Consider the following 72,089-nt stretch of genomic DNA (forward strand, 5'->3'; position numbering starts at 1 on the left):
AGAGTCACAGGAACACTCAAGGCTCTTAGATTCAGCTTACACTCTTACCCCCAGGCCTCAATCCAGCAAACCTTTTTAAGTCCTAAATTGGAACCCTCAATAGCGAACATTTCGTGAGATCTGTCTTTGTTCTAAAGGAGAACAGATTGTTTTTCTTTTTAAACTTTTAAAATTTTCTTAAATTTATACTTTTAATAAAATTCCCTTCTGAAAATTAATTTCTTTTTTTCTATGAATTTAAGTCCTTAATTATTGAAACAAAGTACCAAGAAACTGTGTTGTCTTTGTGGCTGTTAATATTATGTCACATACCCTGCAGAGTTATTGCTGACAAGAAATGAAAAAGCCTGTGTATATTCTAGTACGCCTTCTTTCCTGTATATTTTTTATTACATATATTTCTTTTTTCCTTCTCGGTACATGACTCAAATATAAATGAGAAATAGTTAACCTATTTAAATTTGAGCTGTTGGCCTTCCTAAGAAGCATCTTAGAATGTTGGACATGTTAAAATTCTTATCGATACTCTGCTTATTGTAAATTATGAAACAGAAATGATAACAATACTGCTTTAAAATGACTGTGATGGTAAAAATAATATTAATAAACATTCCCAAGAAAGGCAAAAATGTTAAATATGTTATTAAATTCATAACCAAGATGACATTTTCTAAATATGTGAAAGCAAATGAGAGTTCAAAACAAGTTTGGCATGAAAGATTTTACCCGATAACAGTCTGTGAGTATGAGAGCCAAAGTGGGACTTTAATGATCAACTTTAATGTTGATCTAGCCAAAATTCATCTTCACTGGGCAAAAATATCCTCTTCATTGCAACATGGGAATTGGATACAGATGCACACTATGTATGTGCTGGGAGCACTTAGCAAACACACTCATAAAAATAGTGAATCAAAGCCCTTTAAACTTGAAGATATTTCTACAGGCAATCCCCAGAAGAGGAGTGTTTGCTTCCACAGGAAGCAATCCCACTGAAAATTAGCTCTCACAAGTTTCCTAAAAATATAGATAGTATGACAAAGTGTCAGGAAAGCAGCAGGCTAAACCATTTAAAGTGCAATAACCAGTAAAGAAAAGCAGGCTACTGAAAGATTTAAATGTAATTATATTTTAAATGTTAAAAGGGAGTTCCAATACTAGCCAGGAGAGTGTTCTGAATTATACTAGTGTCTTGTGAAAGGTAGCTATGAAAGGTGCAGGTGTGTTGTATTCGTGCATATGTGGGCATTCACAGGTGAGCATTTGTGAAATGCTTTTAGAACATTTTGACATTAAGGTAGCCAGTCTCCAAGAAAGGAAGGACTTGGGGCAGCTGGAGTTCGAGCAGAAAACAGCAGGGAAGAAATACCACCAAACACAGTGGTTAGAAAAGGACACTGTGAAAGATGGCAGTGATTTGGAAGACAAAGATCGAATACAAGAGTTATGAAAGAAGTAAGTAAAAATGTGTGGGCTTTATTATCAAGGTGTCTTCACTATATATGAAAGAATTCATCCAAAGGTCACAGCATTTTAAAAACAACAACATAAAAACAAGTAACAGTAAGTTATCAGTTTTTGCAATTCTAAAGATATAAACAATATTTGACTCTTTAAGATGTGAGTAAAGGAAGAGATAATTTTAACCTGAAAATAAAATTCCTCACACTCAGAATTTCAGTGAAAGAAAATGTGGGAATAAGAGAGGAGAAATGGAGCAAATGGCCAATGACTGCGGGTATTCCTTATTTTCATAGACTTCCCTTTAATGTTAAACTGATTGATTGAGGTTCTCTGCCAATCCTAAGCTAAGAAAGGTGCTAGATGGCAGTTTTACCTCACACCATATGGTTGCTTTAATGAAGGGGCTTGTTTTGTTTTGTTTTCCCTTCTCTATTATATTTGTATACTCTTTGCATTATTTTAATCTCTTTCAATACTGTGACCTATAAAGACCTATAAAGACGTTTTACTGACCTATAAAGACATTTACTTTGGTTAGGTAGCATAAATATTTTGAGGCTCTCTGATGTTTTCTTATCTTCAATGAGTTTGTTCTAACTCATGGTTTTAACAATTCTATTCTCCTTCACTGCTACACCATTAAAGTGATGCCCAGAATGCTGACAAATAATCCCCAGAACAGATTCTAAGTGCTCAAGTGGATAAAATTGGAGAGAGTTCTCAGCTAAAAAGTAAGAAAACCTAAAAGTGTTTAATTAAACTAATTTAAGAAGTCATGAGGACACTTTAAAAGGGTAAACTGAATAAAGTCAGCACATTTGTGTTGGGTTACCTCATGTGAATGCAAAAAAGGCAAATGAAGTAACAACTTCATTGAAAATATGAACGTTTGCAACAGTGTTTTTGCTTATATAAAGGAACTTCTGCTGCTCATTAAAGGATACCAGTTAAAGTAACCACAAAATAGCCTTAATACTTTAGGCTAACTGCAGCCAAAACCTCTATTTCCTTTAATTCTGGAGAGTCCAAGAAACAGTAAAAGATACAAAAGAGAAGTCTGAGGCTACAGACATCTGTTTATAACTGACAAAATAGCCATCTCTATGATATAAACGTACTAAGAAAAATAATGCTGATAAAGCTACTGTATCAAATGACCCAGATATAGCTTTAATCCCTAGTCAGATGGCTAGCTAAAAAAGCATATTTTCAGTATGTGTTAAGCTGCACATATAATAAGAAAGCATAATTTAGGAGTTTTACAGAAAGAAAAGTCTTCACAGGAAAAAGAGACATTAAGTTCAGAGTTGATTTTTCTTAGTTAATATTCTTACATTCTAAGTACATCAAGTATTTTGCATATGTATACTGAAATTTAAAAATTGTGCAGAACAGTATGTCTCTTACTGAATACAGTTAGTTAGCTTATTCCTATTCTTACTGTCTTTTGATAAACCTCAGTGAGCATAGAGACATGAAAACAGTAATATAGATTTACATGAGTTGTGTGTTAGGGTCATGATGTCTCTATCATAATAGTCATTCTGTATTGGTAGCTAAAAACTTTTATAAAGATTTAACTTGGGGTAGGAGTAGGTGAATGGGGATGGGAGCATCCTAGAGGCGGCATGGGGCGTGGCAGGTGGTATGGTACAGGGTTGAAGGGGGGTAACAAAACGGAACCCCCTTTAGGGAATTAGAGAAAGGATTGAAAGAGCTGAAGGTGCCTGCAACTCAATAAGAACAACAATGCCAACCAAGCAGAGCTTCCAGGGACTAAAACATTACCCAAAGATTACATATGAACTGACACAGGGCTCCAACTGCATATGTAGCAGAGGATGGCTTTCTTGGCCATCAGTGGAAGGGGAAGCCCTTGGTCCTGCCAAGGTTGGAGCCCCAGTTGCAGCGGAATGTTGGAGGGAGGGTGCTAAGGGAGGGTGGATGGGGGGAACAACCTTATGGGGGAGAGGGAAGGGATAGGGGGCTTATGGACAGAAAACCAGGAAAGGGAATAACATTTGAAATGTAATTAAAGAAATATATACAATAAAAATGAAATATAAATACATAAAATATATGAGAAAGATAAAATTTAAAAATATTTAGTTTAGCTAAGGTTGGATTCTTTTGATATATTTTATCAAAGCAAATTAAAAATATCCTCCCAGAAAATGTAATAGGTTTGTTTCTAACTGATAGAAATTTCCACATGTTTGTAACATATAGTCTGTCTGCCTCTCTCTCTCTCTCTCTCTCTCTCTCTCTCTCTCTCTGAATCTCTCTCTCTAGCTGGTTATTTTTCTTTTTAAGAGAATTAAAGCAGGAGTTAAGAATGATGGGACAAAAGGGGTCTGTGGTCTGTGGAAAGGACTAGGAGCAGTGATGGAGAGGAAGTTGCTATCAAAATCTTATTGAAACAACTCATTACATCTTTCATTAAGGCAATTTAATGCATGATATGGATGCGAACATTGAATAGTATAAAATTTTTTGAAGAAGTTCCTTCTGATCATGAGAATGGCCCTGTGATGTCAGTATACACTGGAGGAAGTCATAGTAGAGATGCTGAAAAGATCGAGATAAAACTATACAGATTCAGAACATGAAAACATGACCTAATTAGGAGCAAACCACTAAGCTGAGAATGGGATCCCCATTGGAGAAATTAGAGAAAGGACTGAAAGTGCTAAAGGGGCTTGCGACCCCATAAGAACAACAATGCCAACCAACCAGAGCTTCCATTGACTAAACCACTATCCAAAGACGATACATGGACTGACCCTGGGCTCCAACTGCATATGTAACATTGAATAGCCTTGTTGTGGCACAAGTGGAAGGGGAAGCCCTTGGTCCTGCTAAGGTTGGATCCCCAGTGTAGGGGATTGTTTGGGGTGGTAATGGGGGGTGGATGGGTAGGGGGAGACCCATATAGAAGTGGAGGGCAGATTAGGGGGCTGATGGACTTAAAACCAGGAAAGGGAATAACACTTGAAATATAAATAAGAAATACCCAATTTAATAAAAATGGGAAAAATTTAATAAAGGGAAAAATTTACTTGATAAGGTATTATATTATATTGATTGGAAAATAAGTCCATCTCCTGTTTAATGATGTATGAATATTGTTACATGACAAAAAAAAAAGATTCAAGGTTCTATATGAATTTACATGCTAGCACTTTGGAATGTGTAGACAGTAGGAAAGAAGTCCTGAGGATAAATGTAATAAGAAGGCATCCTGAAAATGAAGAAAAGTTTGAAGGGAAGAAGAGTCAGTCAATCAAAGCAGAAAATGTCACTCTTCTTTTCCGTCAGGAAATTGGAAGCAACTGCACTTTTCAGCAACCATTTCCCTGATTAATCTACATTTCTTAACTCACATGAATATCTACCAAGAAAAGGTTGACATTCACTGAAAGTGATCTACATTTGTGTCATAACAATACTTTTTTTTCTATGTAAAGTATGAATATTTATTTCAGGCTTTAGATCCCAATCAATTCCAAAATACAAAATCTGTTATCTCCTCAGAGTAGCTGCAGCCTCCATGTTGGGATGGTCTCACAGAGGCAGCACATTTCATCAGACTTAGCGAGAGTAAGTTCCTGATGCCCACCGCAGCCCAGCCTTAGGAACGGAAAGAAACAAAACTCACCACCAGGGGGCTGAACAAATGCACATGCACTAATGTAAAGGAGCAGCTAAACCTTGGCAAATTGGCTTTTTTTTTTTTTTTTTCCTTTTTAAAGTTTGTTTTGTAGGTTTTTTCTTTGTTTTTTTTTGGGGGGGGGGTTGTTGGGTCTTTTTTTTCCCCCATTTTTTTTTTGCTACCCAATATATGCAGCACTTGTGGACTCCCAGTGTGCTCCCAGCTTTAAACACAACGTCTTAAACAGACTTTAAGAATCTAGAAACAGACAAAGTTGGTTTGCTGTGAACACTCTGCAGAGATGAGGTGAGGGGAAGTTTGAGGGGTGGTGGCTGTTTTTAAAAAAGAATCAATACAGTGATGGAGGGAAGAATGCAAGGATTCAGACATTCTATGGAGGGAACTTCCTCTCCAGTAAGGTCCATAAAAAGGAGCAAACTGTCAGCAGGGGCTGTTTGCTTCCCACCCCATGAGTAAGTTTTTGCTGAGTGGCCACTGTAGATCCCCACTTGCTCCCCTCCCTTTGGCCTGAGATGTCAGGGCAGTACAGGGAACTGAAGGAACATGTCACGACTCTCCTCATTTCCAGAGTCATCATCATCATCATAGCAGTCGGCATATTCTTCCTCCTCGTCTTCGTCATCAATGTCGTCGTCATACAGGTCGTCATAAAGCAAATCTGAGCTGTTGTCATTGGAAGGCACTTTAGTTTTGGTGCAGTATTCTGCCAGGGTTGTGGGGACCTTCACTCCATTCTTTTCTGCTTGAGCTTTCGGGGCTGAGACCTGTTTCCTAGTGATCTCAGCATACTCCTTGTCCTTTCTTTGCCGTCTGTCCATTTCCTGAACATGACTGAAGCATCCACATTAGCTGGAGAAAAGTTGTTGGGCTCATTAAGCAGGGAGATTACACTTAGCAGGACAGTCCGAGCATTCTGATTAGGATTCTACCTTTCAGAGGGCAGCTCTCCACTCTGTGGGTCATCTACAGGTAGATGAAAGGTTGAAATACATACATCTCCATTCTCAGAGATGTTGGGGTGCCACATTTTGGTCAAGAATCTGAAGGTAGGTGGTGGATATGGGCAGTCAATAGGAAATTTAATATATGCTTTGAAGTAGCCGCCTTCGCAGAGGTTGTTAGGGGGTCTGAAGATGGCCACCTCCCAGTTTTAGAGGTTTGACTCATCCACCACCGTGATCCGGAAGCCCTCCACCGGTGCCTCCTGCAGGGATTTCAGCTCAAGCATCAGGGCTTATACTTTTAAACTATGACTTATAATTGTTAATAGGCTTCAGTATGTTGAAATATAAATTTCCATATGTACAGAACAATTTTTTTTTTTTTTTTTTTTTTTCCGAGCTGAGGACCGAACCTCAGGGCCCTGTGTTGCCCTAGGGCAAGCGCTCCAGCCACTGAGCTAAATCCCCAACCCATGTACAGAGCAATTTAAGACATAGTGTTATTATTTATTTTGATATATATGTTTGAGTTTTAGTAGTTTGAAATGGAGCCTCCTAGAAATGAGAAGTGTGCCCATTGATAAGTCAATGTAGAAAACTTACTGTCCTATGAGAGTCCATCTCTATAAATTATTAATGGGCATTGTGGAAGTTGTACATTTCTTATATTAAGTTAGGAAAACTAGAAGTGATAATTTATGTAAGTTTCAAAGTATTTGAACAATATTACACACACACACACACACACACACATGAAATATATACATATATGAAATATCCAAAAGGATATGCATGGTATGTACTCACTGGTAAGTGATATTATCCAAAAAGTACAGAATACCCTGTATAAAACCCACAGATTGTGAGAAGTTTAACAAGAAGGAAGACCCAAGTGAGGATGTTCATGAAAGAGGGAAGTAAATAATCACCAGAGGCAGAGGGAGGGAGGGGCCTGAGTAGGAGAGGAGAGGGGGAGGAGAACAGGATGTGGTATAGGGGAGACAGGAGAGAAGACCAAAGGACCAGGAAAATGAATGGAAATATTCAGACCTCAGGGGTAAGAGATAGGAGTGGTCCTTTAGAAAGATACCTGAGACCTAGAATTGTTCCTGTCTAAAACAAAATGGAACAGAGAATGAAGGAAAGGCAATCTAGTGACCAGGCCAACTTGGGATCCATCTCCTGAGAGGGCACCAAAGGCCTAACATTCCTATGCTATGATGTGCTGGCAGATGGGAGCCTGGCATGGTTGTCCTCTGAAATACCCTACCAGCAGCTGCCTGAGACAGAGGCAGATACTTACATCCAACCATTGAACTGAATTCAGGGACCCCTACGGTTGAATACAGGGAAGGATTGAAGGAGCTGAAGGGAGAGAGGCCTCATAGGAAGACCAGCATCTCAAGTTACCTGAACACCTGAGAGCTCCCAGAACCTGACCCACCAACTAGACTATACACAGGGTGATCTGTGACCCCAGGCACATAGATAGCAGAAGAATGCCAGATCTGGCTTCAGTGGTAGAAAATGTGTCTAATCTTTAAGAGTCTTCAGGCCCTTAGGAAGGGGGAATCCCTGGGGAAGGGGTAAACTACTCTCTTGGAGCCAAGGGGGAAGGGAAATGAGATGAAGGAATCATAGAAGGGGGCAACATCTGGAACATAAATATTAAGTTAAAAAAGGAATTGCCAGATGTTATCATTCTATCTGATACTCTTTTAGAATTTACCTGACACTAATCTTAGGCTTTCAGAATATTTTGTTAAATTTCTTAAAATATGAATGTGTCCAAAATGATTAATACTTCACAAAATATTAATGGAGAATGCAAAATGCAATGTAATGTGGCTATTAAGAAACTTTTTTGAAAATGCATGAACAATTGGATATTAGTCATGTCTACTATACCATAAATTTTCATATTTGCTATTATGTTTCAATATCAATAGTGTGTAATATGTTTAATTTACTTGACATTTTCACATTTATTCAAGGAAACTGATAAGTATACTTATCAATTGGTCACTTATTTAATATGAAGCACAAACTAGATGTAATATTACTCATGTATTTTAAATGTATTCTACCTTAAGAATGAGGTTTAAAATTAATTACAGTTCGTATATCATTTAGAATTTTACAAAAATTTAAGCATTTGTACTCAAAAATAAAAATTATGTAACAATGTCACCATAGATTATGTATGTGTAGGCCATTTTCATAAATGTTAAATGCATTAATAAAAGCACTGAAGCATTATGCAGGAAATTCAAAAGGGTATCAATAAATTATCTAACTTTAAATAGTTGTCGAACAACTTAATGCAATCTTGTGTAGTTAGAAATTTATTGCTTTAAAAGATCATCTCTGTATAATTTGAATTATTTTTAAATGATGTTACTTACTTTCAGCTTTAATTAAATTTATCAATGAACTATCTTTATGTTACAGCTCTAAGAGAATATTATACTCATTTTTATTTGTGCTGCATATAACACCAATATTACAAATTCAATATAACATTTCTTGCTTAAGAGAATACTAAAATTTAGCCAATAGGACATTTACCTAAAGAAATAATATAACAGCTTATATTTATAATGCCATAATTATGCTATGTTGTTTAGTTTCAAAATATGTATTATATCAATACTGGTAGAAAAATAAAATCGAACCTATAAAATAGAGAAAATAACAATAAAATCATATTGTTCCAAGACTGGATATTGCTTGAGATCTATTAAATGCTTCAACTATGTCCTCATCTCATTAATCTCAATATTTTCTTCTAATGATATCTTCTGTATGCATTTGTGCATAATGTTTTTAAATTTTACTTCAACAAACATTTGCGTATTTATTTTTATTTTTTTCTTTACGTTTCAAATGTTATCCCCCTTCCCAGTTTCCCCCCAACAAACCCTCTATCACCTCCTCTTTCCTTCCCTCTTGCCTCTGTGAAGGTGCTCCCCACCTGCCCACCCACTCCTGCCTCAGCGCCCTAGCTTTCCCCTATTCTGGGAAAGTCATTAAGCCTCCACAGGACCAAGGTGCTCCCCTCCCAGTAATGCCAGATAAGACCATCCTCTGCTACATATCCAGCTGGAGCCATGGGTGCCCTAAATATGTTCTTTGGTTGGTGGTTTAGTTCCTGGGAGTTCTGGGAGCTCTGGTTGGTTTATATTGTTGTTCTTCCCATGAGATTGCAAGCCCCTTCAGCCCCTTATGTTCTTTCTCTAACTTCTCAATTGGGGTCCGTGCACTCAGTCCTATGTTTGACTTTATATATCATAATCTGTATTAGTCCGGCTCTGGCAGAATCTCTCAGGGCACAGCTATACAGGACTCCTGTCAGTAAGCACTTTTTGGCATCAGCACTAATAACTGGGTTTGGTGATAAGATGGATCCATGGTGGGGCAGAAACCCAAGAAGAAAGATTACATAAAAGTGTGGATGCTACACTACTGCTCAGTAGGGGGAAGAGAATAATCTCTGGGAAGTAGAGGGAGAGAGGAGAGGGAGGAAAAAAGGGAGGCCAGTTCAAATATGGGAGATTGGGGAGAAGTACAGAGGGTCAGGAATTTGAAAGAAGATGTGTAGCAGTGAAGAAGTGGGGAATGGGGTATCAGGGACCCAAGAGGTTCCCAGTACCCAATAGGGAGAACTTTAGCCAAAATACCCAACAAAAAGGCGATAGAACCTATAGAGATCATATACAGTGGATCAGCATAGCCCCCGGTTGAGGGATGGGGCCACGTGCCCACCTTAAAATATTAATCCCGAATTCTTCCTGTCAAAAGAATATTCAGAGACAAAGAATGGAGCAGAAACTGAAGGAAAGACCATTCTGAGACTGTCCCACCTAACTAGGGATCCATCCCATTCAATAAACGTTTTAAATCTTTGAAAATTTCACAATGCACACACACACACACACACACACACACACACACACACACACACACACACACACACACACACACACACCTCCCCCCCGATAACTCCCTGCAGATCCATTCTCATCTCTCTCTTCCGCAAACTTTATGTCTTTTCCATTTTTTTTTTTCAATTACTAACCTCAACTCTAAATTCTTCTGCTCATATGTCTTGATATGGGAGCAACAATGTTGGTCTTACACTTCAAGAAAACTGAATCCCTCTCTCAGATAACTTCATATCTTCATAGCTTCTTAGGAAATTTTGAGGGTTCATTAATGTCTTCTGTTCCCATTTTAGAATGGATTGATTGATATTCTATCAGCAACAATCATACTTGTTGACATGTGAGTAGCAGGCCAAAATTTACAGAAGACATGATTTAACTCCAATTTTTCCCAAACTCTGACTGTTAAATTTTTCTCTTCCTCTTCTACTTCTACTTAACCTTAGAGAAAGAGTGTGCTATAGATGATCATTTTGCATTTGAGGGCTACACAGTCATGTAGCTTCTTCACTTTGACCAGCTGCGAGTTTTGTCATTAACCCCCTGTGTTCTCTCAATAGGTCTGAGAACTGTATGAATTTATGGTAAGACAGCTACATATTTAGAGGGTAATTTTATACTCTTATTTTAGTAAAATAATGGTAGTAGATTTCTCCTTGGAACCTATACGCTCACCAATCCTGAGTATTTACCCATATTTTCAGTAACAGACATGCATTTTTTTTTTCTGGAAGAATGAGTAGAACTAAAATTGAATTTTTTTAAACAAATCTGATTTTCTCCTTAGTATTCACATCGAAGAGCATATCTTGCTATTTCAGTCATTATTAAAGTTCATATGTTTTACGGTTGAATAAACCATTGACTTGTATTCCCAAGCAAGCCCTATGGTATCTCCCATAACTAAGGGAGCCGTGAAGCAGAGGTGAAGCTTCTAGGCCAGTGCCAAGTTTGTTCCTCCATGTTCTTTGACCAGTGTTTTGGTGTATTCAATGATGATGTCTCATGGTTGACAACTAAGAGCAAAACATGATATGAGGGGGAGAAGGAGAACTCATGGAAGTTTAGATGTTTAAGTGGGGAAAGGAATGAGAGGGTCGGAACTTGGGGAAAAGATACCTAACTCTAAATATATTTGAAAAAGAGTGTTACATATACACACATATAGGTGAAAATCTCTAAGAGGTATCCTACAAAAGATGTTACACAACTCCCAGAAACCCCAGGTTACCAATGTCGGGTGTGTGAATAATCCCACCTTCAAGTTCTTAGTAAGAGGTTTCCCACACATCATCCAGTTTAGGATACTGCTATTGTTCTTCATTACTAAGAAGTAATTGATGGATATAGATACATTATTTTGGAGAGTAAATTTCAGAAAGCCAGACTGGCCTATATGTGCTTATGTGTGTGTATGCTTTATTGTGTCTCAGAAATTTGTCAGATAAGGTAACTACTTAGTCATTCAAGTGACGACTTTTTCCAGAAATATAATCATTATTATGTTTGAAACATATTTAAATTTTATGAATATAATTTATTTGTAAGGTAATTCCACACTTGTACACAAATTATAACCGGTTATGGGATCACATTTCCATCGATTTATGAAGTTGACTTAACTTACAAGACCTTGATGTTTCTCTTAGTGAATGATCTCAGCAGTGACTTTGGAAAGCACTTTCGTTACATTCGCACTGATCCATAAAGATTTAATTACTCCATATGCTGCAAATTCAGTGCTAACTGGAGTGCAATCAGTAGTTTGCATATCTCTGATTACCATATTTCTTTGGGAATATTTAATTAATGTTTTAAAATAATTGAACACTCTTCTTTTAATTGATAATGTTTCCCTTCATCCTCTATTTCACGGTCAACAACCCCTCCTGTGCCATGATGAAGGACCACAGAGGCACATAAATTGAATGGTTATTTTAAATCTCACTTTCTTGGCAACTTGCTTGCAATTTTATTTTTTTCTAAGTAAACTAAAAAAAACAAAAAGAGTTTTGCAAGAAAGTACTATTTCATTGATATATTTTTCAACCTACTTTGTGAATTAATATATTATTAGGAAAATGTTAGTGTTACTGAATTCATAAAAACCAATGAAGCTTATGATTTATGACTTTAGAAATATAGAATATTATACAGTGAAAATATTCTGACAGTAATTACTTTGCCTATATCTATAAAACACAGAAAAATACCAAGAGGTTTCTGAATATAAAAGGTCAGAAACATGAACTGAGGTTCATATATCAGCTATTATTGTTTTTTTTTCATGAAAACTTGCACAATTTAGACCACAGAACTTTAAAAGATTATGTGAAAGTAAGGAACTGAATTTTTATCTACCTTGATATTTGCTGTTGTTATATAAATAGAATAATTTTGGACTGTTGGCTGGTTGAAATCTGGTTGCCTGCAAATATTTTGAATGCCTCCCAGGCAGACCTATAACTGCAACTCATGACCTCAGCCCAGTTGCATAATAAAATTACAGACAGACCACAATACTGAACTCTAATATTTCTTGTTAATATTAAAATCAAATCAATGCATGTTTTGTTTTCAAATAAAGCTATGCCTTTACAGCACAATGTGAAAATTCATGACTATGATCTTGAGTGAATTTGGTGGGTAGGACTGTTATGTGTTTCTCCATTTACAACTTCTTTGTTATCTTCTGGTACCATGAAAGGTAGTCTCTAGGGAGGCTGCATTCAGGTTAATTCCTGCTCAGAGGATTTTTTTTTTTTATTTCATGGTATCTTCTGTAATAAAGATTTACCTTACACCTCTAGGGGAAAACGAGAGCAATTGCAACTTCTGGGATTCACTTGGACAACTCTAATTAACAATTCAAAAAGTATGTATTCTTCGTCATGTTGGGAATATATGCTAGAAAATTAGTAGTATAATTCTTTATGGCTTTATCAAACCTGCCATAATTTTTTATCAACTTCAGTCATTCTTCTGTAATAAATAGTCTCCCGCCTCCATCTGTAATTAGAAACTTGAGTGAAGAAAAGAATGCAGTTTTGAAAAGCAATGAAATAGTTTGAAAACTTAGCTTGTTATCACCATATGTAGACAAAGGTTGAGATAAATCTTGTGGAATTAGGAAATTATGACTGTGAGTGTATTCATACATAAGCCAAGTGTTCTGTGTGTAATGTAATAAGTCAAGAGTACCAGCAGGGTCCTACACAGGAAGAGTTGGAGACTAGAATGGTTGATAGAAAAGAGATCTGATGAGAATCAGGTATAGATTAGACGTAAGATTTTTTTTAGTTTAATCTCTCTCTCTCTCTCTCTCTCTCTCTCTCTCTCTCTCTCTGTCTGTCTCTCTCTTTGTCTCTCTCTCTCTTTTATACTCCAGATTTTATCTCCTTCCTGGTCCATCCTCTGACTCTTCCACATCCCATACCTCCTCCCCAACCCCTGTCTCCAGGATGATATTTTCACCCCACCCCCTCCCCACCAGACATCTAAACTCCCTGGGGCCTCCAGTCTCTTGAGGGTTAGGTGCATCTTCTGTGACTAAACCCAGACCCAGCAGTCCTCTGCTGTATATATGTTGGGGACGTCATATCAGCTGGTGTATACTGCCGGGTTGTTGGTCCAGTGTCTGAGAGATCTCGGCAGTCCAAATTAATTGAGACTGCTGGCCTCCTACAGTGCAGCCGTCCTCCTCAGCCTTTTCCAGCTTTTCCCTAATTCAAGCACAGGGCTCAGCAGCTCCTGTCCATTGGTTGGGTGTAAGTATCTGCCCCTGACTCTTCAACTGCTTGCTGCTTAAGATTCCTTCAGTTCTGATTTGTTTCATTTCAGAAGACAGAATGAAGAGGAGAGTGCATCGAGTCATCTACTTTTAGTGTTTCTTTGAAACAAAGGAGATGACTGAAACAGCTCTAGACTGTGGAAGACTGCAAAGAATTATCTAATGAAATACCCAGCTCGGCAGATAGGTGAAGGCTTGGTTCCTCCAGAGCAAATTTTCACCTGACATCCCTGCTCCATTTATTTCTAGTGAGTAGTGTATTGGAACCAAGGCAACAGCTCAGCCACAGGGCCTGCCTAGACATACTGACAGTGTGATATTAGTATGTTATGGCACAATAAAGACCAATATTTTTTACTAGACTCAGCTTTACTTCATAACATATTTTTATTGGATATATTTCTTTACTTACATTTCAAATGTTATTCCCTGTCCCTGTCCATTAGCCTCCTATCCCCTACTGCTCCCCCATAAGGGTGTCCCCCCATCCATCCCTCCTTACCACCCCCCTGACATTCCCTGGCACTGGGGGTCCAACCTTGGCAGGACCAAGGGCTACCCTTTCTACTGGTACCCAACATGGCTACATATGCAGTTGGAGCCATGGGTCAGTCCATATATAGTCCTTAGGGAGTGGTTTAGTCCTTGGACATTCTGGTTGGTTGGCATTCTTGTTCTAATGGAGTTGCAAACACCTTCAGCTCTTTCAATCCTTTCTCTAATTCCCTTAAAGGAGGTCCCATCCTCAGTTCAGTGGTTTGCTGCTAGCTAGGGTTTGCCTCTGTATTTGACATGCTCTGGTTGTATCTCTCAGGAGAGATCTATATCTGGTTCCTGTCAGCATAAAATATTTTAATTCTTCTGCTAAACTAAAGCTTAACTGTGACATTTAAACCTCAGGGGTTACTTAACTCAACTTTGAACAATAAAACCTAGTCAAAGAAAAACAATGTATTTCAGAAAATTTAAAATTTGCATGTAGTACATCAGAATAATGTAACTATAATTAAGAAAAATAGCTTCACATATTAGTAATGTGATTCTGGTGCATATTTGTGTGTGAATACATATGTGTTATGTTATGGATTACTACAGCAAGGATACAAAATACATCAGTAGTCAAGAAAACAGTACAGCCTATATGATTGCCTTTAATATTCCACATGTTAAAAAAATTAAGGTTTTACTTTTTATTCAACTTTTATACTATGGTCATATATGTTTAATTTAATCATGAAAAATAAAAAATATTACAAAAAATATTGTTTGAAAAATGAAACTTAACTTCAGCCAGTAAAATCCTTCTATTCTGTCTTAATATGCATGTGTGATATACAATTTTCCTTAATAAGATCTACTGAGAATACAGAGAACAAAATTTTATCTTGGTTCATAGAATACACTCAATTAAATCCTCATAGAATGTCATGTAAATATATTGATGTAAATATGGAGATATAAATAACGTGCATTTTTCGAAAAAATATCATTTTCTATGCATAGATTTTATAATTTAATAATGGCCACATAAAACCTATCATGGTCTCTATTTTTGTCCCCTGAGTAATGAGATTAAAATATTCATAATCATAATCATTAGAAAAATATGAATTTGAAACAGTAATCAAGATAGTTGTCCATTTGCAATAATTCTTTTGTATAATTTTTTTTTTTTTTTTTTTTTTTTTTTCGAGCTGGGGACCGAACCCAGGGCCTTTGCTTCCCTAGGCAAGCTCTACCACTGAGCTAAATCCCCAACCCACGTATAATTATTTTCAATATCTCCCCTCTCACTCTATTCCTTTCTCTCTTCTCTGTCCCTCTCTCTCATATACACACAAACACACAAACACACATACACCCACATGCACATGCATACATATACAAAACTTTATTTTCTGTGTTTGGATTTTACAAATCCTTTCAGAACTACAACTTTGGCGTTGGTTATGTGTACACTAACAGGACACCTATATGAACGTAAAACATCCAGTGTTAGTATGAATCACCTTGTCTGTGCAAATTCTTGGTATAGTAATTTTTACAGTCTGTGCCACAGTAAAAAACATGACAGGTGGTATTGGGCTCCATGCTGCACTTGAGTAACTAATCTCCATAAGCACAGTAAGAAAACTCATTACCCGACAACATATGTGGACACATCATTTCAGGATGCCATATGCTTCTAAGACACATATAAAATAATTATCACAGCTAGTCCCAGATAGTATCATGCGTGTTTCGTTGAGTTTTAGCTAGGAGGCTTAATTATACCATTATCGTTTCATTCCTTTTATGTTTCTTCCATCTCCAGTCACTTTGTTCTCATTATCGCTGGTGGTTTTATTTTCTAGCAACAGTCTTTTCTCTTTATCCTTGGCCCTGGAGAAAGGAAATAAGGTGATAGTTACTTATCCCTACACCATAGCTTTAATTTATTGCACTCTTGGTTACTTTATTGGAAACAATTATCTTTTGTGGAATTCTTTTGTAGATGTTCTTATTTGTTTTCCTATACTTTTTTAAAAACTAATTTCTCTTTCATTATTTTCATGAATCCTTGTAACTTTGGTTTATTCTGGTTGTGTAGAGTCATCCAAGTCTTCTTTCTTTCTTTCTTTCTTCTCCCTTCCCTCCTTTCTTCCTTTTTTGTTTCTTCCTTCTTTCTTTCCTTCCTTTCTTCCGTTTTTCTTTCTTCCTTCTTTCTTTCCTTCCTTCTTTTCTTTCTTTCTTTCTTTCCTTTTTTCTTTTCTTTCTTTGTTTCTTTCTTTCTTCCTTTCTCTCTGTTTCCTCGATTTAAAATTGTATGAGTCATATAACCCCAAGTTAGTTTTATTTATATAATATTTACAACAAACACAAATAAAACAAGCATCTACTTTAAAATGTTGACCATTGGAACTTAACAGAAATCTACAATCAAAGAGTCAGTGATGTCTCCAGTTCAGGAGTCTCAGCATTGATTACTATTAAGCCACAGGCACTGGACATTCAAACCTAGAGGATGTACATCTGAGTCAGTGTTCTCAGACTTCCTTCAACTATGAGGAATTCCAAGCACAATTACACCTCATCATAGTGCTATGCTGGATGGATAATCTGGTATGAAATTTTGTAAAAGTAACTTTTATTCTCCAGATGTAATTATCTTGGTGGCTTACTTTTGAATAAGCTGGATTGTTCTTGGCTTCAAATTAACTATGAAGATTACTTCTAATCTTTTGGGATCTTCTCATTCTTTGGTTTGTTCTCTTTTCACCTGCAACCTGTCTCTCTAAAACTGCCCCCTACTTCTCTTAGCTCTCCTCTAAATCCCTGTCTTTCCTATGCTGTTCTTGTAAGCATATCCTATCTCTGGATTATTTTGTTAAATCTTTCTTTGATACATCATTCGTTGCCTTTTTCTTTCAAACATGGCTCTTTCCTTCTAGAAATCAATTTTTTCAGCTTGGCAGGGATGTCGTCTGAGAGGCCCTTGCAGCAGCTGATTGAGACAGAGGTAGATACATACACCCAACCTGAAGTCAGGGACCCCTAATATTTAATTAGGAGAAGGATTGAAGAAGCTGAAGAGGAGAACTACCCTGTAGGAAGACCAGCACTCTCAACTAACCCAGAGGCCAGGGAACCCCCAGACACTGAGCGACCAAGCAGGAGCATACACTGGCCTGTCTCATTATATAGGATGAAGAACTCTGAGAAGGGGTATATGGAGCTGGGCAACTTTTAAAATGTAAATAAATAAAATAATTGAAAGAAATATTTCTTCCATAAAGAAAAAGGTAGAAAACCTGTGCGGTGGGAAGGGAAAGAGTAGGTGAGTTCTGTTAGGGAGGAAGCACCATCTGGTAGGGTACTGGGAGGAGGAATATGATAAGGAACTGTTGGAGGGGGGCCAGGAGGGGAAATGACTGGAATATAAATAAATAAATAATAAAAAAGAGCACCCACAGTGCTCCAAAAAGTATCTGGAGAAAGAAAAATATAGAAGAAAAACGATATATTTGTATTCAAACCAGAGATTAAAAGTGTGTGATAAGGACATGTATTCAAGCCTGACAGCAGACCTAAAAGGTCTTTGGCTGTGTCCTGTTGAGTTTGATGCCCCAGGGAAAGAGAAGGGTGAAAGGGTAGGTGAAGGAGGCATAGGTGGATGAAGGAGTACTCTCGGGGTAACTAGGAAGGCGGAAAGGGTGAAGAACTCTGAGAAGGGGTTCCTGGAGCTGGGCAACTTTTAAAATACAAATAAATAAAATAATTAAAAGAAATATTTCTTCCATAAAGAAAAATGTAGAAAAATAAAAGGTCTTTGGATGTGATCCTTTGCCAGAGCAAAGGTTAATTTATTCAGCAGTAAACTTCAGAGAGGGCAATTATACCCGGCAAATAAAAGTCACTTTTGTGAATCTGGATAGAACAATAATTTCTTCTTTAGAACAAAGAGCTCCAGGTGTAGTTTGCTGATTAACTTAGCATATGTGAGTAGGAATTAAGGATTTTAGATGTTTTCATGACAATCATAGTTTGCCTAAGCACATCTGGCTGTGGTTACATGGAATGGACTATTTGATAAGGTCAGGATTTCAATGCCACTACAACCTCCCTGAACGTTTCTGATGCATTAGCACTTTCCTCTTCATGGTCGAATTCCATGATAAAAGGAAGAGCGATTTTATTTGTTCATTGGAATAGACTAGAGGTACATCATTTAGCAATTAGAATGTAATTTAGGACTTGGGAGAAAAGATCAGCTCCTTCCTAGCACATTTTCCTATCCCACATAACGTGCCCCATGTTTCCATTAATGGTACAGCATATAGAACAAGAGTGGTGTTAAGGGAATAGTACCTATTCTTGAATAAAAATTGGTCTTGGGATTTTCTTATTCTTGCTGCAGTATTTTAATGCAAACAAGGCCTGGACAATATGATTTTTAAATGCTGGTAAACAAATGATCAGCTTCATTAAAATCAACATGTTCTTATTTTTAATTTGAAGCATTTGATAAAGCCCCAATCTATTTCTATGTTCCCTTTATTTAGAGAGGAAATGTGCCAATTTGTTGATGTTTGCAGAAATGATGTCACTTGACAGTTAGACAGGAGAATGACATATGATTCCTCGTGAAGAACAGTTGTTCTGGCAAAGAGGAATGGGCACTAGCAGTTGCAGAAAGACACGTTGCTAACAAGATCATTTATATGAAAAATAAACAATTGCTGTTTAAATTATATGAATACCCAAAAGAGAAACACTCAAAATAAAAAACCTCACACATTTATAATGTACAAATATAATATCCACAAAGGTTATATCAATTTACAGTCCCACCAGCAATATTTACATGAACTGTCAAAAACTGCCAGCATTGTTAATTAGTCTTTGCCAATTGGTTAGTACAGATTATTTCTGGATATGTTTCAGTTTTATTGCTGTGTATTGCTGTGATATCACTCACTTGTAATTTTAGTAAATGTAACAATATAAAGAAGTGGAAGTTCATTTTTTGTATCAAAAATAGTAATGTAAATCAGGTTTTTCTTTGAATAGTCTTTCTTTTTTTTTCTTTTTTTCTTTCTCTCTTTCTGGGATGCTATTTCTTTCTTTCTTTTTTACACACCCAAGATGAGTAGACTGCAGAAAATAGTACTACCTTAGGAACAAGCTATACCACTCCTGGGCATATACCTAAAGGATGCTCTAACATATAACACAGACACAGGCTCCAATATGTTCATAGCAGCCATATATTTAATAGCCAGAAGCTAGAAAGAACCCAGATGCCCTTCAACAGAGGAATGGATTCAGAAAACGTGGTACATTTAGACAACGGAGAACTACTCAGTTATTAAAAACAATGTCTTCCTGAAATTTGCAAGTAAATGGATAGATCTAGAAAATATGCTGTGTGAGGTAATCCAATCACAAAAGAACACATGTTATGTACTCATTGAGAAGTGGATATTAGGCAAAAGGCTCAGAATATGAATGATACAACTTACAGACTGTATGGAGCTCAAGAAGAGGGAAGATCAAAGTGTAGATCCTTCAGTTCTACTTAGAAAGGGGAGCAAAATACTCACAGGAGGAAGAGGGTGGGAGGAAGAGAAGTGATTCTTTAAAACTGATTTATCTTCCTGTCTTTTTTCTTTGTTTTCTTCTTTTACTTTCAATTTTTTCCTATCACTTTTGTGTTTTAGACACAGAGCTGCATACAGACCCCTCAAGCTTTATATCACTAAACTATCTATCCAATACTTTTTTTATTTTACTCAAATGCAATGTATTTGTATTTATAAAACATTAGATTATAAGTGTCACTATTCAGAAAGAGAAAGGGTACAATATTGGATAACAGATATATTCAAATCGTGAAATATATTTAAATTTTGAAAAGTCGTTATTCTGTAAATGGCTTTCTTTCTTTTCTTTTTTTATTTTTATAGTCCCATCTTTACCCTTCACAGGCTGCCTTCTGACTGTTCCACAACCCACATCTCCCACACAACTTTCAAAGGTTGTCTTCTCCCAAACTCTTATCCTCACCCAGTCAAACCTTTCCACTCCTTGGGGTCTCAAGTCTCTTGAAGGTTAGGTGCATCTTCTCTCACTGAATCAAAACAGGCAGTCCTCTGTTGTATATGTGTTGGGCACCTGATATCAGTTGGTGTACGCTGCCTGGTTGGTGGCTCTAGGTTGGAAAGGGGACAGGGAAGGGAAGAGGCAATCATGATCAGGTATTGGGTTGGGGGCAGAACTAGTGCCCTGGAGGCCCGCAGAGAGACTCAAAACAGGCAACCTTGGGAAGTAGGAGGTGAGGGGATCCTCTATAATGAACCAGAGACCTGGGAGATGACTCAAAGACCTTAGATAAAATTTCCTACAGTGGAGAGAGGGAACTTGTAGAGTCCACCTCCAGAAGAAAGACAGGGAAACATGTGGAACGATGGGGTTGCCATCCCATAGTCAAAAACTCTGACCCAGAATTGTTCCTTTCTGAAAAAACTAGAAAGTCAAAAATGGAGAAGAGCCCGAGAGAACGAAGGTGCAGTGACAGACCCAAAATGGGTTCCAGGACAAGGGGAGGCCCCGTGACCTGACACTATTCCTGATGCTATGTTGTGCTTACAAACCGGAGCCTAGCATGACTACCCTTCAAAAGGCCCACAAACAGTGGAAAGAGTCAGATGCAGATATTTGCACTCAACCAATAGATTGAAGCTGGTGAGCCCTGGGGTTGAATTAGTGAAAGCAGGAACAAGCTGAGGAGGTGGGTGACTGTAGGAGGACCAGCAGTCTCAATTAACCTGGTCCCCTGAGACTGCTCAGAAATTTTGATTTTATGTATGTTGGTGATTATTCCTTTTGGCACGTGCGTGGAAGACTTTGTAAGTATTAAAAATACTAAATTCTTTCACTTAGTGATACAAAATTGTGCATTAATTCTGAAAATTGTTCCTTCTAAAATTCTAGAAAAATAGATAAATTTTATGCAACTTATTACATCATATCACTGTTGTATCATGTCTCTACTCTCTGAAAAAGTAGTGATAACTAAGGTATACTTAGAATGACTTGTAACAGAAAACAGAATTAAAAAATAGAAACTTTAATCAATAGCGACTTTTACTTTGTAATTGATTTCTATTTTTCTTCTAATTTATTATTCTCTCATACAATATGTAGTAACTGTGTCCCACAGTACCTCTACCCTCTCTACATCCTCTACCCGTTTCACTCCCTCCAATGCTCTATTCCTTTCAATTATTTGTCATCTCCCTTCTGCAGATCCACTGCTTCATTATATTTCCCTCCAGAACAACAGAGGATATCAATCCATCTAGGTATGAAAGATTCAATGAGACTAGTCAAAAGACTAATAAGACTAGACGTGACAACACAGTAGGAAAAAAGAGTTCCAAAAGCAGGCAAAAAACAAGTCAGAGACACTCTCACTGTTTAGAGTCCCACAAAAACCCCAAGCTAAACAACCACAACATTTTTGAAGAGGACCAAGTACAGATTTATGTAGGCTCCATGACTGACAGTTCAGTCTCTGTGACTCTACTTAATTGATTCTGTGAGCTGTGATCTCCTGGTTTCCTCACCCTCTCTGATTCCTATAATCCTTCCTTGATCTCCATCTCTGAGTTCTACCTAATGCTTAGATAGGTCTCTATATATTTGCTCACATAAGCTGAAAGAGGAAGCCTCTCTGATGACAAATGGACTAGGCCCTGATCTAAGCTCTATGTGTAGAACAGATATCATTAGAAAGCATTTTTTAAAAATTCTGTGTATTTTGTTTTGTGCAATCATCTTGCATTTTACCCTAGGTGTCTGGACCATCCAGCTTCCAGTTCTTGGCTATTCAGGTTCCATATAGCATGGACCCAATCTTTTGGCTTTGAAATCCAGTTAGAGCAGTCATTAGTTGGACATCCATATAATTTCTGAGCCACCATTGCCCCAGCACGCCTTGCAGGCAGGACAGATTAAATCTTACAGGTTTTGGAACTAGGTTAGTATCCTAGTCCCACCACTGGAATCCTTGCCTGCAGAAGATGGTTGGTTCAGGCTTTAAATCCTATATTACTGAATCCTTCCTAAAGTCACCCTCATAGATTCAATGAAGCTTCCACTGCACTATGTTTTCAATTCACCCTCAAAATGCCCTCAAATTCCTTAAATTCCACTTGTCTCTCCCAGTGTTTTCTCCCTCTGTCTCTCTTGCTTTGTTCCCATCCCCATCAGGCAACAGTCCACTCACAAAATTTATTCCATTTCCCCTTCTCAGGAAGACCTAGGCATTCTAGAATCCTCACTGTTACTTATCCTCTCTGTGTCTGTGACTGTGGCATGATTATCATTTACTTACTAGATAATATTTCCTTATGTATGAGTATATACTGTTTTTTTCTTTCTGGGTGTGGTTACTGCAACCAGATGTTTGTAGCATAAGGCTCTAAGAATTACCCAATTCCAATTGAAAACGGGCCAGCTTTTCTTCCTGAGTGCTTCTGTTTTGTGCCATTGTCTTGGCAGGTCGACCTGGAATGACAGAGTTAGCTCAGATTCCTTTTTCATCTTTCCATCCTCAAAACAGAAAGTTAGAGGTCAGAGCATTCTTAACACAATAGCAAGAACCAATTAATGAGTTTTCTAACTGCCTAAAACAACAGTTATCAAAAAGAGAAATACTGTGGCCAAAACTACTTAGAAAAAAAAGAGTTCAACATTCTTAGCTATTACAGAGAAGCCAATTAAAACTCCTTTGAGATTCCATCTCACCTCAGGCAGAATGGCTAACAACAAAAGACAAATCATAAAGAAAACCACAGCTAATCAATATGCAGAGAACAAGTCACAATTCCTAGGAATTGCGTTCAGCCTAAATATCTATAAACAAATGAATATAAAAAAGTATGCGGCAAATAAACAAATGCTGGTTTTAATTCTGATCACACCCATTTTCTTCTCCCATTTCCCCTTCTCATACCAACCTTCATTCCATAACATCCACATTTTATATCCTCATGTACCCTTCAATTTTTATTAGTTCCATTAATTCTCTCTACATGCTCTTAGGTCTGTGATATTCCACTGGAGCCTCTTAGAATAATCAAGCCTTTGAACTCCATTGCATTAGTTGAAAGAGGATACGAAGACTTGCATATGCTCAAATGTAGACAATGTTCTAGCTAGCATGCATGGGAACGAGAGGAGGGCAGCAAGACCAACATCCAGTAGAGGAAAGTATGATATAAGCAAGCTGCCAAAAGAGGATGTGTAATGCAAAACTCTGCTTAAAGAACAAAGATGAGTTCCCTATGTTTCTTCACATGTGAGAGACTTAGAATTTTCATTAGAATAAGGCTGGGCACTGATATGGTTGTAGTCTGGAACTTGTGATCATTAGAAAGGAAACAGGAAAAAGGTGGAGAAAGAAAGCAAGGGAATGATGTGACTTGAAAACTGAAACAAGGTAATGAGGAAGAGGAAAGACACCATGAGTGAAAGACAAGGAACAGAGGAAGAAGCAGGCATAAGAATAATAAAAAAGAATGCATACAAATGCCATATTGAAGCACACAGCTTTACGTTCACTTTATAAACTGAATTTTAAAAAAATGAGAGCATCATTTTATTTTAACTCATTTAAAAACCTAGTCATGAAATGTTTCTCTTTTGATTTTTTAATTGGTTATTTCACTTATTTACATTTTAAATATTATTCCCCTTCCCGATTTTCCCTCCACAAATCTCCTATCCCATACTCCCTCCTCTTCTATGAGGGTGCTCCCCCAACCACCCACCCACTTCCACCTCACTACCTTAGCATTCCCTTATGCTGGGGCATCAAGCCTCCACAGGGCCAGATAAGGCCATCCTCTGCTACATATGCAGCTGGAGCCATGGGTTTGTTTTACTCCCTGGGAGTTTTTTTGATTTTTATGCATGCTATTCTTAAGTGCTGCCATCAATATTTGTGGGGAACAGGAAGAGATATTGGTGTGGAATTCCCACCCCCAAAGTGAGGTGGACTGCCTAGTGAGCTCTGAGAATCTACATGTCTCCATGCCCCAGGACTTCAAGTGCAAATTTCTGCCATGCCAATATTTCTTTTACACAGGTCTTAGGTATCAATGCAGATCTTCATGTTGCATTCCAAGAACTTTAAGCACTCAAACACATCACTAGCCACATACGGTTGTCTTCATTGGTATTAGCATACTTACTTGCTGAAATGATTATTTCGTTATATTTATTCCATTTAGCATTCATCCTGCCACACATAGGGAAAAAAATGATTCAAAACTAAAGATCACATTTAATGAAGAAAGTTAACATGGGTATTTTCATGAACTGAAGTAAATAATATATTATAATGTAATCCTCTGTGGTGGAATAAAGGCCAATTTAGAATGTTCACCTAATTAATTGAAGCAGAGCCATAGCTGTCATTGACCTCAGTAAATATATCCAGTGTAGTTTTTCTAAAACTTTTGATAACTGTTTAAAAAGAATATTACACTTAAGAAAAATAAGTTTATATAACATAATTTGTCTTTGTTTTTGCATGCAACATAACTTCATATTGGGGTGATTAAATATTTGTAGACTAAAAGTGAATAAGACAATAAGAGATAATGTCACACTGTTTTCCTTCTATGCTGTAAAAAGTGTAATTATGAGGATTTGAATTTTAGAGCTAATCAGCAGTACTTACTAGGAATGGGTACTTTTTTCAGATTCTTTTTTATTAGTCACATGCATTTTTGTTGATGCTAGAAGGAATATTTTAATAATTATTGTAGAATTGTTTATTTTTACAATGTACTTGGCTTGTATTATTTGTCACATACCTTTTTATGAATTACAATCTGCAAGAAGTGAAAATCTTCATCTTCATAGTGCTGTTCTGTGGATGACCAGATTTGCATGGGTATGGGTCACCTGTGTACTGCAGTGGATTTCTCAGGATTACCCAGTCATGCTAATTTAAAATCAACCAGTACCCTCTTGACTAAAGACCATATTCAGATAGTCTCCTTTGTAATACTGAGAACCCATTTAGTGGCTTCTATTTCCCAGGAATTGTCTTTTGTCATTTTCGTAGTTGAGCACTTTCTTGCTCATGCTAAACATTGTGTTAGTACTGGATGAATCAATTGATATCTAAAGTATCTCTAACGTTTTTAAAATTTACAAGGTACATAACTATTTTCAAGGAAAAAATTCTATTTGAGTGTTTTTTACTAAAAAATAAAACTAATTGATATGTGTTATATTTTATTATTGTAAAACCCCTCTTCCTTGACTTTTGAACTTGAAGTTATAGTTAGTAGTATTATAAGTTTTAGGCAAGCAACTGATCTAATATGTAACAAAAATGTCCACAGCAAATTAACTATTCTTGACCTTTATCATAATTTACATGGTCATATTACATGTGCTAGAAAACTTATCTGAACAATAGCTCTAATCTATTCTCATTTAGATTCAAAGTGATTTTAGCTAACAAACTTAATGTCAGTAGAAGTTTTAATGTCACAGAACACATTCTTATGAAGTAATGGTGAGGTGGGACTTTTTCTTTGACAATTGACAATGATGTGTAAGACCACTCTCCAAATGGATGAACAGCAAATTAAAGCCTTTCACACATAGGGATGAACAAATAATACAGCATATAATTTATTTTAATAGGCGAAAGAAAATGTTCTCATGCCAGGAAGCAGTATTTTATGTCAAAATTTGAAACCTCTGCACTCAGGTTATCCTGTTTTCCAGAACTTTCCACTACTAGAGTATGACATTTTTCATCAATTTCTAGATTTCATAACTAGAACTATTCCTCCACCTGAGTCTGGGTGACAATCTGACTCTCATGGTGTGAAATTACTTTGTTTCTTTCATAAAGAAAAATTAGAAATCTCCATGCATCTCAATATCTCAAGGCTTTATCAACTGTCAAGTCTTCTAACAAGTGAGAACTGACTTACCTAAGAAACGTTGGTGTGCTGCCACTGCCGCCCTTATGGAATTTTATAATAACTTTATTTTATTTTCAGTTTTACCCATTCTGATCTTTTCTGAGCAGAGAAAATATATTTCAGGATACTGTTTTAAAAACAAAATAAGATTTATTTTTTAAACTAAAAGACTCAATATCAAATTTGTTAAAATGATTTAATTTTACAAAAATTAAATAAATTATGTGAATACTATATTGTGTATATGCCTGCAAGAATGCCAGTATTAAACAAATAATGTCATTAAATACAGTAAAAAATGTTGTCACTCTCAATCACTACCTGCTTTTAGAATATGTATGTCATCCTAAACTCTTCCTTCCTGTCTACCCCGCTTCTGGCAAAGAATTCCACTTAGCTTATATAGAATATTTCATGTATGTGGGATCAAAAAGTATTTTGCCTTCACGTTCTGGTTATTTTCTTTATCATGTTTTCGTGCATCAACTTTAAAACTGACTAATTAACTAGATATATAAAGTGAACGGCATGATATCCTAAAATTAATGGTAGATTCTAAATGATCTTTCTGCTAAAACTTTAGCATTTTTCACATTTAATTGCTGTGAGGTTTTGATTTTGCTGGGTTTTTTTTCTAATATGAAGGATAATGTTGTAATTGCTGGTTTGAAAGGGTTATCTCTTTTCTGCATCTTGACCATTAGGGGGAAATGACAGTATGTTCAGTGCAGCAAAAATAAAAGAGTAATTATAGCCATTCTATGACTTATACTTAAATGCAGAGTGGTAATGCTCTAACTCATGTCCTTTCTGATACACAATTAGAATTCAGGTATATCAACCTCACATTCTTTTTTTATTCACAGACTTTCTCGTGTTGAAATTCTCAAAAGTCTACCCATTGCTAAGGTGAATTCTGATTTAAAACTATACAGCCATATACACATTAAACAACAAATTATTGGATATTTTTTAAATTCTTTTCTCCACAATATGTTGTATTGATCCAAGCACACATACCTTTACATATATACATAGAGATATCCAATAATAATACACAAATATTTTATGAAGAGCAATGCATCCATGAATATCATGAAGTATGCATTAAAATACTAATATATATACTAATTTCACAAGGTTATGAATTTAATGTTCTTTTCTACTTAAATACAAATATATAAAGAATGATGAAAACTAAGCTTTAATGTATATAAATTCTAAAGGACTGTAATTTAAACACTGCTTCCAGTAGTGAAGCTCAGTCTTCATGTGGGACCCCAGCAACTTGAAGGATATTTGGCTGTTCCTAAAGCTTTTTCCTGTCTGTGAATCCTGTTCCCCTAACAGGGCTGCATTGTCTGGCGTCAGTGAGAAAGGATGGCCTAGTCCTTCAGAGACATGATATGCAGGGGTCAGAGGTATGCAGGGGGGGGAGAAGAGGATGAAAGACAATTGGAGTGTCTGGGGGTGGGGTGATTGGGAGGAGGGGGACAGTGACTGGACTGTAAAATGAGTAGATAACCTAATGGAAAATAAGTGATATTGTACTATGCTGACTCAAGTCATTAACGTTGTATTTCTACATTATGCTTCAAGGAAGTACTTGTTTCTAGAATATGGACAATTACTCCTGTAAGATAGTAATTCTGTATCAACTCTTTGTATGGTCATTTGAGACACACTCACATTATTTAGTCAGCTGTGAGGTAACACCTACCACTTGATAACTTTGCATGTTCATTGATGAACTCTGATCAATACAGGGATATGTTACAGTGGAAACTTCCTCATGTAAGGTATGGAAATAATGATTCTCTCGGCTTGATTCTAGGCACTAGAAATGTACTACTGCACATGCAAACCAAAATATTTAAATTTAACTTATTTCATTACTATAATATATGCTTATACTTATGCATACAAGTGATTATCTTAGAAAATTTAATGTATTTAATAAGAATATAAAATAATGATATTTCTAGTTCATTTATAAATAAATCATCATCATCATCATCACCACCACCACCATCACCACCACCTGGCCACTGTTTCTTGTTCACAGAAATATAGGTAGTTTTTTTAAGTATAAGGTATAATTCATGTTATATATGAAATTTCCAAAACTTTATAACTTGTATATCCAGCACCTTATTCTATTACTGACTGATTGCATGTATAGCAATATATATGCAATTTAACTTTGTATTTGTGTTATCATATAACTTACTAACAAATGCTTTTTAATTTCCACTGTTAATTTCACTGTTGTTCCCATCAATGAAATCTTGGAACCATGTACACGTTAACCTCCTCACAGGAATTTCACAAATGTGCACATGCACATAGAAGCTAGAGACTTACATCTGAGTGTCTGCCTCCCGAGGGCCAGGAAACAAAGAATCTGCCAGTTCCCCACTCCTGCAGCTGTCAGCGGAGACTTGTGCTACCAGATCTTGTTTTTCATGGCTTCTCCATTTGCAAAAAAGGAATAAAGTGCTCATGTTGTACTTTATATTCTTTAACAATAGAGTTGTTTCTTGAGTAACAGTTCTATGATTGTATTTTTAAAACCCTATTTTACTTTAGTAAGTTTCATTACATAGAATGAGTAAATTGTCATATGACTATCATTTAAAGCTTATTTAAATATATGTATAGTTACATAGCACTATTTATTTAAAAATGTTTATTTTCCAGAAATGATGAGACATCATTGGTGGAGTACCATGGACCATGCTATTTCCTAATATAATTCTGGATTCTTCCTTGTATGGATCATGGTGCATAATGTAGATTTTCACATTGTGAATGCAAATAAAATGAAAATATTCAAATACTTGAAAATTTCTACTATAAAAATTTTGTCATTTAATGTTACTTCAATAAGAATAAAATTTTTATATTCAATCAGTTCACTTTTACAAATTACATTGTGTATTTTGGTATCATGTAAACAGATACCAATCCCTATGTCTAGATAATCCTTAGGGTAAATGTTTAACTTTAAAATATATTCCAATAAACCCATTAAAATTTATAGTTAAAAGAATTTCTTAGGATTCCTAAGCAAAAATAGACAAAATATAATGAAACATTCTCAATTTTGCAACACAATTCTTAAAAGCATAGTGTAAGGCAACAGAGGGTAAAGGTTAGTTATATCCCCAAATGTTTCAAAATATATTAAAATAGTCTCAGAGAAAGGCAGTGCAGGACACACTTTCACTATCCTTCTGGCTTTCAGCACCAACTGGCAGTTCCCTATACCCCAAGCTCACAGCCCCCATTTTATCTTCTCATTGCCTGAGACAATAAGTTAAAGATCCTCTTGGATCCCTCGAATCCTCTGCCTGTACTTCAGACAAGCACCAACTCTCAGCCCTTATATGTAAGAGTTTCTAATGGATATCAGTCAATTTCAAAGTATCATAAAGATAATCATTAAAACCTTTATTCTGCTACAAAGGAAAAGCTAAATACAATAGTTGAAATTTTATATGAATCCTACATTATATGGAGATTAAACCCTAGTGAAATAAATAATTTAAAAACAAAGAAGCAGCAATAAGACTGAAATGATACAACATTTTCAAATTAAAACTGGTGAGCATCAGAAGGATATAACAGAGAATTGTGCTAGAAATTTATACAGAAATCCATACCAGTGTCATGCAAACATTTTCATAAACAGAAAATGGCCCTCCAAACTCATTGAAAGTGGCCAGTATTATCCTAATACCAAAAAGAAATAAAGGGGCAATAAACTCCAGAAAGTTGCATGAGGCTTAGCAGTTAAAGAAATCGCTGCTGTTGCAGAGGACCCAGGCTTTGGTTCCTAAAATCCAGATAGAAGCTTAGAACTGTCCCTATCTCCATTTCCAGAGATTCAGTCCTGTCTTCTGGTTATTTGTGTCCCAAGCATGTGTGGGGTACACATACATATAGGTAGGCGACACACACAACCCTGCATAGAAAGCACACACATAATTTAAAATAGGTATATATATTTTTAAAAAATACTTGTTGAAAAATTCTAAAGAAATATAACAAGATGGATTCAAGGTCATATCAAAAAGATCTTATCAAAAAGATCATTCATGGAGAAAAAGTTGACTTCATTTCAGAAGTGTAAAGGTGGTTGGTTCACTATGTGTACTGTCACATTTACCGACCCAAAGGCAGAAATGATGTGAAATATAATATCCTTTTAAAAGATTCATTTATTTAATATATGAAGTTTTCTCTTTCTACAATGCTAATTAATATCTTAATCTAAAGTTACTGCATTCATAATTTAATGATATAATCTTAACTTTGATATATAAGTATGTTTTGCCAATACTTTTAATGCTAAATGATTCCATAGTTCAAAAGTTCATAAACAAGGTCTTAAAATCTTGTTTTCATCTAACATTTTAGTTTTTAAAAAGTTGCTTTATCAGTAAATTAATATCATTCAATAAAATCCATTAGATTCCATTAAGATGACTTAATTTTTAATAATTGTGAAAATTCTTGACTCATTACAATATCTTCCCTTAATTTTATCCACAGAAAACCAATTTAAAGATGCCTTACTGTATATAACTCAAGTTCATTGACAGTGTTATCTTATGGTTGCAGAATTGTTTATTCACTATGAATGCGACCACATATTTTTATACTAAATTAAAGAAGGAATTCAAGGAATATAATAGTTAATCTAATGAATATAATGAAGCTAACATCTAAGTTTAGAGTTTAGTAAAGTAGGCAATTATGTTGCCTGGCTATGATTTATGATTTCCTCTTGCTGTTTATTGCTCAGCAATAGACTATCATCCAGATGTTAAAAAACTCACTATCACTCCTTCTAATTTTCAATTTAGTTTGATTTTTTCTCTTATAACCATTGTCAAGGAAAAGCATAATTTCTCTTGGAAACCGTAAGATATATCAAAAGAGGATGAAACTATTCATAGAGTGTTTTCAAACTCAGGATCAATATGCTGATAAGGTTCAACCACCCATTGCTCGTGTGCCTTGAAGTGATAGTACATAGCCAAACTATCTACTATCCTTGATCAATGACGCTTTTTATCGGAACTATGAGCACAATGCCTTCATAAGAGCTAGAGAGTTCTGTATATTTTTGTCTAGCCAGCAAGTAGGCAAATGAAACAGAAATGACTTAAATTCAGACTGTGTCATATTTAAACATATGTTGTATAGTAAAATATAATAAAAACAATAAAATAAATGAATTAAATTGTTTTGTCTTTCTCATTTACACTCTATAAAGAATGTCTGTCAGACAAATTTGTAACTTTTAATAGCTATATGACTGACTATGGAAAGGAAAGGCACGGCTATATCACAAAGAAAGGTGTGGCCAACTCCTTAAGAGGAGACAAGGAAGCACAGGCTGACAAAGGCTGGAAAGAAACAAAGGAAGCTTTCATTTCTAAGGAGAAAAGTGAATTTACATGTTTGATTTTTGGACCTCATTCAGGTCACTAATTTTAAAGGGGAAGATATTTTACAAAAGCTGATCAAATGGCACCAAAATTAAAATATTCTAGTAGGAAAATAAAAACTCAAATTATGTATATGACTGAGAATTCAGAGAGTACATTTTAAAATCTTGTGAATTTTGATAATATATAAAACTATATATAGTTTATATATAAATTATATATAAAAATATATAATTTTTGCAGGCTGATTGTTTAAAAAGGAAGTTTGATAAAAACACTGCACAAGAAAAACATGACTAAGACAGGTTGAACAGGATGCTCTGCATTTTTTGTAATGTTTTTATTCCATTAATGTCTTAAACTATAATTAGAAAATCAACTATGATAAATAAACTTCGCTTACTCTGATGATCTATCAAGTCTTTACTCCATTGTTATTAGATGCTTATCCAAAGACTTAAATACTCAAACATGATTCCCACCTTCATTTATATGACACAAATGGATGTTCCAAAGGAGCACTCGGTGGGTATTTAAATCTGTATTATCTCCAAACATTATTTACTCTACCACTTCTAGCTTACAACCTCCTGTTATTTTTATTTATTTAATTTATTTTTAAACTCTAGATTTTATTCTCCTGGTCTACTCTCCAACTGTCCCAAATCCCATATCCCCTCCCCACCCCTGCTCCTGTCTCCACAAGGATGTTTCAACCCCACCTACCACACCAGACCTCTAAACTTCCTGGGACTTGCAGTCTCTTGAAGTTTAGGTGCATCTCCTCCGACTGTACCCAGACCCGGGAATCCTCTACTGAATATGTGAATTATGCATCACCATCTCAGCTGGTCTATGCTGCCTGGTTGTTGATCCAGTGTCTGAGAGATCTTAAGGGACCGGGTTAATTGAGACTGCTGGTCCTCCTACAGGGTTGCTCTCCTCAGTTTCCTTCAGCTTTTCCCTATTTCAATCAGAGAAATTAGCAGCTTGTTTTCATTGGTAGGGTGTGCATATCTGCATCTGACTCTTTCAGCTGCTGTTGGGTTTTTTGGAGAGCAGTAATGATAGATCCCTTTTTGTGAGCACTCCATAGCCTCAGTAATTGTGTCAGGTCTAGGGGCCTTCCCTTGAGCTGGAAAGTACTTTAGGCCTGTCAATGGACCTTCTTTTCCTCGGCCTCTTCTCTATTTCCATCCCTGTGCTTCTTTGAGACATGTAGAATTATGGGTCAGAGTTTTGACTGTGGGATAGCAAGCTCATCCCTAACTTGATGCCCTGTCTTTCTGCTGGAGGTGGTCTCTACAAGATCCCTCTTCCTGCTGTAGGGCATTTCATCTAGAGCCACCCTTCTGAGTCCTGTGATTCTCTCACTTCCCAGGTCTCTGGTACATTCTGGAGGGTCCTCCCAACTTCCTTTCTCCTGAGGTTGCCTGTTTCCATTCTTTCTGCTGGCCCTCAGGGCTTCAGTCCTTTTCCCCTACCCAATACCAGATCATGTTCCCCTTACCCCAACCTTATCCCTTTTCCCTCCCCTACCCCCCCCTTGTGGTTGCTTTCTTCTCCCTCCCAAGTAGGACTGAGGAATCCTCACTTGGGCCCTTCAGCTTATTGACCTTTTTTCAGGTATATGGACTGTATATTGGATATTCTTTACTTATTTAATTTTTGTTTTTGGCTAATATCACTTATTAGTGAGGACCTACTGTGCAAGTCCTTTTGTGACTGAGTTACCTCACTCAAGATGAAATTTTCAGGTTCTATTCATTTGTCTGCAAAACACAGGGTGTCTTCATCCTTAATAGCTGAGTAGTATTCTATTGTGTAAAAGAACCACATTTTCTGAATCCATTCTTCTGTCATGGAACATCTGGATAAATTCTTATTCTAAAGAGACTCCTGATTTTTAAGGGAAGGTTTATTCAAGGCATCCCATTTAGGGTTGAGCAGCCCCTAACTTACACCTCCTTCATATTGTCCAGTTACAGGTCTCTGTTTTAATTATCATGTACTGAAAAAAACTGTTTCTCTAATGGGAGTTGAATGATGCAGTGATCTACAGTATAGCAATATGTCATTGGGAGTCATCTCACTGCTCTCTTCATTTAGTAGAAAAGTGAGAGTATGTATGACCTATCTTGCCTCAGGGTTTTGGTCTCATTAATAGTATTAGGTATTGATTCTGTCTCATGTAGCGGACTTCAAATAAAAATTGTTTTTAAATTGTTAGTTACTCTCATGATGTTATTGTTACTATTGCACCAGGAGATAAATCTTGCAGATAGGGCAATATTGTTGATTTCAGATTTCATATCTGGGTGAGTTGTAAAATTAATCTTCAGTCCAGTAAAATATATAGTAATGTTTAGTACTATAAATGCTACTCTACATAATTGAAGCCTTCAATAAAGCACCAGCAATTTTTTCCATGTTCACTGACACAATTTCGTCATATTTTCATCAATAGAGTCTTAGTGGATGGTTATAAAAATGATATTATGAAATATGGAGAGAATGGATAAAAGATGGAAAAATCAACAGGTAATCCAGATTTGGGGAAAATTCCTGTATTTGATACAGTTTTACTTCTCTGTAAATCTCCATTGCCCATGGATATATGGAGTTATGATCAAGTCCATGATTCCATTTCACTGAACAATGAGTATGCTTAAGCCAATTCTACTGTATTTACATGATAATTCTTCACCATTCCTTGAAATATTGGTCATGAATACCACTACCAGGTCTTTAATTATTCAATATTGATTTACCTATACTTGACTTTTTCAAGTTTCCACATAAAATTTATGATTGCCTTTGCAATTTGTGTGACTTGTCTTTGAATTTTAATGGGATAGCATTAAATCTGTCGATGCTTTTGATAGGATGACTATTTGTACAAATTAATCCTACTCATCCATGAACAATAGGGATCTTTCTATTTTGTAAAGTTTTCTTCAATGTGTTGTTCAATGTACTTTTCTAAAGTTTTCATTGGTATCATTAAGTTATGGATAGAGATCATTCCAGTTTTGTGATATATATATATATATATATATATATATATATATATATATATATACTTAGTGCTATGAATTTCCCTCTTTTTATCTCTTTCATTGAGTTCAACTATTTTTGTTATATTCTTTCTCTCTCTCTCTCTCTCTCTCTCTCTCTATATATATATATATATATATATATATATATATATATATATATATATTTGTGTGTGTGTGTGTGTGTGTATGTGTGTATGTATGTGTATATATATTTGTATATATAATATTGTATATATACTATTATATATATTTAAATATATATAATTTTTTGTCCTTTACATCTTGACCAGTGTTCATTAAGTAGTAGGTTATTAACCTTCCATAACTTTGTGCACTTTATACCATTTCAAATGTTATTGAACTTTAATGAATAGTGGTCAGATATTTTATGGTGTGCTATTTCAATTGTACTGTATTTTTGGAAACATGTTCTGTGTCTTAACATGTAATCAAGCCTGGACAAAGTTCCATAGGCTAATGGCAATAAAGTATATTCTTTAGTTTTAGATTGGAATGTTTGTAGATGTTTCATAGGTCCATTTGATATGCGATATCATTTGTTAAAATATTTCTGTGTCGAGGTTTTGTTGGGATAACCTATGTATTTGTGTGACTAGGGTATATGATCTTGATGATGAAATGTGTTCCTTGGAGGCAGCAGGAATTTATTATAAGAAACACACCTAAAATTAAAGTTAAAAGTCATATATAAGAAAACTGAACAAAGTCCAGGCTGACTTTATCTGAGGGAAGGGGATGGAAATGAGAGAGGAAAAAGCAAAAAGAGAGAAAAAGAAAGAATGAAAGCAGATCAAGAAAGGAGATGATGACCAAAGAATGTTAGTATTTGGTCTTTGAACAGAAAGCTGTGGTGCTATAAGCTGGTAGTTATGGCAGGTATAATGACTGTGGTGTTGTAGTAAAATCTTGTATTCTAGAACCTCACATGAAAGATGTAAAAATAATCTAGGCAGTGAAAGAAATTCCAATTTTTCTAAGTCACATCTGCTATGCCTTTTATTTTAATGCTAATTACTGCTGAAATAAAAAGTAATGTGTGGTATAGCATAAAATATTTTGGGTATGAGCTTTAACTTAGAGATGGTTGTACAGGTTAAAATGGGATAAGGAAATGGGGAAAAGGAATCAAGGCTCAGCAACTGGGCTGGAAAGTTTCAGGGTAGGGGGCAGCATAGGAAGTGCTGGTGGGATCTACTGATGCTCAGTGTGTCTTGTCCCAGCTTTCTTTAGGACTTGACATTTTGAAGACTAAATGCAGTATTCAATATGATCTGGCCTCAGTCACAAGGATGCCAGGGTGTAAAATGTCATGGTTTGAAGAAGAATGAAACCTGTAAGCATCATATTTTAATAACTGGTCCCCAGTTAGGGGTATTGTTTAAAAAGGATTAAGAAGTAGGGCCTGGTATGAGAAATTGTTTCATGGAGTGGGCTTTCAGGTTTCAAAACACTTGCAACATTCTTAGTGTGCCTTTCTCTGATTTCTAGTTGAAGATGAAGATGTGACCATGCCTCATTCCACTCTTACAGACTCTAACCCTCTGGGAAAAATAAGTTCCTTTTTTTTTAGTTGCCTTGATCATGGTCTTATTTCATAGACTGAAAACATTGAACAGAATTCCTTTGAATTCTATAAAATTAAAATAGTGATAATATCAGTGTCCTGCTTTATGAGGTAATAATTAGATTCCCACTAAATGAAAATAGGGACAAAATAATAAAACTAAATGCTGAGAAAAATATAATTGCATTCATTTATTTGTGTACATCCTCAAAAAGGTTCTATTAAAGGAAGGTTCCGAAAAACTCTGATGTGCTAAGAGTAAAGGGCACAGGAGTGACTTATAAATAGAATAGCAGACCCTCTTTAGTGGCCAACATAGCCTTTCCAAGTATTCTGATGGTCTCTCATCATCTCCAAGGTCTTTAAGAGCAGTCTCCAAAAGGTTTTCTGTTCTTTCTTAATCACCTCTTGCTGTAACTCCAAAGATGTAATGCATGAATAATGAAATTAAAGAGAAGGAAAACAGTCAATGCTTCTCTGGGTTGAACAAACATAGCAATATAAACTACAGCTTCACAGCTTGCTGCTTATTTTTGGGTCTTAGAACAGAAAGCAACTGTGGTGTTATAATATGGTAGCTATGCAAGGTATAGTGACTGTGGTATTATAGTTAAATCTATGTCTCTAGAAACTTAATGAAAAAGGTGTTTTAAAAAAGAAAAAAACAAAATGCAAACAAACAAACAAACAAAACAATCTAGGCAGTGAGTGAAATGGTGAAATTTTCTAAACCACCTCCATGATTACTTTTAATGCTAATAACTGCTGAAAAAAATAAAAAAAAGTAGTGTGTGGTACAGCAGAAAATATCTCTGTTATGAACTTCAACTTGATGGTGGTTGTACATAAAAGGCTTCATATTTTACTCATAAGGCTTGAAATCCTCCTTTATTTGATTTTTCAACTAATTTCTTAGCATGCTCCTCAAATAAACATACTTCACAAATTCTTCGGTGACAAGACAGGTTCTAATTGATCATTATTCAACATTTTTATTCTCTCCACATTTATATACTGATTCCAAGTTTTTTCAAACTTTAAATTTTATGAAGTTTATAAAATCTCTCTCTCTCTCTCTCTCTCTCTCTCTCTCTCTCTCTCTCTCTCTCTCTCTCACAGACACACTTTGTCACCATTTGTGCCACTGAGTTCCTTTTTTTGAACTTGTCCTGAAGCTGTAAGAAAGAATGCAGGGTTAGCAAACCACGAAATGCAAGTGAGTAAGCAACATTCCTCCATGTCTCTGATCCAGCTCCAGTCACCAGGTCAGTATCCTGGGTCCCTGTCCTGGCTTCCATTCTTATAGCTATAAGAAAAAATGTAGTTTTTTCTTCTCTAAGTTGATTTAGCTCATGATGTTTTAACAAAGCAATAGAAGATCCATCTAAAATAAATCTAAATTCTCATTGCATTCAAGTTAGTTTCTGTTCTTTTTACAGTCAGTTTATTCACCAGAAATTGTTAGGAAACAGTGCATATGCACACCTGTATTTACACACACACACACACACACACACACACACCTTCTCTCACAAAAACATGAGTGCTAAATGCTTAAAAGATCTCAATTTCAATTCACTATTTTTATTTTGCCTAAAACATGTCATTTTGTCCTGTTTCTACACAAATTTTTAATTTAGTATTTCAAAATACACTATGCAAAACAATATATTTAGAAATGATATTGAATTATAAATACTTATTATATGATCATCTGAAGTATTAGTTAATATTTCAAAACATAGTACCTATATAATATATCTTTGCAAAATGACTTTCAAATGTTATTTTATTCAATATATGGTTATTCATTTTTTTAAAAATAAACAATCATTTTCCAAATTAATATTAAAAATGAAAAATGATCATATGGATTTATAAAACCTAATTATATAAAAGGAGTTTTCTACATTAAATATATTTTAATCTATATTAAATGACCATAAAGTTGAATCAAAACTGGAAATGAAATAAAATTATTCTCATTATCTATGACATTACTCAATTAAAAATAATCTCTAATTTTCAAAGAAAGTTTAATTTAGTAAATAAGGAAAAAATGCTAAATAAGTAGTCTGAAAAGCTTAAGTAGCATTAATACCTACCTAGTAAAAGAAATAGTGTGAGTTTTTACTGTTAACTGATCATTAGAGCTATATAAAATTTCATGTAATGAGTCATTCATCTACCTATCAATTGTAATATATTTTAGCAAATCAATCTATAGAGAATTCATATGAAAAACAAATGAATAATGTTGTGAATCATTACCACACAATTGTATATATTCCTCATTAGTTTGACATATGTTTGTCATGTAGTAGAAAATATCGGATGCCAAAAAAAATAAAATAAAAATACCCAACATGCTCTTTGTTCAGAAATCAAAAGTAAAAACAAAAATCAACAACAAACACAAAAACAAACAAACACAAGTCCTTACCCAATCAAGAAAGGAAAATAAAATAAAAGGGATACTGGACAAATTAAACAAAGTTCAGACATACCATTACAGGTCTGAGATCATTCTAAGACATCTGGAACAAATGTGAAACTAAGGTTCCTTTATCATTGTTTATGAAATAATGAAGATTTATGTAGCTGATCTTAAATAATCCCCACCTTCTGTAGCTTTAACTGGAAATGAAAGGCAGCAAAATTTAGAATATAAATGTAGACCATGAATGATGTCATTAAAGCAAGGGAGTGTGGGGTGACAGGCTGTGCAAGGAACCCTATTCTGTGTTCAGATAGGTTGAATCCCTGGGACTCTAAAAAGGATGGCAGGCACATTCCCAGTCTCCCAGGAGATCAGGGGCTTCTGTTGTACTGCACCCCAACCCCCGACAGACCCTGTAGAAAGGTTGGAGACAGATCAGTAGAGTAGAGCAATGCCCCGAGCCCCTTCTCCACAGGTTAGGACGTGACCACAGGTCACATAGGCTATAGGCAGATAATCATAGTATCGAGACGATGCCTCCAAATATGTAGATGAGCTCCTCCCAAGCTTTCAGGCCAATCAATAGGAAGTGCTTGCTGTCAGACACTGACCCATTCAAAAACTATATTTAAGAATTGTTTTCAGGATTAAAAGGATCCAATGGAAAAAAGATAGCATTAACAGCAAATAGTGCTGGTTCAACTGGAGGTCAACATGTAGAAGAATGCAGATCGATCCATGCTTATCACCCTGTACAAAGCTTAAGTCCAAGTGGATCAAGGACCTCCACATCAAACCAGATACACAAAAACTAATAGAAGAAAAAGTGGGGAAGCATCTCGAACACATGGGCACTGGAGAAAATTTCCTGAACAAAACACCAATGGCTTATGCTCTAAGATCAAGAATCGACAAATGGGATCTCATAAAACTGCAAAGCTTCTGTAAGGCAAAGGACACTGTTGTTAGGACAAAATGGCAACCAACAGATTGGGAAAAGATCGTTACCAATCCTACAACAGAGAGAGGGCTTATATCCAAAATATACAAAGAGCTCAAGAAGTTAGACCGCAGGGAGACAAATAACCCTATAAATAAATGGGGTTCAGAGCTAAACAAAGAATTCACAGCTGAGGAATGCCAAATGGCTGAGAAACACCTAAAGAAATGTTCAACATCTTTAGTCATAAGGGAAATGCAAATCAAAACAACCCTGAGATTTCACCTCACACCAGTGAGAATGGCTAAGATCAAAAACTCAGGTGACAGCAGATGTTGGCAAGGATGTGGAGAAATAGTAAAACTCCTCCATTGTTGGTGGGATTGCAGACTGGTACAACCATTCTGGAAATCAGTCTGGAGGTTCCTCAGTAAATTGGACATTGAACTACCTGAGGACCCAGCTATACCTCTCTTGGGCATATACCCAAAAGATGCCCCAACATATAACAAAGACACGTGCTCCACTATGTTCATAGCAGCCTTATTTATAGTAGCCAGAAGCTGGAAAGAACTCAGATGCCCTTCAACAGAGGAATGGATACAGAAAATGTGGTACATCTACACAATGGAATATTACTCAGCTATCAAAAAAATGACTTTATGAAATTCATAGGCAAATGTATGGAACTGGATAATATCATCCTGAGTGAGGTAACCCAATCACAGAAAAACACACATGGTATGCATTCATTGATAAGTGGCTATTAGCCCAAATGCTTGAATTGCCCTAGATGCACAGAACACATGAATCTCTAGATGGATGATCAAAATGTGAATGCTTCACTCCTTCTTTAAAAGGGGAACAAGAATACCCTTGGCAGGGAATAGGGAGGCAAACATTAAAACAGAGGCAGAAGGAACACCCATTCAGTTCCTGCCTCACATGTGGCCCATACATATATAACCACCAAATTAGACAAGATGGATGAAGCAAAGAAGTGCAGGCCGACAGGAACCAGATGTAGATCGCTCCTGAGAGACACAGCCAGAATACAACAAATACATAGGCGAATGCCAGCAGCAAACCATTGAACTGAGAAGGGGTACCCCGTTGAAGGAATCAGAGAAAGGAGTGGAAGAGCTTGAAGGGGCTCGATTCTCCATATGATCAACAATGCCAAGCAACCAGAGCTTCCAGGGACTAAGCCACTACCCAAAGACTATACGTGGACTGACCCTGGTCTCCAACCTCATAGGTAGCAATAAATAGCCTAGTAAGAGCACCAGTGGAATGGGAAGCCTTTGGTCCTACTAAGACTGAACCCCCAGTGAACCTGATTTTTGGGGGAAGGGCAGTAATGGGGGAAGGATGGGGAGGGGAACACCCATATAGAAGGGGAGGGGCAAGGGTTGGGGGATGTTGGCCTGGAGACCAGGAAAGGGAATAACAATTGAAATGTAAATAAGAAGTACTCAAGTTAATAAAGAAAAAAAGAAAAAAAATTAAAAAAAAATACAAGTGTACAGGAATTATTCCATCATCTGAGATCTTCTGTCATAAATGCCGTAACATTTCTGCTTGGGGAAGAGATCTGCACTCCCAAATTTGCTGCCAGAGCTCCCCTGCACCCCTTGCCTAGTCAGTCTCCTGCCAGTTCTGACTGAGCAACCAAGGAGGCAGCTGCTGAAAAGAGCAGGGCCAGCTACAGAGGAATCAGAAACAGTCCCCTGTCCTTGCCTGAGTTCTCTTTCCATTCACCCTAACCCACATACCTAGCCAGACCAGAGATCTCCGGGGAAAGCCCCAGGTACCAGAGCCACAGAAGGGAGTTTCCCAGCTTTTCTGTCTTTTGACTTCCTTAAACAATTTCTGCTTCTGCCTTCTCATAAAAAACAAATATAATAACATTTAATTCATGAAATCTTTTTTTAAAGATTTATTCATTTATTATATATAAGTACACCGTAGCTGTCTTCAGATACACCAGAAAAGGGCATCATATCTCTTTACAGATGGTTGTGAGCCATCTAGGAATTGAACTCAGGACCTCTGGAAGAGCAGTCGGGTGCTCTTAACCTCTGAGCCATCTCTCCAGCCCTAATTCATGAAATCTTACTGAATACTGACAATTTTTATTTCAACACAACATCAGTATGCTATGAAAGATGTGAATCTTTTTTAAATGCTATCAACAATTTTTAAAAGTTAAAAAGTGTTCAATAAACAAGTATCTTTCATTTTCCTTGATTTGTCAATCAGTAATATGCACTGTAAGATAGTTGTTCTGTGGTAATAGGTCTCAAAAATATACATTATTTCCAAGTACAACAAATCTTATAAGAGTTCCTCAACCCTGCATATATTAGAAAATTGTCATGAATTTCTATGTACCTTGACTTAGGATACATATCAGATATACATGGCATTAAGTTTTGGTCCCTACATAATGATTTCATTCAAAGGCAAAAAATAGCAATTGTTATAACTAAAGGAATTCTATTACAAGAACATTGTAGAAAACAACTCATTGCAGCTAACAGGTCTTTAATGTTCTAAGAGTCAGAGAATTTAAATGGCACATATCCTATCCAACTGACCATTACTTTAATATTTGAGCTGGTTCAACTCTAGGCTGCATTAATACACTTCAATATTATACAAACGAGACTTTTAGGATAGTCTTCAACAAGGACATATGTGAGGTTCTAGTTTGAAAACTTAATTATTACACAATGTTTTATGTACATTTGTTCAAAACAATTAAGTATTTTTATTACTGGATCATCAATTCATTTAAATACTCAAAAATATAAATGACTTGTTCACAGAAATAGGTGGCATTTATTCCTGCAAACCTATTATTTGTTTATTGAGTGGGAGTCAGACAAAGAAAAAGTATATGCTAATTACAGTGTGTTATTTAAGTATCTTTGAACATATCTACTTGAACAATAATACTCTTAATTAAAAACTCCCCGAATACTATCCTTTACTCTTATGGAATATATAACATATTACTGTCATCTGAATCTCCAGCTATACTATAGCTCATTAGAACGTCCTGTTGCCATCTAAACCGCCAACTATGCTGTAGCACTTTGGAACTTTCTGCTCCTATGGGTGTTAAAGTTAGTGTGCATTGGTAAGCTATTCTTCATCCTCCCTTCCTGATATAGGTATATCTAGCTGTCAACTTAGACAAACCTAGAGAGATTGTCAAAATAATGATTGCCTAATTCTGTCAACTTGTACACAAGACTACGGGGCATTGTCCCTTAACTACTAATTGGCTATGGAATACACAGCCCACTTTGACCATCCTTAATCATGTAACCCTGGGGTATACAGGAAAGGGAACTAGGCATGCCAACTTCAACAGGCCAGTAAGCATTTGTTACATTAGCTCTTCCAGTTTCTGATTCCAGGTCCATTGCTTGTAGCTTCTGTCTGGCTTCACTTAGTGGTAGACTGGAATTTTGTGCTGAAATAAACCCTTTCCTCTCCATGATGTTTTTTTGTCAGTTATTTATCACATCAAGCAAACAGACTAAGAATGAAATTGGTACCAAGAACAGGGGGCGTTGTAATAGATCTGACAAGGTAGTAATGCCTCAGAAGGTTTTGTGGCTGCAACGTGTAGAATTTTAGAGTTTTGGCCTAGAAATGCTATTGAAGGCTTAGAGTTTAATGGTCTATCATGGGTACATGGGAGATGATACTGAGAATGTTGCTGAAACTGTATCCTCAATTCCTTAAGGACAGAGAATAGTGAAGGCTTTACAATGATTTTTCACATGGTATTTTGTATTAGAATCAGTGTAAGTGAAAACTTGCTTCACTATGAAAATAGATATAGATTATCTCAGACTTAAAATTCATCTGTGATTAATAAGAGGTCAGAATCATTAAGGTAAGTCATCTGAAAAATATTTTTTCAGGATCACCACACAGAAGCTGTGGTCCAGGGATGCCAGGGTCACGTCTCCATTTGCTCCCTGAGCTGGACCTGTAGAAGAGCCTCTCTCATGTTACTGTATTTGTTGACATGAAAGCCGCAGGATAAAAGGGTCATGTAATGCCAATGACAATTAATATAGTGTGGCTAGGGCTAAAATGTACACTCAGTTGTGGGGAAGACCTTCAGGATTGGAGAAGTCCCCAAGACAACCAAAGATTTGGAAACGAGAGGTGAGGAGAGGCCACTGATAAAAGTGCAACCTCAGTTGTCATTAAAAACCCAGTCTAATGGAGAAATCTGGATCACTGATTTGAATTTCAAGGATAGGTTTGGTATACTAGAAGAGGCAAGAATAAAGGTATGAACTCCCTTCTAGCTCACTGTCCAAAGGAGGAGAGAGATAATATAATTAGATTAATAGAGATGTAGACCTGTCTAGAAGTTTTTTCTTTGAGGTGATTCCAATATCTGTTATCAGATACCAGAAGTCTAGTTCAAATAATATTACCAAATCTGAATCAGCAAAAGCATCACAATCCAACAGAATCAACTAAGCCTTCACAGAAATCAGCATACGTCAGCAGGTATGACCAGAACAAGTTGGTATACCCTCCGAAGTTCTCTGCTAGCCTCTCTCACTGAAGCAAAGATCACCTAAGATGTGAGATCAATAAAATGTAACACACCTTCACTGACTGTTGGGTCCTACTTATACTCTCTCCAAACATCATGTGTCCTCTCACGGGTCTCTTCAAGCAAGGCATCGCATGAATTTGCTTCTGCAAACCATCATATGTGTCTGCTTCAGTGAAAGATCACATGATTCTGCATCACATGACACAACCAGAAATTTCTACTGCAGAGACCTTTGCATTGTTGGATTTGGGGTTTAGTTTGATCTTATTATTACTCTTTCTACTTATTTCCTTTAGTAATAACAAAGTCTGAAACATTTTTTAGATTTTACAGAGAACCGCAATTAAGAACATTTTCTTGACTTCATATTGATACATAAGGGCACAGCCTAGTGTGTGGGCATCCCATACCTGCCAGTTGGTGGTAAGCTATATAAGAAAGGTAGCTAATCAAGCCAGATGGTGAAAAGCTTGCCTCCATGGTCCATGCATTGGTTGTCCCCTCCAGGTTCCTGTCTTGAGCACCAGTCCTGTCTTTTCCTGATAGTGGATTTTAATGTGAAAGACATACATATTTTCCTCCTCAAGTTGCTTTTTTGTATATCACAGCAACACAAAGCAAACAAGAGCAATATCCCCTCTACTTCCATTGATCCCCCAAAATCATTTTTCTGCATCATGTTTATGTTGGGTCCCTCTTTGGTTGATTGTTTAGCCCCTGAAGCTGTGGTGAGTCTAGTTGGTTGATATTGCTGTTCATCCTATGGGTTGCAAACCCCTTCAATTCCTTCAGTCCTTTCTCTTACTTCTCTCTTGGGGACCCCGTGATCAGTTCAATGGTTGGTTGCTAGCATCTGCCTCTGTATTTGTCAGACTCAGGCAGAGTCTCTCAAGAGACAGCTATATCTGGCTTCTGTCAGCATGCACTTCTTGGCATCAGCAATAGTGTCTGAGTTTGGTGTCTGTACATGGGATGGATCTTCTGTTGGGGCAACCTCTGGACAGCCTTTCCTTCATTGCCTTTCTAAGACAAATGCTTATCAGTAGGGAGGAAGGGTTTCTTTCCTTCGTGTCCTCACCAGTTAACTATAGTAAGATTATAGTGCAAACTCAAACAATTCACTACTATATTATTTCATGTAATATATTTTGTTTATGTTTTGTCACCATCACTGATATCTCAGTTGCTGGAAGATACTTTGCATTGTATGAGAGGAAAGAAGTAATCACTATCCCCTATATACAAACCTTGAAACCTACTTTAGAGTCCTGTCTGGAAGCTAGTAAAATTTTAAAAGATGTTAAGAACATACTTAAGTGATTTACTTACAAATAAATATGCATTTGTATACTTATAAACTAAATATTTACTTTATAAGATTATATTTTATGTACACCTGAAATTTGAAGATACATAATTAAATTGATATGTAACATCTGATATAAAAGTAAATGTTTAATGAATTTTAATATTTAAGCATTTGGATGACATATAAATCATATATCTGAGTTTTGATTGCACATTTTCATATTATTTTATATTTGCTAGTATAATTCATGACAGAGAAAAAGCAAATTTCTTCAAGTCCTATATGAAAGTTACAAAGATGTTAAATTGTTTGTAGTAGCCTGCTTTCTGAAGTTCTTGGAATTTCATATTGAACATCAACTCTATCTTACTGTTACCTAAAATGAAATCACTATCTAGAGGAAATTGAAGTTCTGTAAGAGAGAATATAGTGCAGGAATATCTTAGATGACTAGATAATGAAACTGTAGAGCATATACCAGGTAGAATTTTATTCATCTGTATAAAATCAAATCAAATCAGAAGTTTTCAAGAAAATGAAAGTATCTAGAAAGTATAATGTCAAGTGAAGGCAGCTCAACTGAAGAGGTAATAATCAAGTACTTCTCTCATAAAAATTTTAACGTACCATGTTGTGTGCACATGTATGTACATAAAAGGTTGTAACATCAACTGCTGCCCTTTAATGAAATCAATCAGATATCTTTGAGTATTCTTTTATATTTTTGATATTTCAATTACATCATTTCCCCTTTGCATTTTGCCCTCCATATTCTTTTTTTTTTCTTTGTGTCCATCTTTATTAACTTGGGTATTTCTTATTTACATTTCGATTGTTATTCCCTTTCCGGGTTTCTGGGCCAACAACCTCCTAGCCCCTCCCCCTCCCCTTATATATGGGTGTTCCCCTCTGCATCCTCTCCCCATTACCGGCCTTCCTCCAACAATCACGTTCACTGGGGGTTCAGTCTTGGCAGGACCAAGGGCTTCCCCTTCTACTGGTGCTCTTACTAGGCTATTCATTGCTACCTATGAGGTTGGAGCCCAGGGTCAGTCCCTGTATAGTCTTTGGGTAGTTGCTTAGTCCCTGGAATCTCTGGTTGGTTGGTATTGTTGTTCATATGGGGTCTCGAGCCCCTTCAAGCTCTTTCAGGCCTTTCTCTGATTCCTTCAACTGGAGTCCCGTTCTCAGTTCAGTGGTTTGCTGTTGGCATTTGCCTATGTATTTGCTGTATTCTGGCTGTGTCTCTCAGGAGAGATCTACATCCAGTTCCTGTCAGCCTTCACTTCTTTGCTTCATGCCCTCCATATTCTGATATATACCACTGCTTCCTGTCTTCTAAATTCATTATATACTCTTTAATTGTTTCTACATATTTACATGTATATTCATAAATATATAATTACAATTTGGTCAGTCTGTATATATATTTCAGAGATGGTTATTTGATACTGGATAATAAGAGACAAACCCTGCTTACGTTATTTTTATACTTAGACTTGGAGATGGGATTGGAAACATTATTGCACTTATTAGATTATGGTAAATCTGAGATTTACTAGTAAATTTATATTCTTTTATTATTTTACTTGTGAGACTTTGTCATAAACATGAGCATGTACAATTACAATTATTTATGTGATAGCTTATAGTTAAAATTCTAAAAGTCAGAAATATTTTGCCAATAATTTTATTTATGGAGTATTCTTCCAGGATGTACATAATTACATTCATTACCAAAGTGACTATCATTTCACAGCAATAAGGTACATATTGAGTTAATGAATCTTAATGTTTTTAGTGTTCATTTCACCTTGAAATTCCTTGCCTTGATTACCATGCTTCCAATTACTTTCCTCACCCTAAAACAGTTTGAAGAGCATTTCACTTTGATCTCTGATTAATAAGACTCCTTATGACACAGACTCAATATGAAGATATGAAGAGAGAAAAGAACATGTCTCTGTCTAGTTATCTTTGTCTCTGTTGAAGTTGAATGTAATTGTGAAACATAGAGATATGCCATCAAAAATGACAAGAAAATTGCTGACATTAAACAGTCTAGACTCTGACACAAGGATAGCAAATTCTACCATACATTTTGTTTGTTTTGTGTAAGAAGTGATTATAATATATTCATTGTTTGTGTAATTTTTACCCTGGTTTTGTTAACTATCTATGAACATCTATGTTCCAGCTTACTTTCTTTTGTGCTTTCATTAATACTTGCGTGATATATCTTATTTACAGTAGATATTATAAAATGATATTGACATCAAGAAGTATTCCCAAGAACACAAAATTTTTCAGTGAAAAGCAAGAAGTAAGTTTTATTTAATATATATTTCCAGCCAGTTTAGAATTGCTGACCTTCACATTATGGAAGACTGATATTCTAATCACAGGATGTTCACTTGTATTATTCTAAGACTCAGTAATGTAATCCTGTAGAGACATATGAGGCACATCTACACACGTTTAGTAGAGGAAACATTTATTTTGAACACTTTACCATTAACCAGATGCTTCAGTCACAGCTGCTATTCCTGCAGAAATATCATACCCAAGAAGGAAGTTGGGGAAGAAAGGATTTATTCAGCTTAAACTTCAACATGGCTGTTCATCACCAAAGGAAGTCAGGATTGGAAATTAAGCAGGTCAGGAAGCAGGGTCTGACACTGAGACCCTGGAGGGATGTTACTTACTGGCTTGCTTCTCATGGCTTGCACACCTTTCTGTCTTTTGGAACCAAGGAAGGACTACCAGCCCAGAGATGGCACCACCCACAAGGCACCCTCCCATCCTTGATCACTAATTGAGAAAATGCCTTACAGTTGAATCTCATAGAGGCATTTCTTCAAGGAAGGATCTTTCTCTGTGGTAACTCTAGCTTGTGTCAAGTTGTCACACAAACTCAGCCAGTACACCAGCAAATCATTTTTAGGAAGTTTTAAGAGGCTTGACTGTCATCCTTGTTAGTTGGTAAAGAAAAGTATCAATTTCTGACAATTCTGTGAACCCTATTGAATAGCAATTTTAAACTGTCTATGTGAGGGGTATTTTTACTACATTTAAGTTCTTAATAGTGCAAACAGGAATAGTTTACTCTTTACCTGTCGATAAAGAAAGCACTGAATTGTATAATAACATATGCCAGGTCTCATGTGATTTTTGTTTTAATAATTAAACTCAAAAAAAGTGTTTATCTATGGGGAATGGATTGACTCAAGCATCTGCATCTGCCTCCTAACGTCTGTCAGACTTTTGTTTTTATTATGTGACTATTACTACAGTTCATATCATAGGATCCCGGGAGTCCCAATCAAAGCTGGTTTCTCCTTTAGAAATCATTTCACATTGTGTGTGAAGGACATACCTGGTGCGCAGAGACAACAGCTACAGCCGTCATTCAACCCTCAAAAAGAGTGCACGCTATGAAAGCAAAGCACCAATGATCTCACTGTTTCCTAAGTGGGAAGAGCCTTATTGTAAGTTATCGTGTGTGCCAGGAGGTAGTACCTGACAACGCTTCATTTCATTTACTTTATGCAACGTGCTAAAATCTTTCACTAAAAAAAAGCCTATTAGGTAGGCAGGGTACCAAATACAAACATTATGTTTATTTATGTATCAAAACAAATATATACAAAACATGAATCCTTTCCCAATTGTTCCTAAATCATTTGAAAATAAGAACAAATAAGTATGCTCTTAAATTTTTTTTAGGCTAGTAGTTTATTTATTTCCCTCTTTCATGTCTGTGGAAACATTTCAAATATTTAAGATCTGAACATATGAGCTAAACAAGTCATTGAGCTACAATATGCTCATTTCTACAATTCTGATCATGAACCTAAACACAAAAAACATTATATTTCATTTATGGAGCCTCAAGATTGATGTATATTTTATTGTTCCCAGCCTACCTTATTTTTCTTAAAGGAATAGTTACAGACATCCTATCTGTTTTTGATACATTGTCCCACATGACTTTGCAGCAACAAACTTGCTCTGTAGCTGACACTGACCTTGAATTCTTTATCTCTTTGCATATGTCTTACAAGTAATAAAACGACAGGTGAATATTGCTATCCTGCATAACTTTCAGAGATCTAATATTTTAAAATGTTTCTATGAAATGATTATGGTTTTGTTTATACCAACATTAACAGATCTAGCTAATTATTTGAAGAATATTAGACATAGTATGTCTTTGGAAAAATTCTGAAAGAAGTGTTACATGGTTGAAAACAAAATGATTGAAAAAATTATCACACATATGTCGGAGAATTACTGCTTATTTGTTCTACCTAATTACAGCCACAGAGACACACTGTGTAATTTTAATATATAATTGAACCTGCATACTTTGATTTAGAGATGGGCACCACAAATTGCCATTTTAGTGATTATGAATAAGATATTCTCTTGTTCCTATTATTTTTATCCTTCATAAAAGGTGTAGTGTTATATGAACCACTTAACAATGCAGTTGGGATAACCAAGTACTATGCATAAAATTTCTAATGTGTCTTGGCATTGTATTATTTTATTTCTAAGAGCTTGTTGTAAAATGATATGAAATAATAGTAAGAATAAATACTCATAGTTAGCTTCATTGTACAAGTCCAAACAATTTCAATTTTGGTTAATTAGAATGGGAGTCCATGAATACCACTGAACAACTTATTGAAGAGAGTTATGTTCAAGAATACATATAGAGAATGCAATCAATATCTAATGTTTTTATTAAGTTTACAAGATTTCAGTGTTTCTAACCATATGAGACTAGATTATAAATTGACTATATTGAAGTAATCACAGTAGTTGTGGAGGAACCACACAAGCATGATAAGAATAATAAGTTCTCTCAGCTTTCTTACTCCTGTAGGGAAAGTGTCAAAACCTGTGAGTAAGCAGATATCAATCTAGAAATGTGACCCATGAGAATCTATTTTTCTGATGAATCCACATACATTCTTTTGACTGACCTGCAGAAATGAGCAGAGAGGCCTAATTTTATGTGCAGTTACTTATTCTTGTATTTCTCACTGCAGCAATCTCATGATGAAAGATTCAGTGGTTGTCTAAAAGTATTCTATTTGGGGTTTGGAGAAATGGTTAGAGGTTCACCCTCATAAAAGAATGGGGTGATGGGATAGGGGGTTTATGGATGGGAAACTGGAAAAGGGAATATCATTTGAAATGTAAATAAAAAATATCCAATAGGGGAAAAAAGAAAAGTAAGGTGAATAGATGTTTTTAAAGTTAGACGAAAGGATTTTGAAACATTTTACAACTAAAGAAGTGTAACTATTTGAAAGGTAAATATAGTTATAGTGTAAACATTAATTTAAAAAGTGTGTTTGTTCTTCTTGCAAAAGACCCTTAAAAAAACTCCCTTTAACTCTGACAGAGTGCTTAATTCAAGAGGTGGAATGATTGAAAGTGGTAAACCAATCTTGTTTTGAAATTGAATACACCACATACGGGGGGGGGGAAGGGAGAGAGAATACTGTTGGGAAACATTCAAAGACTAGGATTCTAAAAATGGGATCACATTGCAAATCATTCTATATATTTAAATCCATCAAAAGTCTTTAGTTTTGACCATTGTCAAAGAAGTACATGAGCTAAATGTAAAAATGTTGAAATGAAGACACGAATCCATACTACTGAATCTGGGATGTACCTTCTTAGTGAAAACTCGTGATATGTTTCCACATACTTACCATTTAGCTAGTTTTTCTTTATTGTCAAGGTATTAAGTGCAAGTATTAATCTGAAAATACCATGACAATTTTCAGAAGAAAGGAAATGAAATGTTGCCAGTAGTGTCTCCACAGGCACAATAAGCAGTAATGACAGATTTTAAAATGTTTCTTTGCTTATTAAAAGTATTGTTCCATCTGTCCCATTTACTGTCCCAAATACTGAAGAGCATTTGAACATGTACGCTCGGTGTTTCTGTGAATTCACATGTAGTGCTAAGTCTATATACCTGGAAATAAGAAGAGGCACCTTTTTGCTACATCACTAGTTCATCAGAGCTTCATATTTTCAACTTTGCATGTGAATGAGATGCCTAGATAATAGAATGTGAGACTCGACCATGAAGATAATGTACATAAATATGACACAGAAATCCAAATTATCCTTAATAATTGTCTGTTGCTTGAGAAGGGCCACAGTTAGATATGCTAGTCAGATTTCTACTTAAATAACAAATACCTGTGACAACCAGTCTACAAAGAATAAAGGTCAATTTTGACTCCCAATAGATCAGGTTTGAAAATCTATTATCAGTAAATATCATTGATTTAGTCTGTAGCAGCACCATACATAATAGTTGAAATGAATGGCAAAAGATGAGTGTAAGGATGAGTATGAAAATGAGAAGTGGAGGAAATAGTATACCAGCTTTTCTTTTTTTCTTTCCTTCTTTTTCTTTTCTTTTTTATTTTTATTGGATATTTTTAATTTACATTTCAAATATGATTCCCTTTCCTCGTTTCTCAGCCATAAACCCCCTCTCTCATACTCCTCTGCTTCTTCTATGAGGGTGCTCCCCCCTCCCCAACCACCCACTTCCCACACTGACATTCCCCTGAACTGGGGGGTTCCAGTCTGGGCAGGACCAAGGGCTTCTCCTCCCATTGTTGTTCAACAAGGCCATCCTCTGCTACATATGCAGGTGGAGCCATAGGCCTGTCCATGTGTACATTTTGGATGTTCCCTGGGAGCTATGATTGGTTGGTATTGTTTTTATGGGGTTACAAGCACCTTCAGTTCCTTCAATCCTTTCTCTAATTCCTTCAACAAGGACCCCGTTCTCAGTTAAATGGTTTGCTGCTAACATTTGCCTCTGTATTTGACATGCCTTGGCTGAGCCTCTCAGGAGACAGTTTTGGTGGCTGTATATAAATGGGCTGTATATCAAATTGGGGCATACTTTTAATGGCCATTCCTTCAGGCTGTGATCCAAATTTTGTCTCCATATCCCCCCTATCAATATTTTTGTTCACACTTTAGAAAGAAGTGCAAAATCCACACTTTGATTGTCCACCTTGAGCTTCATGTGGTCTGTGGATTTTATCTTGTATAACTTGACCTTTGAGTGAATATCCACTTCTCAGTGAGTAATACCACTTGTGTTTTCTTGTGATTGGGTTACCTCATTCAGGAGGATATTTTCTAGTACCATCCATTTGCCTATGAATTTCTTGAAGTCATTGTTTTTGAGAGTTAATTAGTATTCAATGAATATAGATCTACCAAAATTTCTGTATTCATTTTTCTGTTTAAGGGTATCAGGGTTCTTTCCAGCTTCTGGCTACTATAAATAAGACTCATATGAACATAGTGGAGCATGTGCCCTTGTTGTATGTTAGAGTATGTTCCGAGAAGAGATATAGCTGGGTCCTCAGGTAGTGAAATATCCAATTTTCTGAGGAACCTCCATATTGATTTCCAGATTGGTTGTACCAGCTTGCAATCCCATCAACAATGGTAAAGTGTTCGTCTTTCTCCACATCCTTGCAAGCATCTCATAGCACCTGATTTTTGGATCTTAGCCATTCCGTCTGATGTGAGGTGGAATATTGAACATTTCTCAGCCATTCGATATTCCTCATCTGAGAATTCTTTTATTTTTTGTACCTCATTTTTAATGGGGTTATTTGACTCTCTAGAGTTAATTTCTTGAGTTCTTTGTATATTTTGGATTTCAGTCCTCTATCAGATGTAAGATTGGTAAAGATCTTTTCCCAATTTGTTGGTTGCCGTTTTGTCCTAATGACAGTGTCCTTTGCCTTACAGAAATTTTATGAGGTTTGATTCTTGATATTAGAGCACAAGCCAATAGTGTTTTGTTAAAGAAAATTTCCCCAATACCCATGTATTCGAGGCTCTCCCCTACTTTTTCTTCTATTAGTTTGAATATATCTGGTTTTATGTGGAATTCCTTGATCTACTTGGACTTAAGCTTTATTTAGGACAATAAGAATTGGTCAATTTGCATTCTTCTATATGCTGACCTCCAGCTGAACCAGCACCATTTGTTGAAAATGCTATCTTTATTCCATGGATGATTTTGGCTCTTTTGCAAAAAGTCAAGTGACCATAGGTGTGTGGGTTCCTTTCTGGGTCTTCATTTCTATTCCACTGATCTACATGCCTGTCTCTGTACCAATGCCATACAGTTTTGTTTTGTTTTGCTTTGATTTTTTTATTACTATTGTTCTGTAATACTGCTTGAAGTCAGGGATGGTGATTCTCCCAGAAGTTCCTTTGATTTTGAGTATGGTTTTCTTCATCCTGGGTTTTTGTTATTCCAAATGAATTTGCAAATTGCTATTTCTAACTCTACAAAGAATTGATTTGGGATTTTGATGTGGATTCCATTGCATCTGTAGATTGTTTTGACAAAATGGCCACTTTTCCTATATTTATCATGCCAATCCATGAGCATGGGAGTTCTTTCCATCTTCTGAGATCTTCTTCATTTTTTTTCTTCAGAGACTTGAAGTTGTCATACAGATCTTTCACTAGGTTGGTTTGAGTCCTATGGAGATATTTTATGTTATTTTTGAACATTGTAAAGGTTGTCATTTTCTTAATTTGTTTCTCAGCCTGTTTATCCTTTGAGTATAGGAAGGCTACTGATTTGTTTGAGTTAATTTTATACCCAAACACTTTGATGAAGTTGTTTATCAGGCTTAGTTATTTTCTTTTGAAGTCACTTAAGTTTATTATCATATCATCTGCAAATAGTGATAGTTTGACATTTCCTTTTCCAATTTTTATCCCTTTGACCTCCTTTTGTTGTCTGATTGCTCTGCCTTTGAGAACTATATTGAATAAATAGGGAGAGAGTGGGCAGCCTTTTCTAGTCCCTGATTTTAGTGGAATTGCTTCAAGTTTCTATCCATTTACTTTAATATGGTCTACTGGTTTGCTACATATTCCTTTCATTATGTTTAGGTATTGGCTTGAATTTCTGATCTTCCCAGGACTTTTATCATGAAGGGGTGTTGAATTTTGTCAAATGCTTTCTCAGCATCAAATGAAATGATCATGTGATCCTTATCTTTGAGTTTGTTTTATATAGTGGATTACGTTTATGCATTTCTGTATATTGAGCCATCCATAGATCCCTTGGATGAAACCTACCTGGTCACAATGGATGATCTCTTTGATGTGTTCTTAGATTCATTTTGCAAGAATTTTATTGACTATTTTTTCATCAATATTCATAAGGGAAATTAGTCTGAAGCTCTCTTTCTTTGTTGGGTCTTTGTGTAATTTTGTTATCAGCATAATTGTGGCATCATTGAAGGAATTTGGTTAGGGCTTCTTCTGTTTATGTTTTGTGAAATAGTTTGGACAGGATTTGTATGAGGTCTTCTATGAATGTTAGATAGAATTTTGTACTGAACCCATCTGGTCCTGGGCTCTTTTTGGTTGGGAGACTTTTAATAACTGCTTCTATTTCTTTAGGAATTATGGGATTGTTTAGATGGTTTATTTGTTCCGATTTAACTTTGGTACCTGTTTGTCTAGAAAATTGTTCATTTCCTCCAGATTTTCCAGTTTTGTTGAATATAGGCTTTTTTAGTGGGATCTGATGATTTTTTTAATTTCTTCAGATTTTGTTGTTATGTCTCCCTTTTCATTTCTGATTTTGTTAATTAGGATACTCTCTCCATCCTTTTTGGTTATTCTGGTTATATGTTTATCTATCTTGTTGATTTTCTCAAAGAATCAGCTCCTGGTTTTGTTGATTATTTGTATGGTCCTTTTTGTTTCTACTTGGTTGGTTTCAGCCCTGAATTTGATTATATTTCAAAGTTTGCCCCAAATTGCCTAACATGACCATGCCTGAATCTGTGTCTTAAAGATCTCAATGGTATCATTCACTGGAGACCAAACATTTGACACATGGGAATTTAGGAGATTCTTACAATCCATACCACAGCATACATACTATGGGGCCAATACAACTGAGATGGCTTTATCAAATAATATACCTCTCCAAAATTTGTTGGAACAATCAATATTTGTTTGTTCATATTATCCATAAAATATAAAATTATCATAGTGATTTTAATTTGGAAGTTTAAAGAACTGTAGTCATATAAAACAAGACAATTCTTAAAAATGTAAGAAGTGTTTACGTGTGATTGAGTTATTCCAATATATTCATAATAAGATATATATTTTCTAAAGAAGACAGACATTAGAAGTAATCTCATTGTATGATATTGGTAATAGAGTGATTCATGAATGAGCAAGACTTAACTACAAGCTGACAAAGATTTTCTAGTCATCAGCACTATTAGAGGACATTTTATAACCTCATGTTAGAAAGATCATTAATGATTTACATCACTATATATAGAGTTGCTATTTTGGGATGGGGGGTCCTAGAAACCTAGTTTAAGATGGAGGAATGGTTTCCTGTAAGAACACTGTGGCTATTCTAAGCCAGATAGAAAACCTGCAGTACATTTGGGCTTTAATTTGTTCACAAACTAAGGGATCTTTAGTATTGCTTGAATGGTGATATTTAGTTGTCTGCAATGTTATTGATAATTGAAATATTTTTACTGTGCTCAAAATTGAACTCATGGTGTAATGGGTGCTAAACACTTATTAAAGTGATAAAGAATTGAGAGTCTTTAATTTAAGCCAATGACCAAAAGCAGGTTCCTGTCACTAAAAATTCTACCCAAATTCAAGACAGTGCTCAGTGAATATAGTTGAAATATTGCAATCTCAACAGCCAAGTACAGGTTGATGATTTTTAATTTTTACAACTGCCCCTTCACAAATAAAAAGGAAAGATCTTTTGATATGTAAAACATCTTGCCAGCACCATTATTCCGAAGAAGGGAGATAACATTTTTTTTTAAGTAGAAGGCAACTTAAAAGGTTAATAGTCATGGGTCAGAGTCATATTTAAGCCAGTTCATTCACCATTTCTTTTAATTATATTAAAACCCTTGACTCTGATTAAATGATAAGTACTGGGTCCTTAGACTCATGAGTGAGGTAATCCTTTGTTGTATATATTAAAGAAGACACTGGTAGTACAAGGCCCCACCTTATAAGAATGGGAAACATTGGGCCACTGAACAATGAGCAGAGTCTTGAGTCAGGGGTTCCAGACAATATTTAATATTACCTAGAACGAATTGACTTCCTTGGTTCCGAGCTTGCCATTTCCCTTGATCCCCAATTTCTTTAATAACTCCTGATTTATTTCCAGAGAAACAAGCCTCAACTATGACATCAAGGAGGAAGTTTGGTTGGCTTCTTCCTTATCCTGAAGACATCTTTATATCTTTCTGGTCACTAGTGATGGGTGTGTCTCTTGGATTTTTCAGGAATTTTAGTCTATTTTTGATTTTGAGTAATTATATCATCTCCCCCTCTGTCCCTCCAAACTCATATCACAAACTCATGGCTTCATTTTTTGTTTTTCATTAGTAGTTGTTATGTGTACAAAAGTATATCGATATATAAATACATTTCTCTATATAACCCTCTCAGACAATATAATGTTAGTTATATGTAGGCTTTTGAGGCATTTGGTATTTGAAATCCAATTGGTGTGTTCTGTCCTGGGAAAAACGTATTTTGCTCTACAGCTACCTTAGATACTGCAGTTCTTCTTCTTCTTCTTCTTCTTCTTCTTCTTCTTCTTCTTCTTCTTCTTCTTCTTCTTCTTCTTCTTCTTCTTCTTCTTCTTCTTCTTTTCTATCTTTATTAACTTGGGTATTTCTTATTTACATTTCAATTGCTATTCCCTTTCTGGGTTTCTGGGCCAACATCCCCTAACCCGTCCCCCTCCCCTTCTATATGGGTGTTCCTGCAGTTCTTGCTCACCCTCTTTAGCATGTCTATTGCTCTCAGTCCTGTTCAGTTCACATGCAGGTAATCACTTTGGTTAAACTTTACTGGCTATAGCTTCCACATAACCGTATGGCAAAATCTCATAGGAAACTTACTAATCCTCTAGTAGTATTGTTTTTTAGTAATTTAAATTATTTTCTTAATTTACATTCTAGTTGTTGACCCTGCCTCGATCACCACTCCCATGGTCCCTCATCCCATTCCTCTCCTTATGACCCCACCCCAGTCATGCAAGGACATCCCCTACTCTAGAGCCTCAAGGTACTTGAAGATTAAGCATTATCTTCTCCCACTGAGACCATTTGAGGTAGACTTTTGCTATATATGTGCCAGGGGCCTCGGATAAGCCAGTGTATACTCCTGTTTAGTCACCCAGTTTCTGCAAACTCCCTGGGGTCTAAGTTAGTTGAAACTGCTTGTTTTCCCATGGGGTTACTCTCCCTATCAGCTTCTTCAATCCTTCCCTTAACTCAGTGAGAGGGGTGCGTGATATCAATCCAAGGGTTGGGTGTAAGAATCAGTTTCTGTCTTAGCTCCTGGCAAGGCCTTTCCGAGGACAGCTATGCCAGGTTGTAAGGGCATTATAGAATAGTAGGGTCAAAACTTGGTGTCATCCTCATGAGATGGATCCCAAGTTGGGTCTGCTCCATTCATTTGCCTGTAAATTTCTGATGTCCTCATTTTTAATACCTGAATAATAATCCATTGTGTAAATGAACCACATTTTCTGTGTCCATTCTTCTTTTGAGAAATATATAGCTGGGTTTTTCCCAGCTCCTATTACAAATAAAGCTTCTATGAAGGCAATGGAGCATGTTTTCTTGTTGTGTGGTGGGTATATTTGGGGTATATGCCCAAGTGGTATACATGGATTTTTTTTTACATCCTTTTCTGTAATGTTCCTGGACCTTAGGTACAGGAATAGTTTTGAATGTGTATCGACTGGGAATGGTGTCCACAACTTTCCTTTGATGATGCTAACCCGAATAACAATATTATCCTCTTTATTAACTCCTTCCTTGGCTGAAACATTCATGGCATTTTTTTCCTTTTGACACTCTACTACTCATTTAATTTTGCTATGAAAATGAACCTATGATAAAACACCATGACCAAGAGAACTGATGAGAGCAGCGTTTAAGGCTGACTGTTGTAAAGGAGAGTACAAGATCATGATAGGGAACATGGAATCAGTAGACAAACATTTAAGAAGATCAGGTGAAATCTTACATATAATCCAAGAACCTGAGACAGAGAAAGAGCTTTGAAGGGATAATTGCCTGTGCTCTAAAACACTTAAACTGTACCTCCCAGTTACACATTTCTTCCATCAACTTTTAAACAGTTCCACCATCTGGGGACTGAGTGTTCAACCATATGAGCCTATGGGTGACCTCATTCAAACCACCATATCCACCTGATAAACTTGTATAACTTTCATTCAGACCTCTCTTGCTTTTCAAAATATTGATATTTCCTTTGTAGTCCTTTTTCACACATTATTATTGCTCACTGTAAGCATATTTACACATGCAGGAGACTTTTTTATTCACAGTAGTTTCAGTTCAGTGGCTGGCTAAGTGTCTTTTACATATCACTTTTAATAGTTTATTTATATTTATGTTATGATACCAAATGTTTAAAAGCAAGAATGCTTGTTATTTTAGTATAGTTATGATGCTTTTAATGTACTTATTGCTAAAATGATTTAGGAAATAATCAACTTTCTTCCCTCATTACTTTGCTGATCTATATATAATGTTTATGTAACACTGGCAAAAACCCAAACCTGAATGGCTGTGATAAAACTTATAGTAGGCAAGCAAATAGAACACATGCGAGAAAATTCTAAGGTTCAAATGAATTCACTCTTCTCATTTTATTTTCATTTCTAATATTCTACTTAATAAATAGGTTTTCATATTCTTTTCAAGTTCTTAATATCATAATAATTTATACATCCAATAGCTGTTTATCATACATTATAAATGCTGGAGTGAAATATTTCAAAAATGATCTGAAATATTGTAGTAACTGTAGAGATGACTTCTGCCTTATTTATACCTGTATTAATTATTAGTAATGTTGACTAATCCATTCAAATTTCAAATTTTTAAATTAATATTATATATACATATATATTATAAATTGTTAAACTAGAAATTTGTTCTAAACTACCTCAACAGAATGATCAAATTTATCTCAACTCAGCCTTTACTGTGAATTATGCATGAAGTAATAATTACCTGGCATTAATTTATACAAAACCATCACTTTATATTTTCTTATCTAAACAGAGGAATCATAAAACATAAGGGTACATTTGACCTTTATTTAAAATTTATTCTTATTTTTCTCTTTTGTGATCCTTCAATTAGGAAAACAACAGTTGAAGAACTGTTAGACTGAATTTAACAGGGTTTGACTTCCTCTATGCCCTAGAGTTGTTTTTTTCTCTCACTTCCGTGAAATGGCAAGTTGAAAATGATTATTAAAGCTATGGCTAAATGAAAATGAGAAGGGCCCACATCTGATCATGGCATATTATAAATATAAAATAGACATAATGTTCCTCTATTTATAGATATAAGCTCCATATACTGCAACAAGATATATTCTACTTCAATAGTGTAATAAAGACAGATCTATATCTCAAGGCCAATCCAGGACTTCTCCTTAAACTGGAAAAGAATAATTGTCTATTATAAAATACAAATTCCTTTAAGATTCTCATCATCTGAAAGTTGACAAGAATGTTTGCTTCCATTTGTAGTAAACATAGATATTAAAGTAGATGAGTATGATTATGAGACATGATCAAATACCTATTGATTTCGTCAATACCTAGTGTTCTCTGCAAACTTGTAAACATATTAATTTTAGTTTTTCTATTATTTGTGCCAATTATGCTCCACATTTCAATTAAACTTATTTTATCATGAAGAATTTTAGAATAGAGCAGTTCAGTGAGCCTACAAGTACATAAAGAAATGGGTCTGAAAAATGATGACTGAGTTTTGCAAATGCTAACACTCTAAAGTAAGTACAATAGGGTTTTAAACTCACTAGATTCATGGTGTCTGACACTGGATTTTAAAGCTGTATCATTTGGTCACTGGTGCTGGCTTATTTGCCATTAAGGCATGTACTAAAACTCTTCTGTCAACACTGTAACAAGCAGGAATATAGGAGACTAACTGCTTTCTGTTCTGGGAATTGCCATTAACTGAGGTTAGCTGGGCACTAGATGAAGGACTTCACACTAAATTTAATAAATTTCCAAAGGATCCTTTTACAATGCAGAGGTCCTCTCAAGTTTTAATATTAGTTCAATATTTTTGTTATTGTTCAATAATAATTTTAGCACCCTTTACTTGAAGTTGTGAACTCATACCATATAAATCATTACCACTAATTTAGAAACCTAGGAGAATGAACAACCTGTAATTTGTACCAGAAGTTGTCATATGATGTTTTATATGACTTTGTCTTTCAGTATTTGTTTAGGTACATTGCCGTGGTCATTAAATTAATTATTTAATATAGTAATATATTCTGATATATATATATAAACATATATATGCACATACACACATACAAAAGGCTTGTGAACATTTTTATTGCAATATTATGAATAATTTCATTATCTCTTTATTTATTGTAATTTTCTGAATTGTAATAATATTGAATTATGATATTTTATATATGTCTGATTCTGTTTTATGTAGACATCTTGGTGTGTTTATGTGAGTATATGAGCAAATATATGCCATCAAATTCCTAAAATTTGGAACAGAATTTTGCTAGAATTCAGTCTTGTTATATGGATGCTGGATGCAAAATCTGATATCTATGACTGAAGACTGAGAGGTCTAAACCACAAAGTCGTTTATCCAGACACAATTCTTTTGGGGGTGGATGATATTTTTTATTTTTATTTATTTTTACCTTCCAGATTTTATTCTGCCACCCTCTGTTCCCAGACATCCCATACTTCCTGCCCCTATCTCCACTACTATTTCCACACCCCATCCACCACACCAGAACCCTAAACATCCTGGGGCCTCCAGTCTCTTGAGGGTTCATCTTGTCTTACTAAAACCAGACCCAGGAGTCCTCTGCTGTATATGTGTTGGGAGCCTCATCTCAGCTGGTCTATGCTGCTTTGAATGTGATCCAGTGTCTGAGTTATCCAAGGGGTCCAAGACAATTGAGACTGCTGGTACTCCTACAGGGTTGCTCTCCTCCTCAGGTTCTTCCAGCATTTACCTAATTCAATCAGAAGCAGCTTCTGGTTTCACATAACTGCATCTGACTCTTTCAGCTGCTTGTTGGGTCTTTAGGAGGGCAGTCAGGACAGGTCCCTTTCTGTGAGCGCCCCATAGCCTCAGTAATGGTGTCAGATCTTGCAACCACCCCTTTGGATGGATCCAATTTTGGGCCTGTCACTGGACCTTCTTTTCCTCAGGCTCTACTCCATTTCCATCCCTGAATTTCTTCAGACAAGAATTATGGATCACAGTTTTGACTGTGGGATCTCAACTCCATCCCTCACTTGATGCTCTGTCTTTCTGCTGGAAGTGGGCTCAACAAGCTCCCTTTCCCCATTGTAGGGCATTCCATCTAGTGTCCACTCGTGGAGTCCTGAGCTTCTCTCACTTCCCAGGTTTCTGGTACATTCTGGAGGGTCCTCCCAACCTCCTCCTTTCAAAGTCACTTGTTACCATTATTTCTGATGACCCTCAGGCTTTCAGTCCTTTTCCCCACCCACCACAAGATCATGTTCCCCTCTCCCCCAACCCCTATTCGCTTTTCCTCCCCTGTCCCTCCTCCCTCCCTCCTTGTGGTTGTTTTCTTCTCCCTCCCAAGTGAGACTGAAGCATCCTCACTTTGGATCTTCAGCTTGTTGATCTTTTTGAGTTCTGTGGACTGTATACTGGGTGTTCTGTATTTTTTTTTGGCTAATATCCACCTATTAGTGATGTCCTTGTGTCTGAGTTACCTCATATCATACGATATTTTCTAGTTCCATCCATTTGCAAAATCAGAAAGTCCTCGTTCTTAATAGCTGAGTAGTATTCCATTGTATAAATGAAAAGAATGGATACATAGTTCCAGCTTCTGGCTATCACAAATAATGCTGTTATAAACATATCCAAACATGTACCCCTGTGGCATGGGGGACATCTTTTGGTTATATTCTCAAGCGTGGTATTTCTGGATCTTTATATCAATAAGAAAAAAATAGTTACTTACAGAATGAGCAAAAATCTTCACTAAGCCCACATCAGATGGTGAGCAAATATCCAGAATATGTAAAGAACTCCAATAGCTAACCACCAAAAATACCAAACAACTCAATCAAAAAAATTGAATATAGAACTAAACCTAGAATTCACAACAGATAATCTCGAAAAGCTGAGAAGCACCTAAAGAAATGTTAAAAGTCCTTATTGACCAGAAAATGCAAATCAAAAGGACCCTGAGATTTCACCTTACACCAGTCAGAATGACTAAGATCAAAACCTTAGGTGACAGCACATGTTGGCAATGATGTGAAGAAAGAGGAACACTATTTCATTGCTGGTGGGATTGCAAACTGGTATGATCACTCTGAAATCAATTTGAACCTTCCACAGAAAATTGGAAATATACCTAACCAAGTTAAAAAAAAAACAATGGGAATGAACCTGATAGATATGTCAGCTCCATATACATACACACACACACACACACACACACACACACACACACACACACACACACACACACACACACATATATATATATATATATATATATATATATATATATGCATGCTTTGCTTCAAAGATGGACTCCTATTAAGTTCAATCATTTGGGAAATTATACAAACTTTTTAAATTGTGGATACAAAATCATTATTAGCATTAGCCAGTGGGGATGAAATTTTCAGTACCATAAAACCTAGGTGTCTTCATGTTCTACGACATTCAAGTATGTGGTGTCTTCAGCAATGGGGTTTGGCTATTAAGTCCCTGAGGGTAACCAACAGCATTGGAAAAAAAACTATAAAATTTGTGGATCTAGGGGAAAACTCTTGCCAACAACTCTAAAAGAAGTAAGGGATATATGGCATCTATATCTTTGTATTGTAGTTTCTGGTTGTTGCCTCATTATGATATAACTCCATTTAAACTATTTTTATGTTTGGATGAACATATATTAAGAAGTACAGACAGTAAAAAGTATCTTTTCTTACCTTTTCTAAAATGTCTGTGGTGTTATTTAATGATTCTAAATTTGTCCTCTATTATAAAGCACTTTTGCACCCTGTTTTTCTCTTCACATTCCATTATACCCTTTGTGGCACTGTTTTTTATTTATCCTCCCTTGAAATCAACCTTACATTGTTGATACTAATATCATGACCTGTATACATATTCCAGTTGAACACACTTATCTACAAATTCATCAGTAACATCCACCCATGGAAAAAACACAGTGTTTGTTTTACTAAGCAAAAGTTTCCTTACACCAAAATATTGCTTACAGATCAAGTCTTTTTAACTATGAATTTCATAATTTAAATCTTAATAGCAGAATGATAATCAATCATGTTCACTTAACATTGTTTGGCTATCCATTAATCTATTGGCATGTAGGCTTTTCAGCTTCCTCAATACTCTAAGTAGAAAAATTCAACATCAATAAATATATATCTTTCCAGTAAGACATAAAATCATTTAAGTGTATGGAGAAGGGTCTAGCTACATACTGTGAAATATATTTCTATTTTTTTCACATTTATATCTGCAGTGAATAATGCTTCACATTCATTGTGTAGTCTCCAGAAAGTGTTGTGTTTTCTTCATGATCATTGTCATTCTGATTGTGCTAAGATGATATTTCAAGGTGATTTTAATTTTCATTTTCCAGACAACTAAATATGTTGAACAGTTTTAGAAAGGTTGTTCAGCCATTTGAATTTCATCTTTTGAAAACACTCTGCTCAGTTTCATTTCCTATTTTTAAATTGTATTTCATGAAGAAATATTCTGACAAAAAAGAAGCTTAATAGAGAATAAAATAAGTCTGCTCAGTGTTATCGGTCACATGCCTCATGATGAGAAATCCAAAGGAGCAGGAGATTGGAGCAAGTGGTCCTAATATATATCTGGGCAGAAAAATAGAATAACAAATGAACACATGCTAATACTCAACTCTTTTACTACATTAATACAGCTCAGGATGTCCCAATAAATAAGACATTCTGCCATACATCAATTTACAAAATAAAGTTATTCCTCAACAGATATATCAAGAAGCTTTTATCTCAATTGATTCTAAGTGCTGCAAAGTTGACAATACTATCAATTTTAACCTGATTTCTGTCATTCATATTGAGGAAGGTTAGCAACTATCTCAAACACCTGTATTGTAGTATTTCTACAACATATGCATAATGAATGTTAGCCAACATATAACAGAAAATAAGAAAACTTTGATGAATAAGAATACTTACATTCTCTCTCTCTCTCTCTCTCTCTCTATCTCTCTCTCTCTGTGCGTGTGTGTGTGTGTGTGTGTGTGTGTGTGTGTGTGTGTGTTTCCTGGTGTCTTTCTCACTGCCTATACTAATACTTTCTTATGATCTCCATGGGAGTGGAATACCAGGATTTCAACTTGGTCATGTACATGCTTGTTTGCTTTTTAAAGTGGCATATTATTCAAATACTAGCTCCTAAAGGGTCTTTTGTTTTTTTATTATATACATCATTACAACATATACTATAACAAGCTAACAGTCCTGGGAAATAGAGGCACAACAGTTGATCTCCCAAGGTAATACCCAATTTAGAACAGCAACTGCATGGTGATTAAGGGACCTTTACCAATAATAAATGAATGTTATAACAAGCTACAGGGTAGTAGTCCCCCCTTCTAGTTAACCATAGTAATTTTATTATATTTCCTTAAGAATACAGGCAAATAAAACAGTCCATTGTTAATCAGCCTTGAGGCTGATCACTTACCACAATAAAACATGTAGTTTAAATTTAGTTCCATATTAATTTCCCAAAAGGCATTTTATGAACTTATGTTATGGAATTCAAGAAGAGAAAACTATTATATTTTGGTAAATAAAAGAGCCATGTGGGAAATAAAACAAATAAACCATGGCTTTAAATTATGAAGAATGCAGCATAGATAATTTTAAATTATTTAAAGAAATAAGGGACATTATATCACCTAATGTAAAACAGTGGTTAAGATTTTAATTTAAACATGAAATATCCATGCACTTCTCCGTCTTTTATGGAAAAATTGATGCTAATAGAAACTAATTATTGGAAAATGAAAGCATATTATGTGATTAACTACATATTGCCTAAATGTATTTTTAAAAATATTTTCTTCCAAAACAAAGCACTTTGTATAATATGATGAATTAATTTTATCTTGTGCATTATGTAGTCTTTGAATAGGCAATGTACTGTTTCACTTTTTTAATGCTAATTAGTATATTCACCCATGAAAAATTAATCAAAATTCTTTTTTTTTTACCTCTTTTTTTTTTTTATTAACTTGAGTATTTCTTATATACATTTGAATGTTATTCCCTTCCTAAAAAGAATGGTTTCTAGGGCAAACATCCCCCCCCCTCCCCTTCATGAAATTTATGGGTGTTCCTCCCACCCTCCCCCCATTGCTGCCCTCTCCCCGACAGTCTAGTTCACTGGGGGGTTCAGTCTTAGCAGGACCCAGGGCTTCCCCTTCCACGGGTGCTCTTACTAGGATATTCATTGCTACCTATGAGGTCAGAGTCCAGGGTCAGTCCATGTATAGTCTTTAGGTAGTGGCTTAGTCCCTGGAAGCTCTGGTTGGTTGGCATTGTTGTACATATGGGGTCTCGAGCCCCTTCAATCTCTTCCAGTTCTTTCTCTGATTGTTCAACAGGGGTCCTGTTCTCAGTTCAGTGGTTTCCTGCTGGCATACGCCTCTGTATTTGCTGTATTCTGGCTGTGTCTCTCATGAGCGATCTGCATTCACATTTTGATCATCCGTCTTGAGTTTCATTTGTTCTAGGCATCTAGGGTAATTCAAGCATTTGGGCTAATAGCCACTTATCAATGAGTACATACCATGTATGTCTTTCTGTGATTGGGTTAGCTCACTCAGGATGATAGTTTCCAGTTCCAACCATTTGCCTACGAATTTCACAAAGTCATTGTTTTTGATAGCTGAGTAATATTCCATTGTGTAGATGTACCACATTTTCTGTATCCATTCCTCTGTTGAAGGGCATCTGGGTTCTTTCCAGCTTCTGGCTATTAAGATCAGCGATATGAAGTAGTTACAGAGGCTATAGTCTAAAGCACGTTTCTGAGATATTCTGCATGAAGCCACCACAAAGACTTGAAACTCTTTCCTTCTTTCTTTCTTTCTTTCTTTCTTTCTTTCTTTCTTTCTTTCTTTCTTTCTTTCTTTCTTTCTTTCGATCAAGGCTCAAAGTAAAAGTATAATTCAAAAGAAAATCATAAATTGCTCCTTATGCAAAATTATTGCAGAGTAGACTCCAACTGGAAAGGATCCGAAACTTGCAAAATAATTAAATGAATAAGGTTGTTGTAATTAGCCTATTCAGTTGAAGAATATGAAGAATAAAATTAGAAAATATTTCTGATGCATATAATAACAAAAATGATTCTCATAAACCACATTATTTAAAAAAGCAGATGCTTAGACTTGTAACATTCATTCTTCATTATTTATTCATAAAGATTTTTTAGTTTGGAATCTGTGTACAACTCATCATATGAAATCTGTTCTGCAGGGAGAGGGATGTCTTCAATACAATTACACAGGAAGTGTGAATGCTTCTTATCACAAATATTTTTAAAGCTCATTAGCACAGTTTTTAGAAGATAGGTTCATATTCTGTAATATTTTTTTTTTTGGTTCTTTTTTTTTCGGAGCTGGGGACCGAACCCAGGGCCTTGAGCTTCCTAGGTAAGCGCTCTACCACAGAGCTAAATCCCCAGCCCCTGTAATATTTTTAAAATGATGCATTGATACGTATGATGAAATAGCACTTATGTTACATATGTTATATAAGAGGAAGGACATCTCCTTCCTCTCTTACCATTCTCTTTTACTGCTCTATCATTGTTCATTATCTTATTTTTTAATTTATCTGTGTGTTTTCAAACTCATGATTAGCTTACTTCCATCTTTACAATGCTGGGAATTACAAATTTTAAAATGTTTAAAACCACCTTTTCACAAACTGTGACATTTAACTTTTTCTGTTTGAATCAAACATTTAACTTAAAATGTGAAGATCTTAGTGATTACTAATTACTTAGAATGCATAAAATGTATATGTGAAAATGTCAAATACCAGTTACAAGTCATTCAATGTGTAATTAACATGCTGTACTTATCTCTAAGGTAAATCAAACAGGAGAATTAAAATTGGTTTATTTTTGCTATTACTAAATGAGAAGGAAATAAACACACCATTTCCCTACATCTTTCAAGAAATTCAGGACACCCAATGACACATGGTTAATAACCTAGTTCAGTATCTTATACAACTATTCTCAAAGAAGCTTCTTATAATAGATCATAATTCACACAGAAACATAACTAGAAAACATACAGAAAGCGACTTTACAGAACTTAGCCATAAATGAGTTTCCTTTATCAAAATCATTTGTTCAAGGTTCAGGAAACTATGTGGACAAAAGACAGAAACATTATAAGAGCCAGAGGTCATGAAGAACATTAAGAAATCATTGGTTCAAGCAAAAAAAAAAAAAAAAAAAAACTGATGAAGATGAATATGTATACTCAGAGGCTGTGGCAGCATGCACAAGACATGCACAATTTAAAACAAACAAAATCTAAGGCTGGAGAAATAGAAATGGGCAGAGACTCCCCTTCTTATTGCAAGCGTTGGTTCTGGTAAAAAAACAAAAACCCTCCAATCAATCAACCAATCTCTGATTATGGCTGACTGAGGCACTAAATTATGAATATAGCAACATATCAGCAGTAGTTACTTTAGCACTATGTTTATTTAGTAGCAGTACTTTTTACGTTGTTTTGAGTATGTTTTTGTTTGTTTATTCTTTATTTTTGTTTTTGTTTTTCATTAACCCTCAGTCTCTGGGTTAAATAGTCTCTGATTCTTGTTCACCCATTCAATGTTGGGTATGGCTTTCTTCAATCTCATTTAGTGCTCTTTATGCATCTGATTTAGACATTAGTTGGTTACTCCTACAAGGTTTTGTCACCATTGACTTAGCATAATTTGCAGGCAATACAGCATAATAGATCAAAATTGTGTGGCTGGGTTGGTGTACATTTTCCTCTTTTGTTCATGTACAGAGTATGTTGACATACCAAAGACACTAGAAAGCAGAACTGAAGGTTCCATGCAGGCACTGCCTCTATTTCTCCATGTTCATTGAGTTGTGTAGGTGTTATTTTCAGCAGTGGAGCCATGATCACAGGTTGGGAACAGCTATCTATTGTCTTGGTAATAGCCTGGATTTATTGGAGATTTCCATGTTATCTAACACCTCCACTGGAGGTATCTGATTCCTAGTACTTGAAGCTTTGTTCGGTATCAAGAGATGGCCAGATGGGATTTCATCTCCCCATTATTTGGAAAATTCATCATTTTTGCCATTGTATATTTTAATAAGTTTTTACTGCACTAAGTTTTCATGCTACTCCTTCAATGACCCTCAATTTTAGTTGTCTCTCCCTGTACTTCCTCTCTACTTACCTGGTCCTGATCCTTCTTTTCCTGCCTCCCCTACCATCAGTCCACCCATAGAATGTATTCTATATTTTCCCTCCAATGGAGATCCATGTATCCCCCTCACAATCCTTTCATCTATACCCACCCTCTCTGGGTCTATGAAATGTAGTCTTAGATTTCTCAATGCCTACTTTATTTAGTATTCTTTAATGCTTTAACCTCCCTTCTTCCCCACAGACCAAAGGTAGGGATGAAAGAACATTAATAGGACAAGGGAGTTGTGAACACATTTAGAAGCACTTCTTTGAGACGATTCTAATATTCTTTGTCAGGATATCAGCAGTACAGTTCAATCCAATAGGAAACACCAGACACAAATCTGTAGCAGTGGCTGACTCCAGCATAACCAGCTAAAATTAGCTGAATCAAGAATGATCTGTATTACCACAAGAAGTTCTTTGCTACATTTTACTCTATGGAAGTGAGGACCAACAGAAACTAGGGAAAACTACAGAAGTGTTGCAGGGCCAGAGAAGCTCAGCAAAGCATTGCACAGGATAGCCTTGCAAAAGTGTCCTCTCATTGTTAATGAGGTTTCGCTTTTAGTCTTTCCAACATCACACACCCTCCCAAGCATTGCCTTCTCATGTGTCTGCTTCAACAAAACATCCTCTGACCTGTCTGTTTCAGCAAAACAACATATGGTCTCTCACAAGCATCCACAACAACATCACATTACACACATGAGTCTCCAAAGTAACCCGGAATTTTCACTTCAATCATTCACTTAAAGGCCAATATCCACATATAAGTGAATACTGTATTTATCATTCTGGGTCTGGGTTCCCCCTCTTGAGATATTCTTTTTATTAATCATTCTATTCTTTACAAGTCAAATGATATCCCACTTCCTGGTAACCCCCTTCTCTAGCCCCCCAACCCATGATATTCCACTTCTTGGTTAAACATCCACCAGCCCTCCACCCCACATCTGTCCTCCCCCCATACCCTTTGCCTGTATGAGAGTGCTTCACTACTCACCCATCCTCTCCTGCCCCACTGCTCCAGCATCCCCCTAGGCTGGGGCATCAAACCTGCCCAGAACCGAAGGCCTCCCCTCCAGTTGCTGTCAGGCAAGACCATATTCTGCTACATATGTATCTGGAGCCACGGATCCTTCCAGGTGGTTGTACACACCACCCATTGTTTATAAAATATATTCTACTCTAAATATTCAGTATAAATTTTATGTAATTATTCATCCGTGGACAATTTTAGACTTTTCATACTATGCAGGTTCAAGTGAAAGAAAGTATTATAAAGATATATGGTTAAAAGATAAAATAATGCTATATTAATAATACATTGCCTTGAAAAATTATATACCAGATTATACATAAGTTGAAATAGTTTATGGAGTTGGCACTTTCCATGATTAGACTTAATACGTTCAAATATTTTAAATTTCCTTCTAACATCATTTTCTATTTTAATACTAACTACAACTATTTTTATGTAATTGTATTAGAATTAAAACTCATTTTGTTTTTCCTTACCATGTTATTTTTAAAAATAAAGGAAGTTGGAACCATTAATAATGATTTTTAAAACTATTAAAATAATGATCATAGTGAGATTCCATGTCAGGATATGCTCTCAGAAAAGTTTGGAGTATTGGAGCAGAAAAAAAAATACAAATGTAGTTTTTAGTTAATGGGTGGATTATACAAATTTTATCAAAATCATTTCTTTTTGTTCCTATAGCAGTATATTCACAGTTAATTTGGTATACCAAATAAAGTGGATTAAACCATTTAAATGAAATGAAACCAAAAACTGTTAATTGGCACATACATATTAATACATTTATAAAGTTTGAGTTATAAAAACTGTAATAAGACAAAACACAAAAATTAAAATTTGTCAACTCAAAATAATTATTTCTAAAATAAGAGGGTGAAGTATTATTGGAAATTACCTAAGGGCAGGAGAATTAAATCAGTGTTACAAGCATTTGCTTCTCTTGAGGATAGTCTGTATTCAGTTCCAAACTCTTTTTTTTTTTTTCATTATCAGGTCTACAGTTCTTACGTTATTATCCTTCAGTGGACTCTTAGCGAACTGAGTTTAGACTCAGATGAGTTGGTTCATTTAGCTGTCTCTAACATTTCCACTTTTTTTTTATAGTTTGAGATTTGATGAATATTTACATTCTTTTTTCCATTCCCTTTCCGGTTTTCTTTCCTCCCAATCCCCCCCTGACAGTCTAGTTCACTGGGGTTCAGTAAACAAAGGGCTTCCCCTTCCACAAACTCTTGTATACACTTGAGATCTGATCCTTTTCCATTTTTCCATTCCTTGACTCATATGCACATGTAAACAAACACACGTTTGTATACACACACACAGAGAGACACATATAAGTACTTTTACCAATTTTCCAATGAATGATATGATTTTGTTCTTTATTGCCAAATGAAACCATTGTGTGTGTTCCATTATATATATGCATAAATGTAAAAAATTTCTGGTATACGTTGACTTTATATTATTCAAGATATGTTTCCAGACTGTATTCTACTAGATTATATATTTTTAAGGACTCTTCATATGCACTTGAGCATAGAGTCATTAATTTGATCCATATATCCATGCAGTGGTAGGCCACCAATTAAAGATATACATGACATGTTGCCTATCCCTGCCATAGGTTTCTTGAA

General features: G+C 35.7%; 1 pseudogene; it reads right to left on the minus strand.

The window, feature by feature from the left end:
* Positions 1-5,562: 5,562 nt before the first annotated feature.
* Positions 5,563-25,256, minus strand: LOC116895983 (annotated as a pseudogene).
* Between the last annotated feature and the right edge of the window lie 46,833 nt (positions 25,257-72,089).

The sequence above is a fragment of the Rattus rattus genome, chromosome 3 (assembly GCF_011064425.1).
Source record: "Rattus rattus isolate New Zealand chromosome 3, Rrattus_CSIRO_v1, whole genome shotgun sequence".
Taxonomy (NCBI): domain Eukaryota; kingdom Metazoa; phylum Chordata; class Mammalia; order Rodentia; family Muridae; genus Rattus; species Rattus rattus.